The following is a 65,668-nucleotide window of genomic DNA, read 5'->3' as shown; positions in this document are numbered from 1 at the left end:
AGCTTCCTGTGGTGTCTGCATGAGAATGTTGGTGACAATCCCCTACCATGCTCTCTCTGGTGACCAGAGGCAAAGGATTATGCTGAGTATTGCAAGCTCAGGAGAAAACTCTCAATTTGTTCCACTCCCGCTCAACAGACATTCCCAACTTACTGTTGTCAAACATGAAATTATTTCTCTACAGTGCCTCCTCAGCAAGATCCTGCCAAGGCTTTGCCTTTTCAAGTATTGGTACCACTCTCAATCCAACTGTTCAGACCCCGGTGAAAATCACCCTAAAGTTCTTTCACTTTCCCAGATATAAGCCATTTTGGTGTCCTGACAAGTCACCTCTAAAAGTAACCAAAGTTCACAATCTTCATTCCTATTATCTACTGAATATGTTGGCAGTGGATTAGGAAATATTCTAAAGCTATTTTGTGTTCAGTATTCAGAAATGTTTGGAAGTCATTCCTTGTCCCTCAGGTTAAAGCTGGAACCCTTGGGAGTGATCAGTCTTGAGGGCAGAAGCCTTATAAATGTGATTTGTGCCCTTATGAATAGGGCCTGAGGAAGTTTGTTAGCCCTTTCTACCAGGTTAGACCTCACAGAAGGCACCGCCTATGAGGAAGTGAGCTCTCAACACACATTACATCTGCTAGGGCCCCAATTGTGTACTTCCCAGGTTCTAGAACTTCAAGCAACAAATTTGTTGTTTATAGGTAACCCAACCTAAGGTATTTCATTATATTAGTTCAAACAAAGACACTACATATGCTATTTTTTTTCCTAACTAAAACCTGTGGGCTGACTTGTATATTGTTAGTTTCCAAGGGAGTAATATGCTGAAGACAGGGATAGATAGATTTTATGTGTGTTGCTCCTAAAGAGGTCCACAGAAAACTGTGGTGATTGGGGCCAGGGGTTGAACAGAGGTGGCAAGGCTGCATACTGCAATGGAGAGAAGAATGTCCTCAAGAAATTCTGGATCCTAATCACTGTCAATGATGGAGTCTTATTAGAAACAGGGGCACTGCAGATGTGCCCATGCAATCAGTTAAGATGAAATCAGGTTACAGTAGGATGGTCCCTTAATCTAGTATGATTGTTGTCTGTAAAAAAAAAAAGGAGAGGGAAATGCAGGGGTGGAGCTAGAAAGATAGTGTGTTGAGTGTCTACTGAACAAGCATGAAGACCTGTGTTCAGATCCCAGCACTCACAAAAAAGAAATCTGAGCTTGTGTGTCTGCACACCTGTGATCCTAGCCTTGTGGAGACAAGAGGATTCCAGGGACTCGCCAGCCAGCCAGTCTAGCCAACTGGCGAGCTCCAGATTTACTGAGAGATCTTGTCTCAGAAAATAAGGTAGAGAGAGTGGTAGAGGAAGACAGCAGGAGTTGACTTTGGACTTCTACACATAAATTCACAGGACACTGAACACACACACATAGTGGACATAGCACACAGATAAATACAATACAAAGAGAAGAGACGCAGGAGAAGCAAGTGCTGGAGCCATGCACTTATGAACCAAGCAAAGCTGAAAGTCTATAGAGAGGGCAAGGCCCTCATGAACCTGGCTTCTCATCCCTGACTTGGGCCTGGGGGAAAGGAATTTCTACCATTTGAAGCCCTCTTTTGCACAGTGCTTTGTTCCAGCAGCCCCATTGCCCACTCCTTGGGTAACATGAGAAGATGAATGTGTCTCACGTGAAATCTACCTCGAGGGTGTGTAACGTCTGACTTGTTGGACAGCGCAGACAGCAAAGGAGCCAGGGAACCAGGACACAGCTAACGTAGGTCTCAGTCTGTGAAGGCAAAAATACCCTAAGCAAAATCCCCAGGTTTCATCTGAACCAACTTCACCCCAGCCCTAGAACCAACATCAGGCCTATTTGTTTCAACAAGTAATGTAATTGCTCATTTAACTTTTGGTACCTCATTTGGGATTAGGGGAAAAAAAAATCACATGACAGCAATGTCGGAGTGTGTTCTCATTGTTTATTTTAGTGTCTGTAGTGCTTCTAAAAGTCAAGCACTGGTAATGAAGTTACATCAGCCTTTCAGGACATCTTTGAACATAAACGGCATTAGCTGTGACATCTCCATTGGCTCACCAAGATTAATGGAGTTGCCACTACCAGAAGCCCTGGCTTCCTAAGAGAACGAAGATTGTCTTTTTCCAAATGCTATCAATACTGATGCTTGCAAGCCTGTAACACAGAGCAGGAGAATTTGCATTTTAATGAGTAATTTTTACATGAGTTTTAAGTGAAGCAGCACTTTGTAAGAAAACTTCTTCCGGATTTTGATTGATTAGAGAGGTGAATAGTGGGTCATGGATGGAACACATGAATCCTACTCAGACACTGCTCCTTTGCTGGTAGTGAAACACTGGGCTCACTTCCTCCCAACACTGAGGAAATCCTCACCTAAGAGTAGGAAGTGAAGAATGGGGCCATCTCCATGATCCTCTCTTTTGTTTTGAGACAGGCTTTCTCTGTGTAGCCCTGGCTGTCCTGGAACTCACTCTGTAGACCAGGCTGGCCTTGAACTCAGAAATCCACCTGCCTCTGCTTCCCAAGTGCTGGAATTAAAGGCATGCGCCACCACTGCCTGGCATTTCCGGAGGTTTTAAAGAAGCCAAAATACTCACTACAACACCAGGCTCAGTTCTCATTCTTCTTTGAGGCACTACATCACTTCATAACTCCTCAGAGCCTCTGCATGCTAACCAGGCCAGCTAGATGCTGGCACCTGGCGGAACAGTTCCTGAAGCAGCCCCCTGCCATGGGTGCTTCTACAGTTCAAGTCTGTACATTGCACACTGCATGATGCAGGAGACAAGGGAAGCTGTGCTCCAAGCCGAGCTCCACTGGCCATGATGGGCACCACAGAATCCCAGCATTCCAAGGCAGTACCACTTCCTGACTGCACAGTCCCCAGAGGGGCTGGCAGAAGCCTCCCTCGCACAGCCCTCAGCCTCAGACTGTGCCATCCTCCTTTGCCCCGAGAAGACTGTAACAGGATGTTCTTATTTTTATTGTCCTTAATGTATTACTGTTTATTATTGTTATTCTTAAGACCCAATGAATAACTTACAAGCACATGAATTTAGGGAACTGCCAGACCAAACAGAACAGACCAGCTATATCGAAATTCTAGTGGACTGCACTGGGGAGATAGCTGGGAGTATGAGCACTTGGGTTCAAACTCTCAGCATCACTCACAAACTTCCTGCTGCACCAGCCGGGCAGGGAGGGTGGAGACAATAAGATAGCTGGGGCTATCAGAGAGAGAGACCCTGTCTCAAGAGAACAAGATGGAGAGTGAACACTCAGCATCTTCCTTTGAACTCCACTTGTGTGCCCTGGCACAGGTGCAATCACACCCCCTGCTACATATTATAAACACAACACACACGTACGTCTACTGGGAACAGACAATACTTTATCACAGAACAATCTAACATGCTAGTTGCTGTTGAGGCTTGGTCTTTTCCTATCTATGGTAATGGTAAGTGCGAGCCCCCAAGAACTGATTGTCTCAGAGACAAGAGAGTTCATACATACACGGTACACCTTGGCCCCAAGTTATTTCTGATTGGTAAAGAAGCTAATGGCCAAAGGCCGAGCAGAAGAGACATAATGTGGTTTAGGTTTCCCAGGCTCGGGGGTCAGAGAGAGACCACAAGGGAGAAGTAAATGCAGGATGAGGAATGAGAAGCCACCGTGGGTTAGGAGTCAAGAGAAAGTGGTCCTGAGGGCTGGCCAGCTGGAGTAAAGAGCAGCCCAGGTGAAACATACTAAGTAACAACTCAGTGTTGTTGGTAGGAAAGTAGATTCTAAGAGCATAGAGGGTAGGCAGCTTCCCAGCTTTTGTACTGTTTAAGGCTTATTGTAAATACAACATGTGTGTATGTGTGTGTGTGTGTGTGTTAATCTGGGAACTAAATGGTCTAAGGCAGGGCAGAAACCCCAAGTCAGGATTAAATTTCTACAAGTTGAGGTTTAGATTGTTCAGTGTCAACAGTTTCACGGTTTGTTCCGTCATCAGTTTAGTCTCTAGTCAACATCTGCAATTCCATACCTGTATCCAGAGTGCCTACTTCCATAGGTTCCTGAGCCATATGCAATCCAAGTTCCCCACACTGAGATCAGCCTCTGGTTGAGCTAATTTTCTGAATCTTTTAGGAAGTGAGTTTTTGTGAGCTTCCCCCAAACCACTGTAACACCCCAACCCTCGATCAGTGGTACTTACTTCAAGATGCACCCCCAATGAGACACCGAGATGCAGATTGATGCAAAAGCAAGAGGCTTATTTTCCAGTGTGTCAGGGCCGACCTTCAATTAGTCCCTCTAGGCGAGTTACTAAGAAAGAAACCCGAATGGCTATAACAAGCAGTTTTTATACTTTTTAGGGGCACAGGTTACATCAGCAAGGTTACAGTTCAAACTTATTGGCCAAGCATAAATCTATTGGGTAGCAAGCATGACACACACTTGAACTCTACCTGGGACTTCACAGAGGGTCAGGTAACTACCAGTCAGTACATTCTGAGAATTTTTTACTCAAGAATGTTCCTGTGGGTGGAGAATGGAACTTGGCCTAGTCTTGACTCCAGGCAGGAGGGGAAAGCTGTAAGGAGGATGTGGGACTAGAAAAACTCTTAGGGACCGTCATCCCCCTACCCCCGTTTTCTTATACAAGGCCCAATCCTGGAGCTACACTCAGGGGTCTCTGGTAACTATCTCATACTCTTCAGGTCCTGTTCTCAGGGTCTCATATTGTTGGCGCAGAACCATCAGCTGCACTGCTCCTATTCTCTCTTTTATGAAGGCTCTAAGCTTGCTCAGTATGCAGGGACCAAAGATCAACAATAGCAGGAGAACAATTAGGGGTCCTAACAAGGTGGATAGGAGGGTGGTTAACCAAGGGGAGGGGTTAAACCAAGACTTGAACCAGCCCTGATTCTGTTCTCTTTCTCTCTTCTGCTTAGCTAGCCCATCTCTCACCTTAGCCATTAAATCTTCAACAACCCCAGAATGGTCTACATAAAAGCAACACTCCTCAGCTAAGGCAGCACATAGCCCTCCTATTAGTTAAGTCTAATCCCTTCCTATTCTGTAGTACTACTTCTGATAATGAAGTCAATGATTCTTGAAGGTGACTGATGGAAGTTTCCATTCTCTCTATATCTAAATCAATGGCTGTCCTCAGACGGTCATAATTTTTCCCTTGTAAGACCAAAGCAGAAGTTTTGGTGTCTGCCCTTGTCACTCCCAACCCCAACAGAAGGGAGACAGTGAGTCCTGTAACAGGTTTGATGGACGGGCACATAGAATGGGGGAAGGAACCAGAATCCAAAGGTACAACCAGGCGGTCATGATCAAGGTCAAGTGACCTTGAGCTTGTGCGGATTGTCCATCTTCTGTACCGTCCAGCGGGGGTCCCTGGGGAGCAGGGTGTCTACAAGTTTCACATGGGAAGCATGTACCCAGGCCACAATACTGTCCACCTCAAGGGCTGTGGGAGTGGTTAGCAGGATCAGGGAGGGTCCCTTCCAGTGGGGTTCCAGTGACTGTGCCCAATGCCTCCTTATGTAGACCCAGTCACCAGTCTGGAAGCGGTGAGGGGTCTCTGGCATCGCTGGAGCATTTAAGGCAGACAGTTTGGGTCAAATATCATGTTGTATTGACTGAAGGGCTTGAAGCCTCAAGAACAAGTTCTATCAGTGAGCTGGGATACCTACAAGGAGGGCCCAGTGGACACTAAGGGAGTTGGGGTACCAAACAGGATCTCAAAAGGGATAAGGTTAAAATGGTAGGGGGTGTTCTGGGCTCAGAACAGGGTCAGAGGAAGGAGCACCACCCAGCCAGTGCCAGTCTCCAAGGTCAATTTAGTTAAGGTTTCTTTTAGGGTTCTGTTCATTCTCTCTTCCTGCTCTGAGCTCTGGGAACGGTATGCACAATGGGGCTTCCACTTAGTCCCCAATATCTCTGCCAATCCCTCACTTACCTTAGAAACAAAAGCAGGACCATTGTCTGATCCAATTGCCTTAGGCACTCCAAACCTTGAGGAAATTTTTCCTCTAATATCTTCTTGGCTACCATAGTAGTTGTTTCCTGCTTGGTGGGGAAAGCCTCAACCCATCCAGAGAAAGTATCCACAAACACTAGAAGATATTTGTAACCATATTTTCCTGGCTTAACTTCTGTAAAACCAACCTCCCAATAAACCGCAGGCCGCTCTCCCCTAGGTCTCTTGCCCTGTTTGCTCTTGGCTACATAAGCATTTACTTGCTGACACACCTTACACTGTTCTACACAGCCCATTACTTAAACCTTAGATCCCTTGACTGCTTGGATGAGCTTCCTATCCTCTGTACTGGCTGGTTTTGTGTGTCAACTTGACACAAGCTGGAGTTATCACAGAGAAAGGAGCCTCAGTTGAGGAAATGCCTCCATGAGATCCAGCTGTAAGGCATTTTCTCAACTAGTGATCAAGTGGGGAGGTCCCCTTGTGGGTGGTACCATCTCTGGGCTGGTAGTCTTGGTTTTATAAGAGAGCAGGCTAAGCAAGCCAGGGGAAGCAAGCCAGTAAGAAATATCCTTCCATGGCTTCCACTTAGTCCCCAATATCCTGCTTCCTGCCCTGCTTGAGTTCCAGTCCTGACTTCCTTTGGTGATGAACAGCAAAGTGGGAGCGTAAGCCGAATAAACCCTTTCCTCCCCAACTTGCTTCTTGGTAATGATGTTTGTGCAGGAATAGAAACCCTGACTAAGACATCCCCTAAATGGTTCGATCCATCTATGCATTTGGTCAATTAAGTCCTCAGCTTGTTTCTGGAGAGTATAGTTTTTCCTTCTTGTGTGCACCACTGCCCTTCCTTCTCTAGGTAGTAATCGGTCGGATAGCTAGAAATCTGAGTCCTTTTTTCTTCAGTATATTCTAAGTGAGGCCATCCCTTAGTCCAGTCCCATTTCCCAGAGGGTGCCTCCTGCAGGCCCATAACAGGGATGGGCTCCTGTATAGCCACTTCTCAAGCCACTTGATCTGCCTGGTTATTGCCTCAGGCCACTGAGTCTCTTCCTTTCTGATGTCCTGGGCAACTAATAATACTCACAGTTGCTGGCTTCACTGGGGCATCCAAGAGATCCAAGATTTCCTGTTTGTTTTTATTTCTTTTCCCTCTAATGTGAGCAGTCCTCTCTCTTGGTATACAGCCCCATGGATGTTGGTTGTGGCAAAGGCATACCTGCTATCTGTGTAGATGTTAATTTTCTTTCAGACCCCAAGTTCCAAGGCCTTGGTGAGGGCAATTAGCTCCACTTTCTGCACTGATATGTGGGGAGGTAGAGGTTCTGCCCAGATGACATTTGTGCCATCTACCATGGCAGCACCTGCTCATCTCTGACCAGCATGGAGAAAACTGCTCCTGTCTCGGCTCCTGGAAGGGGTCAGTCGGAGAGGTCTTTCCTCCACCCATGTGCTCTCCTTTTGGGCCACTTAGCTGTGGCCCATCGGGCAGGAAGTGTATCTGGGCCCCCATCTTGGAGACCAACAGAGGGTAGGGACAGTCTGGTATGACCATAAATGAATGGGATACCCAAACCATCCCTAGGTCCACTGTTCTTCTGGGAGTCCATGAATACATTTTGCTGCTAATGGCTCCTTATACCCAAGATTGTTTTCTTGGGTATGGGGTCATTGTCTTGGAGGAGGACTGAGTGTTGAGCCCATGTCCACCAAAAATTGAGTGGGTTTCCCCTCCACTCTCAGAGTTACCCTGGGTTCGAGGAGGGGGTATAACCCCCATCCTCTCTAATCGCTGTCTTCCCCCAGGGCTAACACCTTTGCCGTTTGGGGGCACTTTTCCCAAGGCCTGGGATTTCCTGCCCCTGACTTCCTTTTGTTAGGGCACACTCGGGCCCAGTGGCCCAACTCTCTGCAATATGCACACTGGTCTTTTTCAAGGGGTTTTCTGTCTCTCTTTGGTTGGAGTCTCTCTTCTCTGCTTCCCCTAACTACTGTAGCCAAGATTCCCTGTAAATTCCTTCCCTGTCACTTTTCTTTTTTTCATCTTCTTTCTCTTTCTCTGCTCCTTCTCCTCCTCTGTCTCCCTGTTACGGTAGACTCTCTCATCAACTGCACTCAATCCCTCAATGACTTATCCTGAAGTCCCTCTAGCCTCTGAAGCCTTTTCCTGATATCTCTACTAGCCTGGTCTATAATAGCCATAGCCACAGTAGCTCTGTGCCCCTTGCTGCTGGGGTCGTTAGGGTGTATACTGACAGAATGTCTCCATGGGTTGCTCTAGAAAGACTGCAGGAGACTCATCTGATCCCTGTCTAACCTCGGGTAAATGTGAGGGCCGTCATGCAGCGCCCCCTTGAGACCTGACAATGAAGCCAGGCTACGGTAGACCTTCAGGTGCCGCTTACCTTCTGCCATATTAAAGTCCCAGTCAGGTCTAGTCAGGGGAAACTCGCTGTCACAGCCTGCTCAATTGACAGTAAAACAGAGGGCACAAGGAAGATACCTGCAGCCTTGCTCTGGACAGTGCATTCTCCTGAAAAGGCATACACAAGCAGTTGCACACCACACATAAATGACCATACACAAGCACACACACAGCATACAGCCTGAAACTATAGACTAAAACTTATGAGAGCAGATTTCTACTTATGGCTAAAACAGAGTAACAAGAATTATGAACTACATTTACCATTATATTTATTATAGAAAAAAACATATGTACAACAATTATGACATGGTTGGTTGGTAGGTAGGTAGGAAGATTGACAGAAGACAATCAGAAACTGAACACCAGGCATTCCAGGTCAGTGAGCCTGTTATCAAGAAACAAGGTAGACATTGCCTGCCCCAGATTCCTGTAGAAAGGTTACAGCTAAAGTCAAAGGAGGACAATTCAGGCGCAACCTAGCAGTCTGCATTAAGGAGATAAAATAGGAACCACTAAGGTCAAGGAGGTCAGAGATCACAGAACAGAATGTGGTGAAAGAGCTGCACAGAGCAAGCTCTGATGATCTGCACACCACCACAGGGCCATTCACGTTGTCAGCTTTAGAACAGCCAAGGCCCAGACAGGGAAGAAGGCACAGTCACTCAGTGTGCACTACAAGCATGATGGTCCAAGTCTGAGAGGCCCCAGTACCCATGGAAACGCCCGGGGTGGTGATGTGTGCCTGGGATCCCAGCACTGGGGAGGTAGGCACAAGAAAAAAATCCCTAGGGCTGGCTTGCTGCCCAGTCACCTTAGCTGAATCAGCAAGTGCCAGGTCCCATTGAGAGACTGTCTCAGGTTAACCTCTGAGCTCCATACACATGGACACAGCTCCACACAAGATCTTCAGTATGAACACGCACAAACTTCTGCAAGGCCCCCTCCCACCAAAACAAAAAAACCCTCTCCAACCAAATCCCCCCCAAAACCCTTCTGAACAATCACAAAGTCCCCTCAGAGTGGAACAGGGCTGATAATTGTACCCCTGGGAGTAGGGGAGCTGGGCAGGAAAGGTAATCCCCAGCACAGCAGGTGCGTGGAAGACTTATCTCTTCAGTAATGGGCTAGAATGAGCCCTAGAGAAAAGGCTGATCAGGGCCTTCCTAACACAACTTTCAAAACCAAGTTTTGAAAGAAAGTCCCCGAGGAAACTCAGGCGGTAGGGATAACCTCTAGAGTATTCACAAGATACAAAAATTATGTTACCACATTTTACATTTAAGCCTGTAAAGGAGATTAAAAAAAAAAAAACCAGAATACTGAGTTGGAGTTGCACAAACACAGTATTTGAGGTTTTTTCGGTCTTTAGCTTTAAGACACATTAGATGAGATTAACAGCAAATAAGAAACCATAATCATGGGCTCAGGATGTAGCTCTGTGGTAGAATGCTTACCCAGCATGCACAGGGTTCAATGTTCATCCCCCAGTATTGCAAACAAACAGCAAAAGACAAAACAAACAAAAAACTATGAGCATGTGCCACTCCATGACATTCTGGTACATGATGAACCACACACACACACACACACACACACACACACACACACACACACACACACGATGTTTCTTGCCTAAGAGTGCTTTGCTTAGCTGGAGCTATAGAGCACACATCCCTTTGATGTTTACACACCACTAAGAAAAGCTACACTTTGATCGGCCTTGTTAATCATAGAGCATTGGTAAACTCAGAGAGAGAACAATGGAACTCTCCAAGAAAGAGTTTTTTTGTTGTTGTTGCTGTTTTGGTTTGGTCTTCCAGGCAAGGTTTCTCTATGTACAGCCCTGGCTGTCCCGGAACTCACACTGTATAATAGGCTGGCCTTGAACTCGGGGATTTACTTGCCTTCTGCCTCCCAAGTGCTGCAACTAAAGGTGTACTCTGATGTCAACACCACCAGGCTAAGACCCAGTGTCAACAAACTATATGCTTCTCATAAATGAATAACTTAAACATTCGCGTGCTAAAAGTTTAAAGTAAAATAATGGTAAAAATATGCAAAAGCAAAAAAAAATCCTCATACACATAATTTTTAAACTGTTAGCATCAAAGCACAGTGCTAGGAATAAGAAAGACAATAATGATATAAGGGTCAACTTAATGTGAACTATTTAACAGTACTAAACATTTACAAGTCAAAGAACAGAACTTCGAATCACATAAAAAAAAGAAACTAAAGACCTCTCCGTGACAGAAAACAAACAATTAACAAGAATATAAAAGAATAGAAGTTAAAAGTTACACTCTTTTTAACAGGTGCACAAAGACTTACCAGATGGAAGTTATGGATCACTAAACAAGAATAATTAAAAGGAATACAATAATACAGATGTTTCCTAACTATAAGGAATTAAAATTTAGAAAAAGGGAAAGATGTTTGGAAATTTCCAAATATTTAGATACTAAATAACACACATTTAAATAACTCACGAATTAAAAAACAAAATCCAAGGGAATTATGAAATGTTTTGAATTGATTGAAAACAAAATGCATCAGGATTTGTGGGGATACAGAACATTAAAATATCTGCATAGAAAGGGTTTCAAGTCAAGGGCTTCAACTCATAGTTTAGGGGGGAGAAAATAAAGATTTAAAAAAAAAAATAACAGGGCTGGTGAGATGGCTCAGTGGGTAAGAGCACCCGACTGCTCTTCCGAAGGTCCAGAGTTCAAATCCCAGCAACCATATGGTAGCTCACAACCATCCGTAACAAGATCTGGCGCCCTCTTCTGGAGTGTCTGAAGACAGCTACAGTGTACTTACATATAATAAATAAATAAATCTTTAAAAAAAAAATAACAAAACTTCTAAACCTGCAACACACAAAATTACAAAAACAAAAGCAATCTGTAAATGATAAGACACTGCAATAGACTTTACATGTTTAAAGGAAATATGAACAATCTCACACAAATAAGTTCATCAACTCTATAAAAGCTTTAAAAGAACGCATAACAGCTTATTTAGAAACACAACCAACCCTAAACTTTTTAGCATTGAATTTGCATCACACACACACACACACACACACACACACACACACACACACACGAGCACACTCAAGCTGGCTTCACTAGGGAATTACAACTAACAATATAATACAAATTCCCTCAGGAAATTAAAGATGATGGAACACTTTTTTTGTTTGTTTTTTCGAGACAGGGTTTTTCTGTATAGCCCTGGCTGTCCTGGAACTCACTTTGTAGACCAGGCCGGCCTCGAATTCAGAAATCCGCCTGCCTCTGCCTCCCGAGTGCTGGGATTAAAAGTGTGCACCATCACGTCCGGCTGATGGAACACTTTTGATTAGCATGACCCTTTTACCAAATTGAGAAAGCCGGGTCAGTTTAAAGAAGGTTAATTAAATAGCAACCATATACTGAAATAATCCAGGGTCAGACCAAGTAACTGTCTACAGAAATGGACTTCCCTCCAGTTTGAAATTATCTTTCTGCTGGAGGAATTTATCCCATGTATCTACAATCATTCCTGATAAAGGGCAGGCACAGATACTGCGGAGGGGTGTGTGTGGGGGGGTGGGGATGGGGGTGAGGGGGTGGCACAGACCTGATAGTGCAACAGTTGGGCAGGTAGGTAAGACAGATGATCAGGAATTCAAATCCAGCCAGGCTAAAAAAGATTCAAAACAACAGTTAAGTAGGACCTTTCAGAGGACACCAGAGTGAAGAGTTAGCAAAGGCGAATGAGGGTAGTGTCAAGTCAGAAATTAATGTGGCAGAGAACTAGAATGGATGGTGGTGGTGGTGAACTGAAGAGCTGGGGCTATCCGGTATTATAACTAATTCAGTGACTTCTTTGTAGCAAATAGTTGCAGACTGGAGCTCTGGAAAGGAAGGTAGGGTGGGTCTGTCTGTCTGTCTGTCTGCCTGCCTGCGTAACTGACCCCACTCGCTACCTCCAGTGGGCATACTGTTATTGTGGCTGATGTATTAATCACAGGTATACTGTCAGAAGTGGCTGCTTCCACCTGGAATCCCTGTATCAAGTCACGCGAAAGGGCCATATATTGTAGTCTATCTCTGCTATCAGCAAGCTTCCTAGGCTGCCTCTCCAGCCCAGCGTAAGCAGCAGAACCCTTTGGAAAATCAAATTGGCGAGCTTTATCTGAGAGCAGCTGAGACATGGGCCTAATTCATGACAGATGGGCCAGCCAAGCCACAAGGTCAGACTACACAGCTTGCTTGCACACCATGGCATACTTTTGTGACTCAGGTCTCCTGCCACATGGGTAGGTCCTGATGACCAAACTCAGGTCACTGGGCATCTTGACATATATGCCTTTACCTGCTGTACTATCTCATGGGCCCTTGTTAATTTATTTTTAAGGACATAGTTTTGGATAACTGCTTCGTCTGACTTCAGTGGCCTCCCTGAGCAGACAACACACTGACTGACCTCATGGAGGTCAACTTCTCAAGAAGTTGAGATTTACTTCTCAAGAAAAATCAGAGGAAGCATTTCCCTTGCTGTTCAGACATGGTGGCAATGACCACTCCACCGAAGTCTCCCAGAAGCTGATGCCAGGAACAAAACGGACTCATAGCAGCTGCCACATAGAATCCCACCAAAGGCTTGGGACGCAAAGCCTGTGTTAGTTAACACCCATGGCAGGATTACCCAATATACACAAATCTGTCGAGGTGGTCCCTTCTGAAGCCTGGAAGAGCAAATCACATTTCAGTTATAAAAACGAACTATAAAATGCAAGTATCTGTCTCAGAAGATGAAATTACTACTCAACAATGGATTTCAAGATTTTCATTTTATTAAAAATATAGCAACATAATAGCAGCATCATTTGGTACCTCTTTACTAAAACGATGTGAAAGTAGCTCTACTCAGACTCACACCGAGGTAGTAACTCTTTTGATAATCTGCAGTACCATTCTATTAAACTACAAAATTGACCTATACAGTGACTTAGTATATTTAATCTCGATGGAAGTGAGTTCTCTGGGTTATTCCCCAATCATGTGTTGCTTAGTGGTACCATTTACTTGTAGAATTCGACATGTCTTTCAGTACTAGTTTGATGAATCCGAACGTACATAGTCAGGAATGCCAAAAACTAACCAAGACCGGCTACTCCATTTCAACCCTGGAATTTAAATGTCATCTCTCCCAAACTGGCAATTTTCCAAGCTAAAATGTTACTTGCCAGTAAACTTAAACATCGGGCAAGATTAAAAACCTACTTTTAAAATACACTGTTATGAGATGGCTGCAGTTCAGTGATAAGAGCACTGTCAGGTGTGAAACCCTGGGTTCAATCCTTAACAGCAAGGAAAAAAATAAAATAAAGGAAATATTAACTATAAACAAATCGATTCCAGAAACTATACGCGTATCTTAGCCTGGAATGTAAAAGGTTCTATTACTAACCCTAAGCTGACTGTGGACCAGAAGTCTAAGTGGCTTTATGGTGCTTACTGTATCACTCACTGCTCAGGTGAATGCATTTACAACACAATAAAAGACAAGGAATTAAAAGGCTGACCTACAAATTAGGAAATGATTTTTATCTTACAAGATTATTTTGTTATATTTTTATTAGATTCCTGCTTCCAGAAATAGGAATAAAGCCCTTTGAAGAGCATGACATATGGGAATTTGAAACTAACTTAAGTGCCTACTAGCAAATAAACATGGGAAAACATTCAGTGAGGGAAACATAAACACAGAGGGAACAGTCACTGCATTGTGGTTGCAGGGTCAACCTTACAGCTCGCTCAATCCAATCCTCTTTTCCATGGCGCAGAGATGCCCTGTGACTCAATGCATCCCTCCAAAAAGACTGACTCTAGCTGTGATGCACTGTAAACTGAAAATATTTTAAAGCCTAATAGTGAGCTTTATAATCCTGAAACTTAATTTCACAGGTTAGGATGGGTCTAGAGGGAAGGTTGGATATTTTCTCACTTTTAAAATGAAAGCACAAAGACAGAAGGATGACAGTATTAGTATCTTAAATTTTCTTGACCAAAAAAATAAACCATCTTGATTATAAAAATTGATTGTTTTATTTGTAATTGAGTATATCAAAATTTAAGCCTCTAACATAAAGATAAATACATTAATAGACACTGAATGTATTTTTAAAAAAGAATTCTAACCATGGAGAAGATTACAGGCCAAAAAGTGTATTTTAGTCCCTAGCTAACTAGAGTAAGACAGAAACAGCAACTACAGCAATACTCATTAGAAATTATTTTAAAACCTGCAACGGTCCTTAACTGTAAAGCCACCAGGTTAGTGCTAATATCAGCTCAGTGTGCATACAGAAGCTATCCACAGTATCAGCCTGTCTAGAAAGAAAGAGAAAGAGACAACCACACTGGCTGTCAGTAGAAGACGGTTATGGTCCCCCCACCCCCACCCCTTTCTGACAGCATCTATCTTAGGTAAAAAGACAGTATTTGAAAAACAGTAGAGGAATTAAAAAAAAAAAAAAAAAAAAAAAAGCAAAGACCAGGAGTGCCTGCCTCCCCAAGTGCCTCTCTCCCACATAACTGCCAGACCAAACCCACAGCATCTGACTTCATTTTCTCTTGTATTCCTCCTACTCATTCTGAGTTACAAAACCATTTTCTACATTAATAATTATTTGAGCAAAATAAATACCTGAATGAAAGGTAAATAGCGATAGGAATGAAGTGTTAATCTCCACCATGAGAACATTTTACCAGTCTTCCAGAGAGGAAATGCCCTAACTTTAAAGGGCTGCTCTGGAAACACTGCAAAGGTTTGCACAGGCCATGCAGACACCCTCCACACAGCACGCCAAACCAGAGCGGAATAGAAACTGAAGACTCTTTCCGCTAAAATACTCAACTTTATTAGAGAAATGGTACTAAAAAATAACAACGATTCCAACATTTGCTCTAGTCTACTTACATTTCATAAATAAGACAGCGGTTGAAGTGAGACACTCCTTAACAATTTCTCCACAGGTCCAAATGTTTCTCTATCAGAATAAGCTGTTTATTAGCCAACCATATGTGGCTAAATGATTAAAATGGCCATCTATACTTTACATAGTAAAGCATTTTCCAAAGTTTAATGTACACAATGACAAAAAAGGAAACACACACACACACACACACACACACACACACACACACCCTAACTCTAAACACCTGAAGATGATTAAGCAGCTTCATAAGCGGACCAGGCTTTGTGATTTGCAGAACGGGCCTTTCTAGTCTTCTGATTAATGTGAAAAAAAGACTCAAACTGAAACCAAGGAACTAAAGTGCTACTTGGCTTTTTAAATCTGTGAACATAACTCTTCATGAGGTAAGGCAACTGAGTAATTTGATTGTATTAGGTTCTGCTAAAATAATCACACTTGATTTTCAAATAACCTTTGCAAATTAAAAGTGGGGCTTTGTTTGTTTTGGAAGTGTAACAGTAATGAAGAGTGCATTACCTAGAGTGTAGAGTTTTGGAGAAAACATCAACACAGATGCTGTTTTACTGCTTGCCTACCTTCTGCAGGAAGTTGAACTAAGATTGATGGATGACCTTGTCTCTTAAATTCCAGTAAGCATATCATTAAACACAAATTTATGCTCCTAGTCCTTCCATAAGTATAATGTCTGCATCATTGGGAGAAAATGACTGCAAGGCAATATTAAGGCCATCCAATGAAGTCAACTCATAGGTTTCCTCTGATCATGTAAGAGCATGTCTCCTGTTTAATCATCACAGTATAAAACTGGTGGTCCCCAAACGCCATTGTTGTCTGAACCTCCACATAGCTTGTAAACAGGACTTCCTTTTCTCATCTGAAGTACGGAGAAGTGCTTCTGACACAGCAACTGAACACTCCTAATGGGTGAATAGCACACAGCCAACTAGATGCCAAATGAATTGAAACTGACTAGCACATACAAATCCTAGGAACAGTATACCACACATTGTAGAAGGCACTAAAGCTTCAGCTTGTGCTCCAATAGCCCGTTTGTGAAAACTCAATTTCCGTTTTCTAAGGGCCTCTTTGCCACCTACAGCTGACAAGACACACTGCAGTATTATTCATGAGCTTGGAAATGTTAAGGAAGGTTAAGAAGAAATGCTCATTTATGGCAGACCCAATGATTCTGAACACTGAATACGTTATTAGTATTCCACACATCTGTTCTTCTTCGGAAGAACAGTAGCATGCATTGTCAGTTGGTTTTTAATCACTTATTTAAGCAATGTTAATCTGTAAAACTGTTTTAAAGAAAAACTCATGTCCAAAACAGTGAGCAAAAGAAAACCCAGTAGTGAGGATTTACCACAATCACTGCAATCCCTGTGAAGTCAACGTTAAAACTTCTTACATAATTTGCACTTTACAAGAGTGTCGTATGTATATCTGCACAAATTTCAAGCACGTCATCAAACTGTATATATTGAATTTTTTTTTTTTTTTAAAAAAGTAAAACAATACAAAACTCAGTAACTAGCATTTGTTAAAGAGCCTCCACTGTGCATCTCCTGGACAGTCAGTTCCACTCTGGAGCTCTGCTTTTCTGGCAAACACTGATGCACCCACCACATGACAGTGGGGCAGCCACCATGGAAATGCAGACTTCAGAAGATGGTCAGTTTGGGTAACATCTGGTATTTCGTGATGTCCATGCTCAGTAACAAGATGTCCACAATGTCACCTCATAGCTGGAAAAGCTTTAGTTACCATATATGGATTTCTTTTTCCATTTACACCTTGTTTTGAACTGAAAGCTTTGGGTTTGATCCCGCCGTGGAGGAGACAGAGCGGGCAGGCCTACACGGCATCGGCCTTGCTGCACAGGCTCTCCTCATTTGGTTGGCAGTTCCCATTGTGCTGTACTTCACTTTCTTCCTCAGTCCTTGGAGAGCCCTTCTCATCTGCATCTTTGCTCACAGTTGCATCTGCCTCTTTACTGTGTTCCTTTTCCTGCAAAAAGCACCAAGTGCATGCTTACTATCGTGCACAATTATGTATAATTGTGACTAAATGACATGTCTTTTGTGAATAAAGTGCATCGTTTTCTTTCATTAAAAAAAAAAAATGCAAGCACATGCATCAACTTGTCCTTTGTATGTTATTCCCCACAAAAGATGGTTAACAAAATCAGAATACTACAGGTAAACACAAATTCTAGCTCTTCAAAATCAGCCTTGTAAAACAAAAGAAGCCAAATAGCTTTCCAATACACTACAAGAAATAAATGTGAACATGTACAAAAATCACTCTTTCTCCGTGAAAAGCAGTCCAAATTCTGCGCTGAGGCTAAGGAAGGATCAGAGGAGAACAATGAATGCCTAAGATGTAATTCACGCTCAATAAATACTGCTGATGCCACTGATGATGATGAGGAGGAACCCGTCGGGAGTCCTCTTTTCAAATAGAATTATACATGACAAGATAGCAAAGAGTAAGCTGTCATAATTCACAGGTACTTACAATTTCCAAGAAAAAACTTAATTAGGGAGTTTAGTTTTCAATTCTGTATTAGGAAATTTGGTTTCAATTATGTATTACACATCACACCTAATTTTAGCTATACATTACAAAACCAATGACAACAAAGTCCCATCAATTTTGCCCAAATGTACACCGAGAATATCAAATATACTTGTTACCCAGAGGTTTTCTAAAATTTCCTCCTTGTATGATATTTACTGATTCTCCAAAATAAGGAATGAAGCTGCTTAAGTTTTCCCTGGTTCTCATCTCTTCAAAAGGCAGTAAGAGCGAGCAGCAATAGTGTATGAAGCACCACAGCCTTGGGGAGGCAGCTGCAGCCCTGCTGCCCCTGGGGCGGCTGGGAGCGCTTCTCTCTGATGCAGGCCCTGGCTCAGCGGCTCACCTTAACTGGTGTGGTAGTCTTCTCCACTTTCTCCTTCCCGTCTCGGTCGCCAGAACTCTTTTTTGTGGAGGTGGAACGCTCTCTTTCTCTCCTGTCACTGATGTGGTCCCGTTCTTTTTCTCTCTTTTTCTCTTTCTTATTTCGGCTATATTAAAAATGCAAGAGTTATCTTTAAGAATTTGAAGACCTACTCTCTAAACTCTTGACAGCAATCTTTATCTAACACAGGCTGTCCAAAACAACGCAGTGTAAACAAGCACGCTAGTAACCGGATTGGCAAAGTAACAAAACCAGGTCCTCCAACCTGACCCACCCCACCCTTCACCTCACTCAGGGTTAAAGTGATTCCAGCAGTAGCCACCACATGTTCCTTTAAGACACAACATTTTTTTTTTTTTTTTTTTTTTTTTTTTTTTTGGTTTTTCGAGACAGGGTTTCTCTGTGTAGCCCTGGATGTCCTGGCACTCACTTTGTAGACCAGGCTGGCCTCGAACTCAGAAATCCACCTGCCTCTGCCTCCCGAGTGCTGGGATTAAAGGCGTGCGCCACCACGCCCGGCTAAGACACAACATTTTTAAATGCTCAAGATATACTTATATACTGAAATAAGGATAAGATTAAAAACCTACTACAGTCAGCCTAAACTATATATAATGTCTGCTCATACACAGATTCGCCCACCACCTATCAACAGTATGTAGGAAAAAAAAAGCTGCCCTAAACCCAGACTCTGTTTTTTAGTAATGGGAACTCTCCCACTGAATCCCTAACACTACAGACTGTGTTGTTTTCATAATTCTCTGAATATACCATGTACTAGTGTAGAATGTTTTCATAGGCTAATGTGTGAACATTCAAGAGGGAATAAAAAGAGAGCAGTAAAATGGCTTAGCTGGCATCAAGCTTAATGACCTGAGTTTGATCTCTGGGACTTCTATGATTTTTAACAGAGAAGAAGAAAGAAAAAGAAAAGCAAATAGAGAGCCAGAAGCAGGAGAAAGGCTGAAGTGAACAGTACAGAAGCAGGAGAACAGCTACAGTGAACATCAGAGCTGCAAGGAGCTGACTACAGCCCTGCCCACTCCATCTGTTACAAACAGGAACCAACAATTCAAAGCCAGACCTAAAACACATGAAATGCACTACTGAAAGCAAAAATTTAAAAAAAAAAAATCACAAATCTCTAAGATTATTGGGGGCCTCGAGGGCCGAGGAATTATGCATATCATTCGAAAAACATAACTGTGTGTGATCTGGCCAAGATGGCTCTAACATGGAAATATGAGCAGTTCCCTATTATGAGTGGTTTAAAAGTAGACCCAAAATTAATGAAAATAATGAAGACAATTATGAAGCAGATCCAAAACAAATGAGAATCTGTTGCAACAAACGTCTTACTTCAGGTCACTGGGGAAAATGGCACTTTACAGGAGGTTTGGGGACAACTGTCTAAGCCTGCGGCAGGTGATGAACAAGACACACATGCCAGTCTAAACAAACCACACTGGCTTAGAGAGCCAACTTACTTTGAAATGAAATGACTATATACTACAAGTAAATATGGGTGAATTCTAGGTTAAAAGAAATTTCTAGCCACATCTATAACTCTAAATACATAAAACAAAAAAAAATTTATAAATTTGTTGCAAGAAACTTTACAAGGCAAAGCAAAACAAACAAGAAACCAAAAAACCCTCAAGTGTCTCAAAACAAAGCATCATCATGTAAGCTGTATGTATCTATAGATGGCTTTAGAAACCAAAAGAATGACACAAAGGAGCATCATAAGTAATAAAATACAAGAGCCAGAGAGGTGGCTAAGCATGTAGAAGACTCAAGTTCAGTTCTCAGCACCCACATGAGGCATGTCACAACTGTCTGTAACTCCCCTGCCCACTTCTGGCCTCTGCAGGCTTTGTGCTCACATGCACAAACCCACACACAACATATAATTACAAATAAAACAACAATAACATTTTTAAGAAAATACAATCAATTTAACTAAAGATAACAAAAACAAGCCACCAATTCATACACTAACAAGCATAGCCCAGCAATGAAAGAATGTACAGAAGGAACATTCAAGACTGAATGCCATAAAGAACACCAGCCAAAACAATACACAGACTCAATACAACCCCTACAAACACCATCAACAACACCAGCAGCAAACACATGAAAAAACATATATCCTAAAACTTGTATGACTCCTTCAAGGCTCTCCATAGAGCCAAAATGATTTTTAAAAGAACAAAGCTGAGGCTGAAGAGATGGCACAGCTCTTAAGAGCACTCAATGCACTTTTAGAAAAACCTCCAGCCGGGCGTGGTGGCGCACGCCTTTAATCCCAGCACTCAGGAGGCAGAGGCAGGCGGATTTCTGAGTTCGAGGCCAGCCTGGTCTACAAAGTGAGTTCCAGGACAGCCAGGGCTACACAGAGAAACCCTGTCTCAAAAAACCATCAAAAAAAAAAGAAAAGAAAAGAGGAAAATCTGCAGTCCTAAGGAATCTGGCATCTTCTTCTTAGCTCCTCGGGCTCCTATATATACACAATGTGAACATATATACACAAAGTAAGCAAATATATAAATATTTTTAAAAGCAAAAGAAAAAACATGCTTAAGTGACTCATAATTTCTGATTTCACAGTGACTACAAACTACAATACCTGAAAACATGGTACTTGCCTCAGGACGAGCATGTAGGCCTGTGGACTAGCCTAGAATAAACTCTTGCATACCAGTCAGATGATTTTTCAAGATAGGTGCCAAGATTCAGTGATAAAATGATAAAGTGATAAAATTTTCAACAGTGGTGCTGAGAAAACTTAAAATCCACATGCTAAAGAATGAAGCTGGAATCCTACCTCTAAGTGTATACAAAAATTACCTCAAAATACATCAAAGGGCTGACTAAATGGCTCCGAGTAACAGCATGCACTGTGTGACCTGAACCACAAGTTCCATTTCTGGAACCCACATAAAAGTAGGAGAGAACTAATTTGAAAAAGATGGCCTTTAGCCTCCACACACACACTGGGGCACATACATGCCCCTCCATGAACATCTACACACTCATACACAATAATAATAAATTTAAAAAACAAAAACAGATGAACAAAGCTGGGCGTGGTGGTGCATGCCTTTAATCCCAGCACTCGGGAGGCAGAGGCAGGCGGATTTCTGAGTTTGAGGCCAGCCTGGTCTACAGAGTGAGTTCCAGGATAGCCATGGCTACACAGAGAACCCCTGTCTCAACAAACCATAAAAAAAAAAAAACAAAACAAAACAGCTGAACAGACGTAGTACTAGTTCATCATCACAAGTTCAAGGGCTGTCTGGTCTACCAGTGTGTAAACACCAATGAGACCTGGGCGGGGCATAGTCACCAGACTACACAAATACACAAGAGTATGCTAGCCTTTGTGTAAAAAACAAAAAAAAAAGAAAGAAAGAAAGAAAGAAAAAGAGAAGGTAAATACCTATTTGCCTAATTATGTAAAAAGGAACAGACAAAAGCTGAAATAAACAGTGCATGAGAAGAAGGCAGAAGGAAAACAGCACTGTCACAGACCCATCGTCCCAACCAGCAGCATCAAAAGGAACAGAGAGATCCCTCATCACTGTGGACACATTTCTTATAGTGAAGAATGGCAAAAGGTATGACCCTTATTTGTTCCATGACACTTTTTTTTTTTTTGGTTTTTCGAGACAGGGTTTCTCTGTGTAGCCCTGGCTGTCCTGGAACTCACTTTGTAGACCAGGCTGGCCTCGAACTCAGAAATCCGCCTGCCTCTGCCTCCTGAGTGCTGGGATTAAAGGCGTGCGCCACCACGCCCGGCTTCCATGACACTTTTTAATCTAAAGAAACAATTACACACTTCCATTTGTAACTATACAAACCTGGGGTGGGGGTGGGAGTGGGGGGGAGGGAGATTTGCAACGGTCAGTTCCTATATGGACGAACGGGATGAGCACACAGGTGGGAAGCTAATGGTTTTAAAAAACTAATCTGTATTCTGAAGAATACAAATATATTTGCCATTCAAAACACAAAAGTTAAAAAGAGACTGAAGGCGGCTCATGTTTGTGTCCCGCCCCTCTTACGTTTCACCAGATGCGTCCACCTACCCTCTGGGAGACGGAGACCTAGAAGGCTTTCTTTTTACAGTCTTTGATGTTCTTGGAGATCTGGAAGAACTCCTGCTCCTCCTCCTCCGCCTTTCCCTAAAAGACAAAACAAATCACTTTCTAAAATCAGCAACTGAGAGTAAGAACAGTTCAAACTATAAAGTTTGATTATTGTATTGTTTTAATGGTTGTTAAGGTCCTTAGTGCTGAGACTGTAGGCTTGCACCACCAGCCTGGCTGACTTCTATTTTCACTGGGAGAGGGTTAAAGGGATCCTGGAGATCAGACCCAGGCCCTCCCACATGGCATACAGCTGGGCCTGAGCAACTCCCCTACTCCCTGACGGGCCCATTAAACTCTTCTTAAAAGCACGGTTTATTACCTGACTTTAGTGTAGATCAGATTATGAACCATACATTTATCGTTGACAAAACCATCATCTAAAATTTCAGGAGAAAATAGAGGACAACCTCCTGTATACAAAGTGTTGGGTTTCACTAGAACAATTTTTCAAATGGAAAAAATACCAAAGATGGTCCAGACTCAAGTATCTTCTCTCTTAGTAACTAAAATCTTTCCCATCACTGTGCTTCTGGCTCCTCTTGCATCACTGCAAAGAATTTCTAACAAAGTAACAAAGTCTGGAAAAACTGTAAGATAAGTTATCTTGCTAAGGCTTAGATGTGTCAGAATAATAAAAAAGCATTTAAGTAACTTATTGAGAAACTGCTTTCCCCTCTAGATTTCTATCATTACCATTGTTCTGGTCATTTAAAATTAATGCGTAAATGTATACAAGTAGTTAAAATCTGAAATTTAGATAAGGAAATAATAAGCAAAAAGAAAACAATTAACATTAACAGATAATACATATTCTAAACTACATCATATTTAAGAGTGCCTAACTTAGAATCAATGAACTTCGCCACATCTACAACTCAAGGGATGAGATATGGAGACATATTTATCAAGTATAGCCAATAATTGTATATAAGGAGTTCTGATAAGGGCTGGGGGCAACTGCTTAGTGGATAAAGTACATGCCGCCCAAACACCCGTGGAAAAGGCCAGGCAGAGTGTCACATACCTGTAGGCCTGCACCAGGAGGCAGAAGCAGGAAGAGCTGGGAGACTTGCTAGGCAGCCTGGGCGGAGACTGACCTCTAATCGTAAGGCATGCAGACATAAATGCACACACTGCACACATTGCACACACACAAGAGGAGCAGCAGCTCTCAGAACCACTGACCACACAAACGAAATATCAATCTTCTGAAATTCAACTTCTCCTTACTATTGCTTTTCGTTTTCTTTCATAAAACAAAGAAAAGCCAAAGCCAGTAACTCTAGACTTCCTGGGTTGTGGTAGGGCCAGAGGATAACACCAACAACATGTCAGGAACAGAGCCTGGCACATAGCAAGCAGGCACTCCATTGATAAAGATTGTTTTGTTGTTGGTTTGTTGTTGTTGTTTTGTGGGGAGCAGAAACGGAGTTCTGGAGAAATCAAGCCCTACCCACACATGGTAGAGAAGCACTGAGTTACACTCTCTGCCTTTCCTTCCCTTTCATAACATTAACTTTTAAGCATTCATCATTTTTTTAAGTATCCAATCTTTCTTTGAAAAATACAGATTAGGAGACAATGCTGACAATAAAAGCATGAAGTAATGTGTTTGAGCAGTTACTCAGAACATTGGAAGAGGAAAGACCTACTAGAGAGTAACCAACCAGAGCTGCTGACAGAACTCTCAGACAACCAATGTGTGCTCACAGCCACTCACTCACTCACTCACTCACTCACTCACTCACTCACTCACTCACTCTTCCCAGCTCATTTGGTCCCAGAGCTTTAAGAATATCTTCAGGACTGGCTCTGAACCCTTTAAGTCTCTTCAACATAAAAGGAGCCAGGCATTGCGGTGCACACCTTTAATCCAAGCATTTTGGAGAGTCGCATGATCTTTCTGAGTTTGAGGCCAGCTAGTTCTATATATTGAGAGCTACATAGACTGTCTAAAAAGAGCGAGAGCAGGAGCAAGAGAGAGTAAGAGAGCTAGCGAGTGAGCAAGCGAGTGAGCAAGCGAGCAAGCCAGAGAGAGAGGGAGAACGGACTAGCGCAAGTTAGTGAGCATGAACACGCAATGGAAGAAAGCCAACAAGCCTTTCAGAGTCTCTGGAAAACTCAGCTTCTATTACTAGTTAAAAAGGATTCAAATCATTTGGTGCCGTGAAGCAGAGGATCTGGATGGTACAATAACATGAAGGCACCCACATGACCAACAAAATCCCTTGCAGCCAGGGTGCAGTCACAGCTTAGGCTGATACCCAGGGAAAAGGCTGTTTAAACCTGCTTCAATGCTTCTATGTTGAGCATGTGACCGGTGTTACTCTTTTCAACTTCATGGTTCTGAGCCAGTTTTAAGTACTACAGTCTAACAGTCTCACAACCTTACTGGAAGAAGTAAATAAGGTGAGAAATTCAAGGCAACTAAGACCTACATTTAGCCTGTTATACCAGCATCCAATGAACACTACAATTAGCTTTTATTATCTTTTAATAGGCTAGTGTGAAAAATAAGCTGTAAAATAACATTTTTCAAACTAGGAAATATATTCATTTATCAACGTATATGCAATGAGAAACCAACTTTAAAATGTATTGAAACATTTATTTTAAAATGTTTTTAAAAGACTAGGCTTTACTTATCATTCTAGAATCATCTGGGATAAGGGTTTAAACAACCTTGAGGAAGTGTCTCATTTTGTAGCTGTTACCATAGCAACATGCTGCCACCTGGTGGCAGTATATCTATTAATAAGTGGAAAAAATAGTCCTAGGAGGAAAAGAGCTATCGTTTAATACTAACAAAAGAGAATAATACTTAAACATAATACATAAAGCATTTTGGAAGTTAACTTAGTCGACAGACAGGAATCACACTATGACTGTGGAAATCATGTAACATGCTAAGATTTACCAAACCACTCTAGAGACACAACAAAGTCTCAAAGGTCAACTATCACACAAGAACTTTTACATAGGCGTTTTAAAAACATTCTCCCCATCATATGCCTTTCTCTAAGAAAAATAGTAAGTAAAAAATTAACCAGATTTAAATATTGCATTATGAAAGACAGCTAAGTGTGTTCAAATATTTCATCCAGAAGGTTCAATGATGTAGCAATCCCTCGCTCTGCTGGAGGAAAGCTGACTTGCTAACTAAGGGTAAATGTTACTAACTACTATGTTTGCATAGAGTATTTTCCCCCTCAGTCCCTCTTAGCTAAAGTTTAAGCAAGGTGCAGTGATAGATAGCTCAGTCAGTAAAGCATTTGTCATGCAAGCATGAGGCCCCGAGTTCTGCCTCCAGAACCCATGTGGAAAAGCACAACACATGATTAACAGAAACAGACTTGGTAGCATGCATCTTTAATGCCAGTACTGTCGAGGCAGAGACAAGCAGATCCCCAGGGATAATTGGCTAATCAGCCTAGCCTACTGTGTCTTGGCCAATGAAGCACATCCAATGTCACCCTTTGACCTCCACACACCAGCACCCACAGGCATGTGCACCTACACGCACACACAGAAGTTATGTATCACCAAACCTGCTGGTACTACGAGATCGTCGTGATGCATTGTAACTTCGGGGGGGTGTTCGGGACTTCTTCTCCTTCTTCCGTTTTTCATCTGTCTCTTTGGATCTGTCTTTTTCCCGTTCCTTGTCTTTATCTTGTTCCTTCTCCTTCTCTTTGTCTCGATCCTTATCATGGTCCTTTTCCTTCTCACGGTCTTTATCTTTGTTTTTACCCCGCTCCTTGTCTTTTTCACGATCCTTTTCCCTCTCTCTCTCCTTTTCCCTCTCTTTCTCCTTCACTCTTTCCTTCACCTTTTCTCGGGTATCTTTCCTCTTGTCCCTTAAAAAAACAAACAGAAATAAATTTTTGGCTAAAATAATTCTCTCTCAAAAGGAAGAGGCCTTTCTTTCTACACAATTACCAATCCAAATCATCTGCATTGACTACAAATTAAAATTTTCTGTGTAACTCAGGTGTAGACCTGAGGTGTAGCAGGCTGAGCTGAACCACACTGGCCATATTTGCATCAGAGAAATCAATATTAATCTTAGATGCTAAAGCAATAAGAAAGTCTTACTTCTAATAAACCTGAGCCACAATTTCACATGAGTGAAAACAGTGATAAAATTTAAACTCTGTGACCACTCAAGAACTCACCGTGACCGCGACCGGCTCCTTGACTTCCGCCTTTCCCTAGACTTAGAGCGTTTCTTGTGTGGGCTCTTGGATCTACGTCTATCTTTCTGTCTTGAGCGTGACCTATTATGGGATCTACTCCTAAAGAAAAATAAATTGTAAAGATATCACAACTTATTCTTAGAATTTCAACTCCAAAAAAGCTAAGAATTCTTACATTTGAATAAGATCATTTAGAAAAACTATCCTATTTATTAAGACCTTAAATGATCCTTTTATAATGTTTTCATTATAATAGCAAATTAAATTACTGGGTAAGTTTACCTGCTATATTATATTGTGTAGAACACAAAACAAAAATAGTTTAATAGTTTTTTCTCTGTCAGGCATAGTATTGTCAGGGATAGCTTTCCTTTTCATCAAAACATCACATGCCTCAAATCTGCAGACTGTTCCGTTGGCCCAAGTTTTCACATCACAGACTGTCTCTAATTCCTGGCTTCCTTGTAAGCTAGCTATGACTCCTCTTGAGAGGAGCAGGTGTATGCTTCAACAATTTCTATAAGTGGCCATGCACTGTTTGCCACAACAAATATTAGGAAGAAAGTAATCAAGTTGTCAAAGAACACATTCATGAAAAGTGTTTTAATAGAATATATATGGAAGGATAGTACTGATGACAGTAACAGTGTAACAAATGAAGCATGAGAAATCAGATGCTCAAACATCAGACGTGATAATCTGGATCTTATAACTCTAATTATAATCAGCTAGCAAAAGAAATCCCCCCAGAAAAAACTTAACTTGGTATTTCAATTCTGAGGAGGCCCCACTGAAATCTGGGTATATTTTTAGTGTTTTTTTTTTTTTCATAATAAATATCCTAGGCACTATTTACTAAAATATAGAGTTGCTGATGTAGCTCAATGGAAGTTTGTAGAAGATGCAATGCCCTGGATGTGATTTCCAAGGCTATAGCAAAACAAAAGGACAAGTTTCCTTTAACGGGTAGCAGAACACGCACATAGCTTAAATATGGAAGTCGGAGGTATCAAGTCTGACAGTGTGGATCCAAAAGGCTGTCTTGGCACAGTGGCTGTGAGCTGGCTTAAGTCCCTGTTCTGTACTAGAAGTTCACGGTCCTCTGCAGTCTGAATCCCAGCTACACTTCCCAAGGTTATCATGAGGACTCAATCAGATGATGTTTGCAAAGTGCCTTATAGCCCTTAGCAGAGTAAATGTGTAAATTAGCATACAGGTAATCTTTCTTCCAAAGAGGTCAGGGCTATGTAAGTTTTTCACAGTATGCTTTATATACACAAAACTCATTGTCATGGTTGTGTACTTATTCAGTGTGTGTATGTGTGCGCAATGTGAGTGACAAAGCACACATGAAGGTCCGACAACAACTTATAGAGTGGGTTCTCCCTTCTAACATGTGGGTCCCAGGGACTGAATTCAGGTTCCAGGCTTGGTGGAAATAATCTTTACCTGCTGAGCTATCTCACCAGTCCCACCAATAGTCATGTTTTAGTAAAATAAATTAGAACAAATTCTACAAAAAAGGATTTTTTTTAAAAAAAAATCTGAGGTGGGCTTTGAGGCCAGAAGCCTCCCTAGACTACTCCCAATTGCTAATGAAATCTTACTAGAAAGTACATTTCTACTTATCCAAAATTTGTTTATGTATAGCTCATTTTAAACTAAAAATTATTTTCTTTTTTTTTGTTTGTTTGTTTGTTTGTTTTTTCGAGACAGGGTTTCTCTGTACAGCCCTGGCTGTCCTGGAACTCACTCTGTAGACCAGGCTGGCCTCGAACTCAGAAATCTGCCTGACTCTGCCTCCCGAGTGCTAGGATTAAAGGCGTGCACCACCACGCCTGGCTCTAAAAATTATTTTCAAATTAAATGACAAATAGCAACTTACTGTTACACTGCTTTAAAGCTCACTTGTGTACCAACTGTTTCCATTCAAACACTATTTCATATAGTTCCTAATCTGATCTGTCAAGTTTATGTAACCTAAAATACAATAATCATAGAAATACCCTTTTTTCCCCAATGCTAACTCTGTGAATAAAACAAAGAACAAAATCTGGGCAAAGCAGGAATATACTCCTCAAATCCTAGCCAAGGACAGTCACTTCTTTCTCCCTCTTTGATGGTAATCAAAGGAGCATTGAAAGAAGGAAGAGGGATGGTGGACGCAACAGTCACCACACCCCTTTTAATGAAGGCACATAGGAAGCTTTCTACTTCTACATGTATACATGATAACTGCATGCATGTGTACACAGTGTAGAGATCAAAGCCCGTGTGACCTAACACCCTTCTCCTTAAGCATGTGATATTTCTTTATTAACAGCAGATTTTTGAACTCCTTTTTTCTAGTTCTAAAATATATGATAAATTGCTACAAACTCTAAGCATCCTACGTGTTGGAGCAGGTGAGAAGTTACTGTTCACTATTTGCACTTTAGCACCCATTGTCCTATCTCTTCTGCTCTCTGAGAATTGACTGCAACTCAACTCAACTTTTAAAACTTTCATGTGAATAGTTTTCTGCTTGAGAAGCAAAATTCTCGAAACATGTGACATTATAATCTATACTGCCCTACTAAGTCAGCTGGGGAGTAGGGTAAAGTGTAGGAAGATTCTTTCAGGTCAAAATCCTCAAGTCTTATGTCTTTAATGAAAGATCTCCATGCCTCTATTTTAGAGCTAACTCATGTCTTCTTGTCATTAGCCTATGTGTATTTCAACATGTATGTGTAAAGCATACTGACAATGTATATTTGTGTGTACACATGCATGCCAAGAGCCACTAATTTCTAATTTTAGCCTCAGATATATCTATATGAAAATACAATCAGAACTGACAAATATCATTTTAAACTCTTAGAGGACATAATAAACTCTTAGAGGAAGAAAACAGTACATTAACTCAAAGACTTTCAAAGTGGGCAGGAGATGTAGTAAACACCTCAGTTACTGTCCTAACGCTTGAAAGCATGTAAAGTCTCACACGTTATCAAAGGAGCCATTGTTAATGGACGAGTTTCACTTTTCCTCAGCCTGAGAGCTTGGATGTCCTTCACAGCCACTCAAACCAACAATTAGTCTTTATTACTCATGGACACTTCCATACTTCTGTGATCTTCACTGTGCTGCCAACATTCGGCCACCCATCCACCCATCCACCCATCCGGTTCTCCATACTGCTCTATCTGTTCTACTTTCTGCAATAACCTTGGTTCTTGCTGCACTTATACTCTGGGTGACTTTGAGACAAGGTCTTGCTATGCAGGTCTAGCTGATTTGTATTTGCTATGTACACTATGCTGGCTTAAAACTTGAGGAACCTGATCTGAGCTTGCCAAACTAAGAGTTTAGGCACACCAAAGTCCCCAAAGAAGATTTTGTAAACTATGTATGGACTATACCATTAAAGGGTTAGAAGTATAGTTTACAAAAGTCAAAGAAAAATCTCTCTATTTTGCTATTTCATCTTAGAACCTCCTTGATCACCACAGAAAACGTAGACTGGTGGTCCTTGCGAGGCTTCCCTTGAGGTCTTCTCCTTTATTCCCCCACCTTACACACACAGGCACACATCTCTGGGTCATTCTCTCAGCATGCAACAAGGACTCACTACACTTCAGGCATGATTCTCAAGGACCTTCCAATCAGATCAGGACATGCTGCAACTTATACTCTCAGGTATCCTTTGCACCAAACACAAAGCAATTACATAGAAAAAGAAATTAAAATACTGAAATTATGATCAAAACTAGGACAAAAAGAACTTGAGGACAGCACTGGTGCTTGGCCTGAGGGCAGCCTGAGAGAGCTGCGGTCTGACCTCTACAGTCAGCATTAGCTTCTCTCAGAACAGAATCAAATACTTTCTGTCACATATGTGGAAAAAGCTAGTTTGGGGAAAAAAAAAAAGGTATAAAACTCATGCAAATAGAAAACTTTTCTAAAAACTAAAGATTATTGAAAATATTAAAAATTATCAATTAGAAAAGAATGCTTTCTTTTGAGCACACAGAAAGAGAAACAGTGCTGGGCAGCAGTGGTGCAGCTCTTAACTGCAAAGTTTTCATCAGAGCAATACTTTGTAACAATAAGCACACCACCAGGCAAGCAAACCCTAGTGAGATTTCTGAGTTCTGATACTTTGACATCAATACAAACTGAGAGAACACTGAGCATTGACAGTAGAGTCTCACCTGTGCTTTGACTGTGATCTCTTCCTTCTAGAGTGGGATTTTGAGCTAGACCTGGACTTTGAGCGAGTGTGGGAACGAGATCGACCGCCTTTCCTTTCATTGCTCTTTCCAGACTCTGGGAGGAAAAAACCACTTTGCAGCGTCAGCTCAGAACAATTAAAGATCCCAGTTAATAATTAGGCACAAGTGGAATATACCACATATAGTGCAAGGGGCCTACTCTCTGTACATCCTCCTCCTGTGCAATTATCCTTCAGAAACATCCAAGAAAGTCATTGCATAAACTCGTTGAGTGCAGCCACCCTGCAGCAGTACATATAAACCAGATGATTATAAACAGCTGTTCGTAGTATTTTGTTGCTGCCATAACGTAAGATTAAAACATGTCTGCAATTCCTATGACAGTGAGGCTAAGACCTTTATTTTGTTAGAACTGAATGTAAATCCCAAGTAGTAATTTAGGAAATCTAATGAAAGATAAATCACATAGACATTTTTGAGTGAACTTTAAAGTATTTAGCAACACAAATATTTGAGTAAGTTTTCCTTTAATCTGGCAAAACTGAGTATCTGGTTTGTTTGTTTGGTTGGTTGGTTTTCCTAAATTAGATGCCCTTTCTCTTGTCTTAAAATTAAAACTTTGAGGGAAAGGCAACCTGCCTACAGTTAACATTTAAACATTTACCCCTTCCTTTCTAGCCTCGCAGAAACACCCCACTCTGCTGTTGAGCAGAGCAGCCTCAGCCCTGACTTGTTTTCCTAGCGCGCTCTCTGACTGTGGCTAAAATACATGAGCCCAGTGTTAGGGCAAAGCTGGTTTGTGCTGAGTTGCTCTGAGTAAGCCACTTACTATGTCTTGAGTTTCAGTCTTCTGATCTGTGCAATGAGGGAACTGAGCAGTGAAATCCTACAATTCCTTGCAGTTCTAAGAGTCTATGGTCTTTAGGCTATGTCCTGTACAACAACACTGTGGCCTTACCTGGTTCAATGGCTGCTGAGATAAATGACTGAGCCTCCCGTACTCGCTTCATTACTTCTTCTAACTCCTTAGCTGCAGCCTGAGGTGTCATCTCAGGAGGTTTTACTATTGCATTGTTGGAGTGATTTATTCTAAATTAAAAATATTAGTATATCACAAACACACACAATAGTTTATAGCACGAAACAAATGTTAGTATGATATTCATGTTTATCAATCTGAGGACATCTCAACAGCACATAAGGAAATAAAAATAGCTAAATACAGAATAGCCAAAAGTAACCCTAGAAAGTGATGATTAATCTCTCATCTCCACCTACCATTTTTTTGCTAAACAAAGAAACTAAAGCAAGAAAAACTGAAGTCTATCTTACGCCTTCCACAACTCAATCGACCATTACAAGTTTACAAGTGCTTTACACACTCCTTAGAAAAAAGGGACCATGCTGGTAATCGGGACTAAGATGGACCACTTCCATTCTTAAGTACATTGTGCTAGGATCCTGCATATCCTAGCAGGATGAAGGGGAAGCTGACGACATGGCCATTTTACTCAATACTGTCCCGTGTCTGAGTCACAAGTGAAGAGCACCTGGTAAACCTCCCTTATTAGGCACAGTGGCTTCTGTGACACACAGACATACCTGCTGTGTCTATCTTATACACTCCACAGAGAAGACTGAGCACCCAATAACAACAGGGACTGATCATTTAAGAGTAAAATCCAAAACTGTTAACTAAGAGATCTATCTATAAAACTCAAAACCACATTCAACTTAATAATCTGCATAAATTACAATTTCTGGACTTGAGTATCTGAAAGGTGATATGAATCTTTTGCAAACAAGGTTGGCCATGAGCAAATAAACTTAATGTCTGATTTAAAACACTTCTAAATACTTAACACTATTTTCTCCCTAGGATTTGGAATTTACTCAAATTCTTATTATAAGCAATTCTGCAATTCAATTATAAGTTAAGCTGTCCTGAATCTGCAACCATCACAAAACAAACCTGACTCATAGAAAAACTGAACAGAAACATTCCTGAAGCCACTGTGTATTATAGGCAAACAATTAACTGTCAACTACATATTAAAAAAGAGAAACCGGTCTTATGGTCTCAGTGTCATGCATTTCACTTATTCTTAACACAGTCTTCCTTTCCACAAATTGCCAATTACTATTTTTTTAAAGCCTTAATTAAATCAAACACTTTACAGCTTTTTCTAAGTCATTAGAATTTCTTTGTTGAAGATTTCTTACTTCAGTGGCCTGTCTCCAAACATAACTCCATTAAAAGCAAGAGCCCTTGGTACAGAATTTTGGTCTGCAAATTCCACAAAAGCAAACCGAGTTGGCTGAGTCTCATCACCTGCCATCCGAACAAACTTCACTTCTCCAACTTGTTTAAAAAATTCAAGTAGTTGATCAGCTGTCGTTGTCTGAGGAAACAGAGTGACATTTTAATTCAATAAATTCTTTTCCCCTTTTAAAATCAGGTAGGTAAAGCAGTTAATGCGTGCAGGGGGAGGGGCACATTTTCTTTAGTGATGAGGCGACTAGCGAGGTCCCCATGTTCCTATCAGTAACCCTTGCCTATGATCCTGATGTCCAATCCCATTACACTTACTGGGTCCCAAGAAAGGCATGGAAGTAGAAGAGGGCTAGCTGGGAGGAGAATGGGGACCAACGGGGGTGGGAAGGGGCCAAGGGGGCAAGGGGAGAAATGAGTATCATCAAAATACATGTGAAAACATTATAATGAAGCCCACTATATAATATATGCCAATAACCATACTTTAAAAACAAACAAGTAAATAATACTTTGTCAACAGAATTTTTAAAAATAAGCAGCTACCACCACCCAGTTTCTTCTTGATTACCTGTGAATTCAAATTTCCAACATAAACTGTTCTCCTAATTTCATCAATTTTGGAAGGATCCACATTTCCCATAAGTGGCGGCTGTGGGATCTCTCCAAGTGTTGTAATATTTGGGTCCAGTGCTGCTGCTGGGATAGCTCCCAAACTGCTAAGTGAAACACCAAGCTACAAAAAAACAAAAGTAAGCTATCAGGAAGTTTCCACTGGTGTCCAAAGCACTGTTCTCTAACCCTGTAAGCAGTAGGTCAACCCTGCATGAATGGAAGAAGGAAGCGGACTCCTTCCTTTAAGCTACATGTATCTGTTTTGTTTTATTTAATTTAATTAATTAATTAATTTTTTTTTTTTTTTTTGGTTTTTTTCTTGACAGGGTTTCTCCGTATAGCCCTGGCTGCCTGGAACTCACTTTGTAGACCAGGCTACATGTATCTGTTTTAAGAAAACAAACATTTCCTTAATTGTCGGGGTATTTACCTACCTTTAGAGTGATACTAAAAATGAACAGTATTTTCCAATGTTCAGTATAGTTATATCCTGTGATCACCATAAACAGCATTATTGTATACTGGGCCAATGCCTTGGAAAGAAGGGAGGTTAAGTTTCTGGGAGCCTGTCATGACACTATCCCTGTCCATCGAGCATTCAGTACAGAACTTTCTAATGCGTCTTTCTGTCTGATGGTCCCTCAGTTACTATATGCTGATTCATCAACACTGAATACATGACCAACTAAACAACATGAAACTTTTCTCCATTTCCATCACACTGACTAAGCTTTTTTTTTTAAATGCACTGTGTATGGAGAACTATCTAAAGAGCAAATTACATACAAAAACAGAATTGCAAAGAATATGGCACTAAACAGACTTCACTCACACCTGTCTGCAAAGTGAGTACTAAGACACAGCAGGAGCCACTTGGCTTCATCTGGAAATGCGCACCTCATGGGACTCAAGTTCCTAGTTACCCTGGAGTATGTGTCTGCTGCAGACAGTGATTTGGGGGTTTCAAAGCCTTTTACTAAGTGAATGAATTCACAAACACAGAATTTGCAAGTGTTAGCTGTATTTCGGTGATTCAAAAACACCAGCTGGGTGAGTTTGTAATCATTACTACAGCATTTAGGTTTACTGAATTAGTAACATAATCCTTGTTGTCAGCATGAAAACAGTGGTATTACAGAATCCAATTTTTTTTAAAAAACGTAAGGAATAAATGGTAGCACATAACAGTAATCTCCATGCATCAGAGGCAGGCGGACCAAGAAGAGCTCTCGGCTCTTAGTGAGAGCTGAAAGGAAGCTGAGGCTATATGAGACCCTGACTAAAGAAAAGACTAAGAGGAGGGAGGAGTCATAGAGAAATTAAATGACCTGGTAACGCCAGGCATCAACATCAACAAAATAAAGCTGAAACAGACAAAAGTTCAAGAAAAATCTGGAATGGTGAGCTATTTTTTATGTGATAATGGAAGGGGGGGGGGGACGACAAAAACCACAGAATCATCTTTTCTTAAAATTTTAAATTTTATGTTTATGTGTGCACCACAGAGACTGGAAGAGGGTATGGGGTAGCCTAGAAGTGGAGTTCCAGAAGACTGTAAGCCACTTCACAAAGGTGCTGAGAACCAAACACAGGTCCTAGGCAAGAGCAGTAAATGCTCTTAACTGCAGAACCGTTTCTCTGGGCCCCACTGACTAAGCTTTCTAGAACATTAGTAAAGTCAGTGTTAGAACACGTTAGGAGACATGTTCACCTTAAAGTGTGTTTAAAGAGACAGAAGTTCTCAGAATTTTAAAGCATGTTCGACATTTGACAGCAGTAACACAAGGTTTTTAAAGAAATACAATCATTTTCATTTCTACTTGTGCTCCTCATAAAAGTGATCCCTGACAATGAGTACAAATACACTGTAAATGACCAAGATTCAACAACTGTTAATAACAGCACTTTCTAAAGATGAAAAAGCAAGTTTACAAAACCACTGTCACTTACTTTTGTCAGTGGCCAGTCTCATTTTTTTAAAAACATGTGAGGTCATGTTGCCTCTAATCAACTTAAAAATAAAATTCAAATGCCTCCCTATGATCTAAAAAATACTACCAAGCCAGTATCCTGTCCAGTCTTAAACCCTCGTTCTCTCCCTTCGCTCTCTTCCAGTCAAACTGAGCAGCATTAATTCTGCAAGCACAGGAGTTTAACGAAAAACCGTCTTGCTCCATGGTCTACAGTAGAATGCTGGATAAGACTCTTAAGTTTCAGAAGCCACTTCTACAACCAGAACAAACTGACCACCACAATCATCAGGTTTATACACACCTATGAAACACTAGCAAGTTAACAAGTCACAGTCCTTACCTGATAAATGGCCCTCCTTAAAACAGAGGAGGACCAGAATCTTTCTCACACAAAAAAACAAGCCCAGTAATGGTTATATCTTTCCTTTACTGAGAAATCAGAAGATATTAATTACTGCTTAATTCTACACAGCAAAAATGTAAGGATTCTGTTGTAGTTTACCTTGTTCGTAATGCTTTTTCCATTACCAAAATTTATCTCCCTTAAAATGGACTTAGTCCTTGTGTTTCTCCTGAACTGAGAAATGTAACTGGGCCTCCAAGTCTATTATCCATTATTCCTATTTGAATTTTCAAATGTGAACAAGCCCCCAATTATTTCAGAGTAATTCCCAAAGCAACATCAACTGAGATGATGTGGGATACATTTTTAAGCATGGACTTTGAATGGCTGTCACCAAGCCAAACAAAACAAAGTAAAAATGTCTTACTCCTTACTCAATCTATGCATAGGCCAGTGCTCACACCATCAAGAGGACTTACACTACTCACTGCCGTCAGAGGACTGGAGGTCGGGATGGGAAGTAACCCCGCACCAGGTACCAGGCTTGTCATGGTTGGAGCAGGAGCCAGTAAAGAGAGGGCTTTGGCTTCTTCTGGGATTTTACCTGCAGAGGCAAGTTCCAAACATTAGGGAAAGCAGAAACACCACACCAACTTTACACTATGATTTTACAATTACCCTTGCACTTAAAAAATAATAATAATAAATGAATCTATCTATCAGATCCATACAAAGAAACAAATAAGAACATAAGGCTTTCCTTTTATCCTGCTCTATTAGGAAAAATAAAAGTGAGCAAAACTTCAAAGACTAACAATCTCATTAATGGAACATTATTTTAAAAACTGAATAATGTAGACAATTATTTAACACTTTGAGCTATGGGTCACCTGTACTGGAAACTTAATGTTCATGAACCAAACGATATCAAGCATGGACGCTTTCCCAGGACGCTGTTTTCGCGGTGATCGAAAGTTGTGTTACACATGACAACCGTTCGTGTTGGCTGCGTCACTAATAGCACACAGAACATCAGATACAGAAAAGAAGAACATTTTTTAAAGTTTAATCCCCAGAAATGGCAAATAACCAAATTAGTTAAAAAAGAAAAAAAAATAAAGAAAAGAAAAAAAAGAAAAGAAAAGAAAAAGAAAAAAAACAAAACAAAACAAATATGTGCGAATTGAAATTTGCTCCATAATGAGTGTCTCTATCCTGTTACTGAAGCTACCTACTTGAGAAGCAAACAATTTTAATAATCCCTCCAAAAGACTCCACTCAACCTCAAATAAACAGAGGAAAACAGAAAACTTAAACACATAATCAACTTGAATTTAAAAAAGTCCATACCCACTCATCAATAAGGCACTTCACCGACTAATGCCTAGAGAGAATCCAATCCCAAAGATGCCTTAGGCAACTGATAAAAAAAATCAGGGACTGAACCAACAAAATTTCCCTAGTCTCAGGAAACTTCTTAAAACACTAACTTTAGATGCAGTTTATGTTTACTTATCTGAGAACAATAACTAATGCTTACAAATGTTTTCTTATAAAGCCTGTAATTTTCTAACAGGAGTAATAATAAAATCATTTTAGTAATAGTAAAACCATTTAAGAAAATATGCCTGCAACTTTAAAAAATGTATGAATTTTCAAAAAATTGAAGTTCATGATCTGCCATATTTGGTTCCTGAATTTAAAACAATTTGACAAAAACTAAAACTCATATTTTTCTATCTTCTTAGTCAAAAATGGGAAGTGGGTATATTTCTCAAACTTGATTAAATATATATATTACCATTTCTATTAATTCATTAAGAGTGTCTTAAAACTGCTTTTTTAAAAATCACACAAGCTGAAATCTATGTGGTAACTTTTCAAAAGCATTATGCCTTGGTTTCAGTGGTAAATCCTATTTACAACAACCAGATGCACAGAGATAAATAGCTAAACAATCTCTCACGAAAGACTTCAAAGCACAGATGGAATTCAAGTTGTAATTTAAAACTTTAGATAATGGTTTTAGCTTATCTATAGAAAAAAAAAAAAACAAAAACAGAATTACAGTTTAGCAGCTTTGGCAAATGCATACTTTCTAATTCTACAGCATCTAAATTTATCTAATTTAAAAAATGAGGTTATTACTTTTAAATTCTGAAGGACAAATTTCTTAACATGCAGAATGATAATTAAGCCTTTCTGAAGATATAAAATAACAATGAACTACTATTATTACTACTCATCTACATATACCCATATATAGACTATTTATATTAGTATCACATTCATTGTATCTATTAAACACACAGAGATCTTTCTTAAGGTTTAAAACCTGAACACCTTTGATGAATGCCTGCCATCCCAGGTATACACTCTATGCTTCGGTACCCTAATTTATTCTAACCTGAGTTGCAATCTAGTAATGTGTCAAATTTAATATTATTTGTCAATAACCAGACCCAGCTATCCATACAGTATAGAGACTACACAGACAATAAGGTATTCAACATGAACCAAATTCATTACTTAGTACTGTGAGGCCTCAGCTCTGTCTTAAGTATTAGTAGACTATCAGATTTTCCCTACCTCATAACAATAAACTGTTAAAAATCAGTGACTTTAAGCTCATATTATTTCTGTCTTATTCTAGTAAAGATACTCTTAAGGAAAACTCCATTGTACTATTCCAAACTCTAACTCTGTAACCCGCGTCCTCTAAAGCTCCCCTGGAGGACAGAGAAGTGTCAAACAAGGAAGCATTTAGCATTTTCCCCAAACTACACTTCAAAGCGGAGGCAGACATCTCTCCTACTACTGTGAGTTCTCACTTCAGAGTCCACTTCAAGGGCTAGTAACTTCTGAAGAGTTTTCAACAAAAAAGTTCAAGCAAACAAACAAACAAATGCATGCAAATAAATAATGAACACTTTTCTCCATTTCCCCAGAAGCTACAAAAGGCTTCATAACACCAAGGTAATAAAAGACAAAGACCTCCCCCTACCTTCAGATGGTAAAAGAAATGCACTTATTTTCCTTGATGGTTTTATATGCCTACAGTTCTAAGGGAAGGACAAAAATTATAAGGCATCAGTTGGTTTTTATGAGAGATGTAGACTTAGGGAAAAATATGCACTGAGCCCATCAGGAAATGTTCCTAAGATTCTCGTAAGTGTTTTAATGTTTGAAGATCAAAATGTACCTCAGCAGCCCACAAGAGCAGCCCGAAGGCCTGAGAATCTTCACAGCATTGCATCTAACTCAAGGCAGGACAATTTGGTTCATCTCAAGGTTGAGTTCTGTTAATCATTCCCCATAAATTTGCAACGTATTATGACCTCTTAATGGAATACCATTCAGAAAGAACTGGAAAACCAGCTCATACGTTAAAAGTGGAAAGATTTAACAAAACAAAAACAAAACAAAACAAAAAAAGGGACAAAAGGAAAAGAAATGAAATTAAAGCAAAACAATAAAAACAGAGACAGGGCGTCCATCTTCTGCGGTTCAGACTCCGATCTCATTTCCCCAATGAAGGTTTCACTTGGCGGCAGGTTTAGTGGCATGGCAAACAATGCCTAACTCAGGCAAGTGTAACAGGTCTGCCTTGGCCAGTCTAGTCATCTAATAATGCACAAATATCACATAGAGAAAACATACAAAACCAAATTAATAGTCAAAATCCATCTACCAGAAAATGTGGACATAAAGTTATGACTGACGATTAGGCTCACACCTGTTACGTTGATCTTACTTTTTCTAAATGTTAACATTTATAAAAAGAAATCTGAAATGCACGTAACAACAAGAAGGTCATATTTAGACAAGTATAATGAATGAAGGTATATTTTTTTCAAAACGGCACATTGTATTAACAGTAGTCCCTGTTTAATGGGTATCAATACCACTTTTCCACTTTCTTCTCACATTACTGCCTGAACTAAAAAATAGCAAACTAAAAGAAATTAAAAACTTTGATAAAATGTTTTCTGTGGCCTTTCCTGTTTACACCAGTGCGCTTCTATGGTGCTGAAGCATGCACAGAGTCAACTGTGCAGGGCACGCATCCACAGCCCCTTGCAGCTCTCAAGAGCATCCTGTCCTGCAGACTGCCTTTGTCTGCTTCTCTCACTCTGCTCTTCTTGCTTGTTTAATATAACAATGCATTACTTTGCTGGGTGCATAATCAGACGTAGCAGCTCTAAAAGTCATCAGCTATACTTGAAAAAAAAAGTTTAAAAATCGTATCTTATTAAGGTACCTTAAGATACTTTATTAAGGTACAGATTAAAAAATGCAGTAAATTTTTAGATTTGCATGTCCAAAAAATAGTAAAGTTTTCTCGAAAAATGGTAGCATCAAAAGTGCTTAAAGTTATAGCTGACTGTTTTAATCAGTCAAGTAAAACAAACTACACTAAAGCCTCCCATAACCGTGCAAGTTTCTTACAAATCAGTCTCTCTGACTGTATGGGATTACAGCAAGGTTCCAACAACAGCTTAAAATTCTTCCTTCCAAGTCAGTAGTGATAAAAGCCTACACTATATACTTTTCTGCTATTTCCAGTTGAAGGTTTTTTTTTTTCCTGTGTACTTTCATAGCATGGAACTCTGTAGAATTAAACTTCTTCCTCTCTCACCTTACTCCCCAACTCGGGGCTCACAGTGCTCTTAAGACAAGAATCTATTGGCAAATCATTTCCTTTTCAGCACGTTTATCTTCCCTGTCTACTCTACCCCGCAAACACAAGAAATATGCTGTCCAATTCATCTGGGGGAGAAAAAAGAAACCAGAACTTCCTGTTCTGGGATTTCAAAATTACCATTCTGGGAGGAGCTTTATTTTATAATGCTCTTAATATTCCAAAACAGGCATTCTGAAACAAGCGTAAAACTCCCAAAGTGCAGCACAATCCAGATGAACTAATGGTTTTCATGTAAACCTAGTAACCACAACAAGTTTTAAAAATTACATATAAAAAGTCCATTAAATTTTTTCTAGCATACTTTTATGCTACAAAAGTTACTAGCAAAAAAAAAAAATTAAAATGTATGTATATAAGCCAGTCAGTACTCTAAGTTAATTGTACATTAAAATTGTCAAAATCAACAGCCAATTATATATGAATGTTTCTGGAAAAACATAAAAATTTAATAATAATTAGCTCTTACAGCAAGGCGAGACGTAAAATTTAACAAGAAACCAGAAGACTTGGGGCTTCACTCCCACCTCTGATCTCACTCTCTGATGGAGGCTTTAAAAACTGCTTTCCAGTTACCCTCTACAGTAAGCCAATCGAAGAAAAAAGTTTCAGGTGTATAACAAAAATAACACTGAATATGAAATAATAGTCTCGTAACAATTGAGAGAAACTACCTTAAGAGGATATTTGAAAGAACAAACTGAGTATTTTTCAAATGGATATAAAATATCACAACCCCAATTTGACTGAATATATATATTATACTTTACTTGGAAAATTCTTAACTCTGTCCTCATGAGTATATGCTTACATATACAGTTAAAATATTTTTTCATAGCAACTTAAGTTTTTAAATTCTAAAAAGCTCTTTTTTACAATCTGGCTACAGAAAAGCCAAAGCCAACTATAATAGGCAAATATTTGATAAATTTTCTAAATGTTCAGTTGCAAAATCTCAAATATCCGTAAATAATAAACTAAGCACTTCAGTACAATTTTCCACAGGTGTTTTTTTCTTCAAATTTCATTCTTGTTTTCACACACACCAATGTGAGTGTGCACAGACAGACTCACACATAGAGTACTGGCCAATTTCCAGGAAAGCTAAAGGCTATAGTAACAGACAGGACAGATATTAAAACAATAAGAAAAAATCATAAGATACCAACCTTCTGCACAAGGAACTACTATCAGAGCTCTGTCAATAAAAACCGTGTTAGTTAGATGCTGGGCCACACCAACACTTGATGGGTCACGAAACTTAATATAACATACTTTGGAGGAAAAAGCAAGAGGTGTATTGCTGCAAGATAAAAAGAAAACAAATGGATTAATAAACATTTGCATGGTTTTATAATTTTCACTTGAAATTTCTTTCATCAGACAGATAATTTTTGTTGCTAAATATGACTAACACATGAAATAACAAATTTTAGTCATTTAACACTGACTTGTCTGACAAAAACAGAGGTCACTCTAGGGGTGCCTACAAATCAGTCAGCCCTTGATAACATGTTATCAGTCAAAATCCCTTTTTGTTGCCATCCTCAAGACTTCAAATTGTAGCCTCTCTCACCCCTAACTGATCGCCAACATTTATATTACTAAAGCTGTGGTAAACCCATAACTAGTGTAGCATGGGAGGCCCTGGGTTCAATGACACCAAGCCAAAAAAAAAAAAAAAATTACTGAAAACATCATAGTTATCATATAATTAGATAATATGGAACCAAACAAGGGGTTTTTGCATGACTTCAGGCTAGCAAAAACAAAAACGTTTTACAAACAAAATATTATGTAATTTATTTTGCAAAATAGTAGACACTCTAGTCTATTTAACTCATTATACTATTTCTCATTAAGTCACTGAGTAACTGTTTAACTAGTAATTTCAAAGTCACATTTTTAAAAAGACTTTATTTTTAAGTGTAGATATACACATGTGAATGCTAGTGACCAATAAGTCCAGAAGGTATCAGGTCCCCTGGAACTGGAGTTCCCAGGAGTTGCCCAAAGTGGGTGCTGGGAACCTAACAGTAGTGTGCAGACTCTAACTACTGAGCAACCTTTGCAGCCCCTCCTGTCACTTTTCTCACTAAAATTGTGCTCTGTGATCCATCATACATAACAACAAATCTACCTTTAAAACAATGCACAATAACACTAAATGGACTAGATCCACAATCACCAAATAGATGATTCTATTAGATAAGTATCTAGATTAGAGTAACGGAAGTGGGAAGACCCACACTAAATATGGTTGGTACTATTCCCCCAGGCTACATAAAAAAGAGAAAGCTGTGTCAACACCATATTGAGGACTCTCTCTGCTCCTATGTGACCGTGAAAGGATTGTTTGACCCCCAAATGGAGCTGCAACGCAGAAGTTGAGGACGACTGATACAGTACTTCAGTGTTCAGTAATTTTCATTTTGTGGTATGGTACACTTGTGCATGCTAGGCAGGCATCTGCCACTGAGCTACATGCACCCCAGGCCTTAAGCAACTTTCTTAATCTTCATCTCCCACCAAGCCCAACTTCACAATTATTTTGTAAACATGTAAATATTTCAGCTTTGAAAAGAGTTATACTGAACATTATAGATTTCATATAGATGCTGACAAACAAAAGTTTATGTTTGCTGGGCAGTGGTGGCACATGCCTTTGATCCCAGCACTAGGGAGGCAGAGGCAGGCGGATTTCTGAGTTCGAGGCCAGCCTGGTCTACAGAGTGAGTTCCAGGACAGCCAGGGCTACACAGAGAAACCCTGTCTCAAAAAAAAAAAAAAGTTTATGTTTATTATTATTATTTTGGTATTATTATATTATTTTCAATACAGGGCTTCCCTGTATATCCATGGCTGTCCTGGAACACAGGGAATACTAAGATTAAAGACATGCATAAAGGCATGTATCACCACTGCCAAGTATGAAAACTGTTTTAGTTATGTTTATAAATCATATGCTTAGATCTTTCTAGTATATCTGAACTATCTAATAGAACTATTTTTCTTTATCACCACTTTGATTATTTTGTGATACTAGGGACCCTCTCAGGGCCTCAAACATGCCAGACAAGTTCTCTTAACTATGAAAAACACTTCTAGCCCCTAGCACTTTAACATCTAATTTTGATCTACAGGGTCTCCTATTGTTGCACAGGCTTACTGAATTTCAGATCTTCCTTTCTCAGGTTTACAGGTAGCTGGGGTTACACACACAGGCCACCAAAACTCAGGACCACAGTTTTACTTTTTAAAAAGTTACATACTCTGTTTTATCTAAAAGTAATAAGCCTCTATAGAAAGCAGATGTCTGCCAGGCACCGTGGTGATGCACACCTTAAATCCCAGCCTTTGGGAGACAAAGGCAACTCTAAGTTCAAAGCCAGCCTGGTCTATAAATCTAAAGAAACCCTGTCTCAATAAACTAAATTAAAAAAAAAAAAAAAAAAAAAAAAAAAAAAAAAAAGCACTGTCTAAAAGTAGTAGATTTTTTACCTCATTTGTTGAATCAAGTTTTAGGTTTTTTTTAGAATATAAAACTTCTGAGTTTTTTTTTTCTTGGTCTTTCTTTCTTTCTTTTTAATATCCTGTTTTGGGGGTTCTTTTGTTTTGGTTTTTTGAGACAGGGTTTCTCTGTTTAGCCCTGGCTGTCTTGGAACTTACTTTGTAGACCAGGCTGGCCTAGAACTCAGAAATCTGCCTGCCTCTGCCTCCCGAGTGCTGGGATTAAAGGCGTGCGCCACCACACCCGGCTAACTTCTGAGTTTTAAGTGGAGACATTTAAAAACAAAACAAACAAACAAAACCCACCTCTAGGAACAGGTTAAATTTCTGGAGTCCTAATTGAGTATTTTTTCATGAAACATGGTAATGTTACAATGTTACCTTACAAATGCCAATGCAGTTACCAATATGTCTAATATTTTATTAGTACTTCTAGATATAGGTATATCTAGAAGATGTGTCTAAAGATGTAAAGTGGTTCTCACCCTTCCTGATGCTTCAACCCTTTGACACAGTTCCTCATGTTGTGGTGACTCTCAACCATAAAGTTATTTTTGTTGCTTCTTGGCAACTGTAATTTTGCTGTTTGAATCTTAATGTAAATATCTGTGTTTTCCAATGGTGATCTCTGTGAAAGGGTCATTTGATCCCCAAAGAGGTTGCGGCCCCCAGCCGAGAACACCTGCTTCAGAAGACCTATCAAAATGACATAGTCCAAAACATGGACAAATAGTTTTATGTATGCAATTATTGACTACCACAGCATTTACCTAAGGACTCCAAAAGTACTTTGGATGGCACAAATCTCCAAGTCTTTCTTAGGAAGCACTGACATAGCCTGCAGACCCACCAATCACTGCTGATGATCAACATTTCCAAATGCATCTTGCTTAAACACATTTATTTGTAATTAAAACTTTTAAAGATAACCAACATATAATGTCAGAATTTCAAAAACACTCAACACAGCACATGTCTAAATATTACTTTAAAGCACAGCAATATGAAAAGTGCTTATTACAGATTAAGTTAAAAAAGTTTATAATCACAGTGTATGACTCCTTTGATTACACTGTATTATAATAGGCACATATAGAGGACCAGAAGAAAAAACATGCTAATGAAAGGAGTTTGGTGGAGTGATGTTAAGATCACAGACTTTCTTGTTCTCCATCCTATAAAGAATGGCTGTCATAGTTAAGTAGCCCAAGAAGGCCCTGGTATGTTGAAAGCTTGTTCCTAGGCTACTATTGTTTCTGAGGTTATCCAGCTAAATGCACTGGTAGGGGGTGGGGCAGGCTACAGCACCAGTGTGTACCTTGGAGAAGATTTTATCTTGTTCCTGGCTCCTTCCTGGGGTCTATTTCCTAACCACCTTATTTCTGCTTGGCCATAGGCTAACAATCAGAACCAGCCAACACATTATGAAGCCTTTAAAATCCTGAGCCAAAGAACTCCCTGTCTGATGAGCTTAGGTGTTTGCCATGGCAACAAATATAACAGACACAGCATATGTAATTTCTTAAAGTTAACTAAGTTACTTTAAGTAACTAAGTTACTTAAGTAAACATACTTTTACTTTGGTTCTTGGAACTTCAAAAACCAGAAAAGTAGGACCCCAGAGCAAGCAAGAAAAACTGCACAGGTGAAAATCTCCCTGGTGTTAGAAATGAAAATTGAATTCCCTTGGGGGGAGGTTAGTCAACTGAAGGCAGGCACAGGGGAGCATGGAGTGTACTGATACTCCCACCTGTGCTGCTTGCTACACTACTATGTTCAAAGCTGTAAGAATTCATTCATCTCCACACCATGCTCATTTTTCTGTATAAAAATTACATTACAATGATAAGTTTACTGAAAAAAGCAATTTGTATAAATAGGTATTCAGGAACTATGAAATTCAATTATTGTGCAAAAAGTAATTCTGGTATATAATTATCTGGCAACAGGAAAAAATGTCAAATAATTCTTACTATGTTCAATGAATGCCTACATACATCCGTTTTTACATTCTATATTATCTGTGCAAGTGTATGCACAGTGCACCTGTAGAGGGAGGTCGGAAGACAACTTTCAAAAACTCAATTCTCTCCTTTCACAGTGGGTTCTAGGACTGAACTTGTGTTATCAGCCTGGACCCATATTATTGGCCTGTTTACATTAATGTTTAAAAATTAAAATGAACCCCCTCTCCCTGATCTGTAGGTTCCTGGCACTCACATAAAAGCAGGGTGTGGTGTGGCTGGACACCAGCACTCCAGGTAGCTCCCCAGTAAGTCAGCTAAGCCGGTCTGCTGGAGCTCCAGATCAGAGAACGATACTCAAAAAATAAAGCGAAGAGCAAAAGAGGAAGACACCTGATGGGACCTATTTTCACATTTCACTAAAGAAATGTATCTCTAATTTTAAATCAAACAACTGTTCGACTTCTAAATAGTAATCACAAAGCAACGTTTATATGATAATTAAAACAACTATCATTATCTTTGACAAAAGTACTACTGACTGAATTTTTATATACTTCAGCCCCAAACTACAAGTACATCCTTAATGACCAGCTAGCATAACTGCACTGCAGAGAGGAAAACCTGCTAATAAAGTTTATCACTACAAAATCAGAATGAGGCTCTACTCCTAAACTTAGGAAAACTAGGGAAGAGTTGAGTTTTTCTCTGGCAACAACTTTGCCAAAGGAATAATTGTGACATACTGACTCTATTTTAAACAGCAGAGCTTTTTACCCCCTTTGATCTTTAAACCCCAAGTAATAATATTATTTTCATGCAGGGAGGAAATTGGATTTATTCAAGACCAGCCGTGAAGAAGACAGGGGAGGCTCTTTAAGATGCATCTTCCCAAATGCCAGTTAATACCTGGCAGTGTGTTACCCTCATTCAAACGGCATTCCATTGGGAGTAAAGACCATTCTGTAACATATTTCTTCAGACCCTCTACTGCCCCAAAGTTAATTTACAAGAGGTCATGGGCAGAGTATTTTACTGACTGGCTTGATACAGCCCTCCCTCCTAGGAACCCGAGTACATAAGCTGATGGCTGAAAGTATCTTCAAATGTTAAGAGATACTACAAACGTTAGTGCCATGGTTACATCAAACCTTAGGCTCATGCACTTATGCAGGGTTCTTGTCGAAAATATATTGCTTGAATCTCAGACTATATGTCATTCTACTAACCTACATCACAAAATGTCAACATCATTAGATTTTTAAGTGAGGAAGGGGCCTTTTCTAGACTGGAGATAACCAAGTATCATGGTATTCTCCGAACACATACAAGATAAAAGGGGGAGGGGAGCACTATTAAAACATTAAATTTTCTTCCTCTTTTCTTATCTTTTGTTTTGTTTTTTTGAGACAGTTTCTCTTCACCCAGAGAGCACTGGCCACCAGGGTGGGCTTGAACTCAAGAGATCCCAGGCTCTGTCTTCTACAGTGCTGGGATTAAGGCGCCTGGCACCGCGCCCAGCTAGAATAAATGAAAATTTAATAATCACCTGCACCAAGTGAAAAGAATACTGATAGGTATTCACTGTTTCACTTCAACTTTTTTGAATGCATGGAATATTTCCAAGAATAAAGGAACTAACATTAAATAGTCACATTCGTAAGAAATCAATTTGTAGCGGTTCTGCTACTTACAGAGAGTAGAGAGAGAGATTGTTCTGTGTGCATGACTATGAAATAAGCCAAAATCTTTTCCCAAAAAAATCGTGGGCAACTTTTCCTTCAAATAATTTTAGCATAAAGAACAAAATACCGTGGCCCTTAGTATTTTCTTAAAGTTTATGAGTGTGAGAATGTTACGAACGGTAAAACCATTACAAGTTATCCGATTAGCTAATGTTGCATAAGGGAAATTTACCACTTCAAGTACACTGCCTAAGAAGCGATGTCGACATATCAATGCCAATTAAGCGCTGGATTTTAAACACATGTACACAGTAGTGATATAATTCTGCACCGATTTATACTTTTTGAAACGTCTGAGCCAGCGTGACCTTCTTGGAGAAGAAAAAAAATCAGGCTGTTGCCAAAAGGAGAGATTGACGTGATCCTTAAGATCGTGAATATGGGCTCGGTTAGAAAAACCAAAACGATGGTAAATGTCGAAGATCACCCCGGAGAACAAAAACAGCCCCGATTCCATGTTGTCATCCGCTCGCTCCCTCAGCAGCGCTAGCAGCCTGACATTAAGACCTAGAAGTCCGGGCGTTGGCGTTGCTGGCGTTCTCCACGATTCTCCCAGTGCAAAAAAAACGTTATAGGCATTTGCCATGAGGACTGTCGCCGGCCCACCTGCGGCCATCTTAAGTTCGGGGGAAACCAAAGGCCCGGGGCACCCAACTCCAAGGCCGGGCATCAACCACAGTCCCGGAGGCCCGAGAGAGGAAGGCACCCCTAAGTCCTCTGCAGGGACCCCGCGTGGAGCTCAATCAACAAAACCCCACCGCGGAGAGGCCCCGCGGCCGGCCGGGTGCCCTCATCAAACATGGCCGCCTAGGAAAAGCGCGCGGTCACGTGACGCCCGCGCTCGCCCCGCGCCTCCCTCGGCGCCCGAGGTCTGGATGGCGGCGCGCCCCTCCCCCCGCCGGGCTCCAGCACTCACTCTGGGGGGTAGAGCCGTAGCTCCTCGATTTCTCCTAGGAAGGAAAAGAGCGTCCTCATCTGCTCGCTGGTCACCGCCGACGAGAGGTTCGTCACCTGAATCACCGTCGTAGGGAAGAGGCCGAAGCCTAAGCCCAAGCCGAAGCCGCCGCCGCTGTTCATCCCGGCCTCGCTGCCGCTGCCTTCCCGCTCCCCAACGTCCACGACGCGTCAGCGACGGAGCCTGGGAAGCGGAGGCGCGCGGCCGCGAGCGCGCTCCCGAGAGCTAATTCTCCGCGCCCGGGCAAGTCTAGCCGCCCATCGCACAACTCCCCTGCTCCGGGGGCTGCGCGCGCCGACCGGAAGCGTCGCCCTGGCAACGCGGCGGCTCCCCGCGGGTCCTGGCGGCCGCAGCCCGGGGTCAGGTCGCCGGGACTGTTGCTAGGCGTCACTAGGTTTTCAGAGAGGTTTACCTGCTGCTGCAGTGAGGGTTGCAGAGGTTGTGCCTACAAACTCCATCACTTCTCGATGCTTCTGTCAGCTAAGCAGCTCGGCTCTTTCTCCAAATCAGGCGGGGGAACCCAGAGGCCTGGGCTGCAAGTGGTAAAGGGACAATGACATCTGGACATTATACATTAATACCTGACCAAACAATAGCTTCATTATTAAATTCAGGCTGCAACCCCACTTAACCTATTTTCAAAATTGGCAGGCACCCTGATTATGAGAATTCTTGGAAAATTTCACACCAACTATGGAGGTTAGGGTAAATGAGTGAATGAAAGGCTTTGCTGTCAGTTTATAACATGCAATGTATTTACTAGCGGGCCCTAATATCTATACTTTTAGACAAAGGCAGGTAAAAGACACAGACTGTCTACATGCAACTTGCACCTTAATACTGCGCAATCATTTTCAACCAGAGCAGCTATATCCAAAGTTCATGGTTCAAGTCCATTCCTGTGGGCCCACAATATAAAAACATAACAATATAAAAACATATTGGGGTCCTGGAGTTGCCCTACAAAGCACACAAACATCAAACTCAGTTAAACAGGGATGATTTATTAACTCACACCCCAAGCCTGATGAACCAGGGCAACAGCTCAAAAAGCTGAGCGCTGGATATTTCTTAATGGCCATCTTCTAAAGGTTCAAACCGCTCAAACCACAGTGGGCTCAAATGCAGGTGCTGGAAGTGCTGCCTGGTGGTCAGCCCTCACTCAAGCCATTTTAGACGTGACAGTTTATATTGACCTTTAATTTGATGGGTCCTACATGAAGCCTACAGTTGTGGAATTTCTTAAGAGTAACAAACCTCATAACATACAGAACACAACAGGGTATGTGATCAGCATGACTCTATTCTGAGTCAAGTTATTTTTCTGTGTCAATGACTGGCAGGCATACTACAGCAACATATGAAATAGCTAGCAGACATGGAACAAAATGGCTACAGCTATGCTGGGGGAGGGGGACCTCAACACATGTACTAATTATTAAGACTTTGTTGCTGCAGGGCGGTGGTGGTACATGCCTTTGATCCCAGCACTTGGGAGGCAGAGGCAGGCAGATTTCTGAGTTCAAGGCCAGCTTGGTCTACAGAGTGAGTTCCAGGACAGCCAGGGCTATACAGAGAAACCCTGTCTGGGAAAGAACAAAAAACAACAACAACAACAAAAAAAAAAAACCAAAACAAACAAACAAAAAAAAAGACTTTGTTGCTCTTTTCACCTTTGTTCTGATGGTCTTAAAGCAACAGTAGAGCTGAGGATATAGTTACATTGGTAAATGTTTGCCTTGCTTACTTGAAAGCCCAGTGTTGAGACATTAGACCTGAAACTGGCATAAACCTGTAATCTCTGTTTCTGTTTCTGTTGTTTATATTCTTAATCTCTACCCACTCCCACTACACTAAATGTAACTTTAAACTAACTAACTCCCTTGTAGAGGAGTACAACATTAAATGTACAATGTATCTTTTTTATATTTTGTGCTTTGTGAGACAGATTCTCACTATGTAGCCTTTATTGACCTGGAGTTACTATGTGTATCAGACTGGCCTTGAATTCATAGAGATCCACTTTTCTCCCAAGTCCTGAGGAATTAAAAGTGTATTATTATTAAATGTCTTATTTATTTGTTTGTTTGCTCATTTGTTTTTTTCTTTTTTTTAAACAGGGTTTCGGGCTAGAGAGAGGGCTCAGTGGTTAAGAGCACTGACAGTTCTTCCAGAGGTCATGAGTTCAATTCCCAGCAACTACATGGTGGCTCACAGCCATCTGTAATGGAATCTGATGCCTTCTTCTGGTGTGCCTGAAGACAGCTACAGTGTACTCATATATAAAGTAAATAAATAATTAAAAAAATAATGAAACAGGGTTTCTCTGTGTAGCCTTGGCTGTCTTGGAACTCACTTTGTAGATCAAGCAGGCTTCAAACTCAGAGATCTGCCTGCCTCTGCCTCCCAAGTGCTGGGATTAAAGGAGTGCACCACCACCTCCTGGATCTATAATGCATTTTTTAAATATTATCAGTGCAAAATAAAGAAAGGCAAGAACTTCTGTTCAGGTAATTGTCTCTAGGGGAAAAATTATATATATCAACATCCAGATTATGTCTACTCCAGCTGCAGTGTAGAGATACAATGAAAGGTTGATGGAGATTAGAGGCAACGAGTCTGGGTAGGTACTCGCTGCAGTAATCAGCTTGAGCTAAATAACATACAAAACAAAGGTAAGTGGAAAGCAGTAAATCATCCCAAATTTGAACAAACCTGATGGCAGAATAAAGTTATGCACTCAGAAAAAGACAGTGTACATGCATTCAGTTTGGGCACAATTACAAGACCCCTAGAACTGACCACAACGAGCTTAGAACCCTGGTTCCAGCTTGAGTGTGAGGCAATCTATGGAAGCACTTGCTGGGCTCTCTCCCAGAGTTTCTGGTTCAGTAAGCTGGGAGTGAGGTCTGAAATAGAAACTTAGGAGTTCAGGTGACAATGCGGCTGGGGGCGGGGTTGGGGTTGTGAACAGCGTGTTGAGCAACACTGGTTTAGAAGGGTGTGAATGTAGCTCATTCAGCAACATACGGATCATCTATGGATGGAGAAGCCCCCGGAGATGTTTAAGTCTCCAGTTTGGAGGATGGGTAAATGATGCCGTAATTTGTGTCAAACAGTAGAAAGGAAGAACTGCAGTATGAGGAAGGAGCAGAGGATATTAAGTTCTATTGTGGACATGCTTATGACTTGAGATTGGAAGTAAATATAGTTGTGGCCAGGCGTGGTTAAACATACTATTGTTCTATCTCTATCATACTATTATTCTATCTATGTGAGGCTGGGGCAGATTAATCAGTAACCTGAGGCCAGTGTGGACAACATGAGGATACCCTGACTAGAGAAACCAAGAACTGAGTTCATTGGTATGTAGCAGAACGCTTGGCTGGGATTCATAAGCTCCCGCATTGAAGTGGGAGGGAAGGGAGGAGAGAGAAGAGAGGGAGGGAAATGCATCCTGTCTTGTGTATGTGCATGCACACCTGTGTTTGGAGCAAGACCCTCCCAGGAGTGAAACACCAAGTCCTCACTTCTTCTGAACCACACGACTTTTTCTATTCAGGATCCAGAAGTCTCCTTGTCTGTGGTGGGCTAGCTGAGGGTTTGTGCTTTGCTCCTCTCGCTGCAAACCCAGGGTCTGTCTGTTGCACACCAGGCCAGCCCTTCACCTCCAGCCATAAGCATTTTGGGTTTTGTCCTTAACTGTTTCCAACTTGATTCTAACATAAGAAAGTTCCCTTATATTCCTAGACTTTATTTTTTAGTTTTTGTCATAAATAGATATGATAGTTATCAAATCCCCCTTTACTTACTGATATAATTATGTGGTATTTCTAGGAAATTTTTCACATGGGCATAATGTATGATCCTTATATTTTGTTGAAATTCTTATCTTCATGTTGAATGTGTGTGTGTGTGTATGTGTGTGTAATTTATCATGTATTGATACACATGTATTCAAATGATACATTGTTTTTCCTTCATTTGAGGAAGCCTCTTAATATATAACCCTGGCTGGTTCCACACTTATGATTTCCTGACTGTGCCTCTGATGGGTTGAGATTCCAGATAAGTGAAGTGGAAACTTAAGCATTCTTTGGAAAGTCGGTTGGATGGTATTTTGCTGGGACAAACACATGAAGGAACATTTCGTTAAAGTGGACACAGGTGTGAAAGGCTAAGGCAGACTCGTGAAGGAACATTTACCTGAAGCAGACACAGGAGAGAGATGTTCTACACGTGAAAGGACACGTGATGAAGGATTCTTTGCTAACAACACACATGTATTGGTCTGCCTAACACTGCATAGTTGAGCTGCATTCGACAGGACTCCAAGGACTTGGGTTGATTAGATGCACATTCTGAGGCAAGACCCATGCTGAGGCAAAGCACGTGAAGGACAGGATGAAGGACTCCATGGAGTGACAGAGACTGAGCTTGGCTTGCTGGTACAACTAGCTGTGCAACGCTAGTGAGTTTCAAGTCTTCACTGCCCTTTGCTGATCTTCACTTCCCTGAGTGAGGCACAGCTGAGAACTTCTCCTGGCCTCTGGGTCCCTCTTGCTGACTGGAGCCAAGGCTGAGGCATGGCTGTCTCTGCTTGGTCCTGTCACCACTGTTGCTAACTGGACTGCTGCTGATTCTGTGAGGAGTTTTCGAGTGGATTGAGCTACCACTGCCTGCTGACCTGTGAACTGAACTGCTGATTTCCAGACAACACAGATGGGAGTTGCTCCAGAAAAAACTTTCTAAACAAGTCCACTCTCCCCCTCCCCTCCCCTCCCCTCCCCGCCCCTCCCCTCCCCTGCATTGTTTCTTATCTACTACCTCTAATGGGTAGTAGGCTAAGAGAGAGGTTAAAGTGTTTAAGAACCATGATTTGAAATAGGATTTGAAAAAAATTAAAATTACAGGTAAGCATCACAAGTCTGGCTTCAAGGGACACCTTTTTTATTTTCAATTTCATTGCAATTATTCAATCTCCGGAAGGTTATTAGTAGTGTTCATTCTTTCAATCCTGATACAAGACCTTTCTAAAAAAATTTTTTTTATTTATGGGGTTACAGTTCAGTGGTTAGGAACACTTACTGTTCTCCCAGAAGACCCTGAATCAGTTACCAAAACCCACAGGTGATGTGTGTGTGTGTGTGTGTATGTATATATGTATGTATATATGTATATGTATCTCTAGTTCCAGGGGATTATATGCTATCTTCTGGCTTCCTCAGGCTTCTGCACACATATGAGGCACATGAAACCATGTACATACACATAAATGTAAAAAAATAACTCCCTAACATTTTTGTTACCATTGTGTGCATGTACACACATGTGCGTGCACATACATGCATGCCACAGTGAGCATGGAGATCAGAGGACAACGTTGTGGTCAGTTCTCCTCTCCTACTGCATCTTTATGTAGGTTCCGGGAATCACTCAGGTTAGCCAGGCTTACACTGTGCACACCTTTAGTGGATGAAACCATCTTGCCAGGTCTACCATTAGTCATTTACCACCTTAGAGCAGTGGTTCTCAACCTTCCTAATGGTGTGACCCTTTCCTACAGTTCCCCCTCTTGTGGTGAACCATAAAAGTGTTCTGTTGTTACTTCATAACTTAATTTTGTAATTTCCGTGTGGGAACTCTGGCTTGTTCACAGGTTCATGGCTCAGCTACTACCTTACACACCCCAAGCCCACCTGCTTAGGGATAGTGCCGCCCGCAGCGGGCTGGGCTCTCCCATGTCCATTAACAATGAAGAAAATACCCACAGGCATTTGCACAGGTCAATCTGATTGAAGTCACTCCTCAGTTAAGGCTCCCTCTTCCCAGGTGTGTAATGATGATAACAAAAACACGCCATCCTTCTGTCACTTAGGTCCTGCTGGTTGATATTGCTCAAGACTTGTTTGTATGGCATGCTCTGCAGGACCCTAGACCATGCTCTGAAAGCATGGTGGTGTGTAATCACTCACACTGCTGTTTCTGATGAGACCATATGTTAAAGAAAGAGTAAACGCCCCCCCTGAATGGGGCGAGGGCGGGGGTGAGGGTGGGGGGATCTTATCCTGCTGCGTTGATTCTCTAGCACCCTCTGCTGACAATGTCTAGTATTGCACCACCAGGCGTTCGTTTTCACTATGCTGAAAATCAAGGATGAAGTTGGAGATGAAAAGCAACTAAATTTGACTCGTCTACTGTGTGTGACCATTAAACTTCTCTCTGTATCTGTTTAAAATTCTCACTGGAGGGCGCTGGAGAGCGCCTTCGCAGTTACGAGCACACCCTGCTCTTTCAGAGGACCTGAGTTAGATACCCATCACCCATGTCAGGCGGCTCAGAACCTCCTTGTAACTCCAGTCCCAAGGTGACCCAACTCCTGTGGTTTCCGTGCGCCTTGTTCGCATATGCATGCACACACTTATATGCCTATATAAACTTAAAAATAATGAAAACCAGTCTTAAAAATTAAAATTCTTAACTTGTTAGCTTGCTTCTTGGTAGTAGTGAAATGGATTGAGAAAAAAATAAACACCGCTCATGCCGGTCAGGCATGCAAATCAATCATCGCCACGGCTGTATGAGACACTGAAAATTTAAGCAGTTTTCAAGTCTGTCCCAAGGGTACAGATTTTTAAAAAAGATTTGTTGTATTTGTTTTTGTGGGGTTTTTTTGTTTTGGTTTTTGTTTTGGTTTTTCAAGACAGGGTTTCTCGGTGTAGCCCTGGCTGTCCTGGAACTCACTCTGTAGATCAGGGTGGCCTCGAACTCAGAAATCTGCCTGCCTCTGCCTCCCAAGTGCTGGGATTAAAGGCGTGCGCCACCACGCCCAGCTGTTTTATTTGTTTCTTTCCCTGAATGTATGGATCTACCACACACATGCCTGGTTTCCAGAAGCCAGAGTTGCATTCAGTTCCCAGCACAACAACAACAACAAAAAAAAAAAAAAAAAAAGGAAAAAATGTTTCAAAATAAAAAACATAACCCAGATGATGTAGCATCCTGTTTTTCTTATTGCCGTGATGAAATACTCTTGACAAATAAACTTGAAGGATGACTTATTTTGGCTCACAGTTCCAGGTTACACAGTCGTGGGGAAGTCACAGCAGCAGGCATCAGAGCAGGTGGTCTCCTTACATCTTCAGTCCAGGAGCTCTGTGTTCGGTTCACTTTCTCTTCTTACACAGTTCAAGGTCCAAGCCCAGGGAATGCGGAATGCAGCCACCCACAGTAGGCAGGTTTTCCCATGTCAGTTAACTTAACCAAGGGAGTCCTCCACAGGCATGCCCCAAGTTCTGTGTCTAGGATCATTCCCTAATGCCTAGTTTATAAGATAGGTACATTGTGTTTATTCAAACGGCAAAGGAGAGAGAGAGAGAGAGAGAGAGAAAGAGAGAAAAAAAACAACCCACAAAAAACAAAAAAAATCCAAAACAACAACAAGAAAAACCACCATAAAATTTCCATGAATTAAGAATACTGGGAGCCCCCCCCCCCCCAAATAGCTGGGAGCTTAGAACTCTGAGCCTCTCATGTCTTAAGGCTCTACCACTTAGCTGCACCCCAAAATTTATGTTTAGGTTACAAGAAGGACTTTAACGCTATGACGGAATTTCCTTTAAAACTACAGTGTTTCTGCTGTCGAAGGGAAAAAAGAGTTTTCTCCAGTGGAGTGACACTGGTTCTATCAACCACATTCCAAGGCAGTACACAGCCCAGAAGTAGTTAGCCACTGGAAAAGAGGATTCTGTATTTTCGTGTGCTTTTTTTGTTTTTGCATTATTGTTTGTTTTGATTTTTGTTTTTTACTTCAGTGGAAAAAACATGAAGCTGGGTCAGTAAAGAGGTGGGGCAGATCTGGGAAGAGTTTCGGGAGGAAATAGAATATGATAAAAATATACTGTATGAAAAAATTAATAAAAATCTCAAATAAAAGTCAAGCTTCTTAAATATATATATATACATATATATATATATATATATATATATATATATATATATATTGATTTATTCAAAACACATGCTGGCTTTAGTGAGGTGAGCATTCCAGATCCTTCTCTGTCTGTGTGAATTTTTTTTTGTATTTTTTAAGTGTTTTATATTATTATTTTCTGTGTACAGGTGTCTTGCCTGTGTGCATGTTTGTGTAGCACCTGTGTGCCCCATGCTCTCCCCCGCCCCCAGTAGGGATAGTGAAGAAGAGACCATTAAATGGAGTTATAGATGATTTCAATCTGCCCTGAGAGTTCTGGGAATTGAACACTACTCCTCTGCAGCCAGTGCCCTTAACGACAGAGGCATCTCTCTAGTCTGTTTTGCTCTTTGAAAGTGGGAGCTTGCTATCTAGTACAGACTGGTCTCTGTCTCTAGATCGGCTCCTTCAACCTACCAGGTGTTGGGACTTTAGGCAGGCCCCGCCATGCCTAGCTAGTTCCCTGGCTGTTATAGAATATGAATTTAAAAAGTAATCTGCAAACAAATTTCATGTGTTCTTTTCCCTTTGTGATATAAGGAAATGGAAACTATTTGATAAACCAGAATTAAGTTTCTCTACATTTAGAGGTAAGAATGTACTTGAAGGAAGCTGGGTGCTGTTGGCAAATTGTTTTACTATTTTGCTGGGTTCTTATATTTCTATGTCTCCCCCCGCCCCCAGTACGTAGGAGAGAAAGAAGGTTAGAGGGGAAGGGGGGGTGTAGATCTCCTTCAGCTAACAAGAGAGACTATTTCCTGCTGAACAGGGACATTGAGTTCCACGGGAGCAAGTCCAATCTTTGTGATCTAACTGCTTTATGCTCTCAAACACTTGACAAAGCACAACAGCAGCCAAGAGCAGCAGCGTTCTTGGAGCATCCTCTCTGGGGCTCTCTCATTCACACCCTTTTCAGAATCCCCGGAATGAAAGTACCTGCAGGTAGCAAAGATCACACCCCGGTTAAAGGAGACAAATCCCCTGCTGTGAAGGAGCCTCTTATCCCACACCTGGGATTAAAACAAAAACACAGTCACATAAAACACCTGGGTTTTTAAGAAACCAAAACTCTTAACTCCAGGGGGTGGCAGTGGTGGCAGTGGTGGCGCACGCCTTTAATCCCAGCACTCAAGAGGCACAGGCAGCTGCACCTCTGAGTTCTAGGCCAGCCTGGTTCACAAAGTGAGTTCCAGGACAGTCTTTTACACAGAAAAACCCTGCCCCATAAACAAAACAACGAAAGAATAATAGATCCTTAGAATTCATAAGTATATAGAAGCATAAAACAATTCATTTACTACCATTCGGAAGACAATATTAACAGCATGACATACATAAATATATGCATATTGTCCCAAAATGACACTGTGCCAGCCCCCTAGCTTGGGTTTTGTTTCTTGAGTTCTGCTTTTCTTGCTTTCTCCTCACTTTGCTAAAGTATATCCTTAAATGTCTTTCTAAAAGGCTATGTCACTAAGAGACCCGAGTCTTTATATAGCTCAGCATGCTCACCTGGGTGGCAATAGGAAACATACAAAGGGATTTGCTCTCCAGCACTGCTGACAGTTAAAATCTTCAGTGGGCTGGAGAGCCTCTGCTGGTGGAATGCCTGCTGTGCCAGCATGAGTTCATATCCCCAGTGCCTATGTAAAGAGCCAGGCGTGGGGCCGGTGACATGGCTTAGAAGCCAAAATGCTGTTGCTGCTTAAGCCTGATGAACTGGGTTCAGTCCCCAGAGCCCACATGAAAGGCAAAAGACAGTAATCAGTGAGCTAGCTCCAGGGTCAGTGAGAAACCCTGTCTGTCTCAAAATATAAGAGCAAGTGGGAACGACACCTAACGTGGACCTCTGCCCTCTCTATGTATACAAGCATCTGTATACTCATGCATGCTTTCATGCAGATAAAATGAAAATATCAGTTATACATCCATCCACAATGTCAGTGAACAAGTTTTCTTCTCTACAAGACTTTAGAGTTCACTAGAACAAACAGCTAAAGTGCCTTTCTCCCTTCTTCCCTCCTTCCCACTCCCTTACTCCTCTTTCTTCATCTTCTTCCTCTCTCTCTCTCTGTCTCTGTCTCTCTGTGTCCATGTCTCTCTCTGTCTCTCTCTGTCTCTGTGTGTGTGTGTGTCTCTCTCTGTGTCCGTGTCTCTCTCTGTCTCTGTCTCTCTCTGCATTGTGCTTGTGAATAAATATATAAAGATGGGAGCTCCAGCTATGGTTCTAGCGCCATGCCTGCTCACTCTCCTCACTGTGTGTACCAACACGCTGGAACTGTGAGCACCAAGTTAAATGCTTTCTTTTATAAGTTGCCTTGATATTTTATAACAGTAATAAAAAACTAGACAGAAGTGTATGTATTTGTACATGTGTGCACGTGTTTCAAGAATAAGCTTGTTTTTTTGTTTATTTGTTTGTTTTTGTTTTTATGAGACAGGGTTTCTCTGTGTAGCCCTGGTTGTCCTGGAACTCACTTTGTAGACCAGGCTGACCTCGAACTCAGAAATCCACCTGCCTCTGTGCTACCACACCCGGCGCTTTTTTTTTATGTTTTTTTTTTAAACTTGTATATTTTTAATTAAAGTGGACTTACATTGCTTCCCTCTTCTATTCCTTTCAGTCTCTCCCTCCAACTCCTTCACGCCTCCCACTCTCAAGGTGATATTTTGATATTCTCTTTTCCTGTTCTTTTTTTTGGGGGGGGGTTGTTTGTTTGTTTGTTTGTTTTTTGAGATGGTCTCTCTTAGTCTTGGCTGTCCTGGAGTTCACTATGTAGACCAGGTTGGTCTTTAACTCCTGATCCTTCCTCCTGAGTACTGGGATTCAAAGGTGAACCACCATGCCTGGCTTTTTCTTTGACTATTATTGTTACATATAGAGGTATGTATATGCATAAATATATAAGCACAACCTTTTGAGTTTGTTTTTTTCTATTTGTATGTATTGGTTTTAGGGCTGACTGCTTTGTATTGGACAACTAATAAAGAGTTTCTTTCTGATTATGAGTTGTCAGTAGTCCTTAACCCAGAGGTAGGACCCAGGAGAATTTGTTATCCCCTTCTGTGTTGGCATATCTATTAGTATTATGTTTGTTTTGGTCTTGTGCTGGGGTTACAAGTGCATGCCGCAAGTGGGGTTACAAGTATGGAGCCATTTCTAGGAGAGACCCTTTAACAGCAGTCTTTCTGGTTTTCCGGCTGATACTATCTCTCGGCTCCCTCTTTGGCTATGTTCCTTGAGCCACCGGTTCAAGAACTATGCAAATGTGTGCACCGGGGGTTGGTTACCATGATCTCTGCATTCTATCTAGTCATGGTTTCCTGTGGTGGCCTCCCTTGCTGTAATAAGAAGCTTCTGATGGGGGTGGTAGCTACACCTACCTGTGGGTAGAATGATAAGATTTAAAATATAGTTAGGAACTATGCCAAAATAGCAATGTGTCAATGACAGAACCTTTCCAAGACCCATGACCTCACTAGCCCCAAGAAGTTGGCTATATTTCTGACGCCAGGCTTGATTCCCTCCTGCTGACGTAGGCCCTACATCCGCTTAGACAGCAGATGGTTACGGGTGCATTGCTGCCCCTTTCCGGGTTCTTGCCACGCTGGTAATTTTGGTTCAAAGGTGTCCCAGCATCTTACATAGTATTTTCCGGTGCCATGGAAGTTAGACTGCTGTAAGTAAGGAAGCCTTTATGTTAGAATGGGTTGGATCATCTGAGCCTTGTTGTCCTAAGTGTGTGGTATCTTCGGCAATGGGGACCCATCTTCAACCTCTGAGAAACAACTAAGGGACACAGCAATACTCTAGATTATTTTGGGAGTGACTTGGACTACCCTAACCAGCCACTTGAAAGGAGGTTTCTTGTGCCTGGTACTGGGGTTTTTGTTAGTCTATAACTCTTGTAGGAGACACTGTCAGCCCAGGTGTCACAAATTCCCTCATATGCATGTATGTGCATGCGTGTGTGTATTGTGACTACTTTTATAAAATGATTTCTTGGGGCTTTGCCCCTTCTCTCTCCTCCTCCTGTATTCTGCTGCCCCCGTTGGAACACCCTCTCCATTTTCCATTTCTCACTTCAGATCACCTGTACCATGTAACTCCCTTCTCATGGCCCGCCCCCATGGCCCCTTTATATTTTCTGCCCTCTGTGGTTGTTCCCAGATCTATACTCACGCTTGAAGACATGGAGCTAGGGACCACAGATAAGAGAGAACATGTGACATTTGTCTTTCTGGGTCTGGGTTCTATCGCTCAATATAGTCTTCTTAGGTTCAACCATTTACTTGCAAATTTCATGGTTTCACCTTTTCACTATAGCTGAATGGTATCCCAGCATGTATATGTACCATATTTTCATTACTCATTCATCAGGTGAAGGGCATTTAGGTTGTTGCCGTTTACTGGCAATTGTGAGTAGGGCAGCAATAAACATCGCTGAGCAAGTGTCTGTGGGTTAGGACAGGGGCCAAGGAGTACAGAGTTGGCCATACAGTAGGTTGACTCTTAGGTTTTTGAGGATTCTCCATACTGATTTCCAGAATGGCTGCACCATATTTATACTCTCCACAACTGTGCATGACAGGTCCCCTTTCCCTAGAACCTGGATGACAACTTTGTTGTCAGTTGTTTTGTTAATCGTAGCCAGTCTGACTAAGTTAAGATGAAATCTCAAAGCTTTAGTTTGCATCTCCCTGATGACTAAGGATGAACACTTTCTGAGGTATTTCTTAGGCATTTTTATTCCCTCTGTTGAGAACTCTGTTTAGCTCTCTAGTCCATTTTTAATTGGATCGTTTGTTTCCATGACTCGATTTTTTTTTGTTGTTGTTGTTCTTTGTATATTCTGGATATTAATCCTCTGCCAGATAGATGTATAGCTGTCTAAGATTGTCCTCCTTCTTGGGCTTCTTATCCATTAGATTAATTGTTTCCTTAAATGTACAAAAGCCTTTTAGTTTTATGAGGCCCCATTTGTCAATTGTTGGTCTTAATTCTTGGGTAAATGCGGTCGTATTCAGAAAGCCTTTTCTTATGGGCTGGTGAGATGGCTTGGTGGTTAAGAGCACTGACTGCACTTCCAGAGGTCCTGAGTTCAGTTCCCAGCAACCATATGGTGGCTCACAACCATCTGTAATGGGATTTGATTCCATCTTCTGTCATGCAGGCATATATGCAAATAGACTCATATACATAAATAAATAAGTCTTTAAAAAAACAAACAGAAAGTCCTTTCCCATACCCACATGTGCTAGGGTTGTTGCCTGTTTTCTTTTGGCACTTTTAGCATTTTATGTTTCAAAGTAAGGTCTTGGTCCGCTGGGCGCTATCTTTTGTTCTCAGTGATAGATACAGATCTGGTTTCACTCTTGTTTATATGGACGTGGAGTTTGCACAGTACCATTTATTGAAGATGCATTTTTTTTCTCTCATGTATTTTTTCTCTTTTGTCAAATAGCAGATGATAAAACATAACACAGAGAGTAGAACTGGAGGTAACATACCTCAACATAATGAGAGCTATACATGACAAAACCCAAAAAACCCTCAAAGCAATCCCACTAAAATTGGAAATAAGTTAGGTCTGCCCACCCTCCCAACTTCTCTTGTAAAATGCTGGGAGCACCAGCTGGAGCAATAAGAAAGAAAAGGAGATTAAAGGACACAAATAGGAATAAAGTCAAAGCATGCTATTTGCAGATGATATGCTACTGTACATATGAGATCCCCAGAGGGCTTGAAAGAAAAATCAACAATTTTACAAAAATGGCGATGTACAAAATAAACTTAGAAAAATTAGTAGCCTTTCTATACACCGCCAGCAAACACACTGAGAAAGAGACCATAGGTGGACTACCATTTACAATAGCATCGATGACAGTAAAATGTCTTGGAATAAACTGACAAGGAAATTAAAGGCACCTGTAAAGAAAACTTCCAATCTCTGAAGAAAGAAATTGAGAGAGACACAAGAAAATGGAAACACATTCGTGTTCATGGTTTGGTAGAATTAATACTGTGAAAAATAACCATTTTACCTAAAACAATTTAGAGAATTAATTCCACCTCAATAAAAATACGTACAACATTCTTCACAGACATAGAAAAAAAAAACCCTAAAGTGTATATGAAACCAGAAAAGAGCACAGATAGCCAAAGCTACCAAGCAAAAAGAATAATACTGGTGGTATTGCCATTCCAGATGCCAAGAGCTACGATAGAGCTATAGGAATGACAGCAATGTCTTACAGGTACAAAAGCAGACACGGGGACCACTGGAATAAAGTAGGAGACCCAAACATGAGTATTTTAATACGCTTTTCCCTTCTCTTCTCTTCTCTTCTCTTCTCTTCTCTTCTCTTCTCTTCTCTTCTCTTCTCTTCTCTCTTCTCTTCTCTTCTCTTCTTTTTATTTCTCTTTTTTTTTTTTATAGTGGAGGAGAAAGTTTATTATAGATATGTGAGAGAGCACAGTCAGAGGCAGGGCATCTGGGAGAGTCCAGAGTAGACAAGACTAGACTAAGCTGAGCCATGGTGGGGTTGGGGAGAGAGGGGAGAGAGGGGGCCAGGTGTAGTAGCCAAGAGGGCAAAGGTACAAAAAAGATGAGCAATTCTTTTTTTTTTTTTTTTTGAGACAGTTTCCCTGTATATCCTTGGCTGGCTATTCTGAAACTCTCTCTGTAGAGCAGGCTGTCCTCAGACTCATAGAGATCTGTCTCCTGAGTGCTGGAACTAAAGGCGTGTGCCTACACTGCCTGGCTCATTTTCCTTTCTTAGGCTTTGGAGATAGAATATCCCTGTATAGACTCAGTGGGCCTCAAGCTAGCAAGGATTTCTGGGATTACAGTGCAACAAGCTTAGACTTGTATGATTTTTCTGTTTGAAAGCTCTGCAATGGTGTCTTGTCCTTCACTTCTAATCATTCCTTCTATCTTTACTCCACAGGTTCACAAAGACTGTCAGCAACTTCATTCAGTTTTCAAATGTTCTTTTTTCTGCTTTGTAGTTGTCCTTTCCTTCCTTCCTCCTTCCCTCCGTCCCTCCCTTTCTTTCTTCCCTTCCCCCTGTTCGTTCGTTCGTTCGTTCGTTCCTTCGTTCCTTCCTTCCTTCCTTCCTTCCTTCCTTCCTCCCTCCCTCCCTCTCTCTCTCTCTTTCTCTCTCTCTTCCTTCCTTCCTTTCTTTCTCTTTCTCTCTTCCTTTCTTTTGTTTTTTTCTGAGGCAAAGTTTCTCTTCATAGCCCTGGCTGCCTTGGAACTCACTCTCTGCCTGCCTCTGGCTGTTGAGTGTTGGGATTAAAAGCATGTACCCACATGCCTGGATTTTGTGGCTTATCTAACTTGGATTTTCTTTTTCTTGGGCTTTGACATGCTTTTTCTAAATTTTTCTTAAAGAAAGTCCTATGTACCCACTATTTAGTTTGCTGTATTTTCAGTGACATTCTTGTAACATCCTTTCAGAACAACATATGCAAAATCCTCAGTGTCCAAAGCTGCCTCATAGCCCGTATACAGGAACTCCTCAAAGGGGGTTTTGTTTTACTTTATTATTATTTTTTTTAATGAGTGCACACCAGAAGAGGACATCAGATCCCATTACAGGAGTGAGCCACCATGTGGTTGCTGGGAATTGAACTCAGGACCTCTGGAAGAGCATCCAGTGCTCTTAACCACTGAGCCATCTCTCCAACACACAGGGCTTTTTTTTTTTATGATTTAGATTAGTATTTATTTTTTTATATGTCTGTGTGTATTTGCATGTAGACACATATAGAGAACAGAAGAGGATGCTGGGTCTCCTAGAGCTGAAGTTAGAGCAGCCTACCACGGGAGTCAGGAAATAAACTCCATTTCTCTGCAAGGACAGCAGTTGCTCTTAACCATGGAGTCATCTCTCCAGTCTCCAATGATCATCATTTTTATATATTATTGTTTTAAATATTCATGTAAATAAAGTCCCACTCTTACACACATATATGGAAGGGCAGGGAGATGGTTCCATGGGCAAAACCACTTGCTCTTCAATCCCAATGGCCTGAGTTTGGCCTCTGGAGCCACACAAAGGGGGAAGGAGAAAAGTAATCGTATAAAGCTGCTGGCAAGATGGCTCAGTGGGTAAGAGCACTGACTGCTCTTCCAAAGGTCCTGAGTTCAAATCCCAGAAACCACATGGTGGCTCACAACCACCTGTGATGAGATCTGATGCCCTCTTCTGGTGCGTCTGAAAACAACTACAGTGTACTTATGTATAATAATAAATAAATCTTTGGGCTGGGGCGAGCAGAGGTCCTGAATTCAATTCCCAACAACCACATGAAGGCTCACAACCATATGTACAGCTACAGTGTGAACTCATATACATAAAATAAATAAATCTTTGAAAAAAAATAAAGCTGCTCTCTCAGTTCCACACACATACAATGACACATGTGTGCCCCTCCCCCAACATCTCACACATAACACATACACACACACACACTAATGATAAATTAATAATTTTTTAGAAACTGAAACTTTGGTTGTATTGTATAATATCCAGTCTCAGTATTTAAGTGCACTGATGACAGGATGTCATAGGTGTACTTGTTTTTATTTTTTTATTTTTTCAGCTTAGTTCCTACCAGCAGAATTCCTGAATCATATG

At 41.0% G+C, this 65,668-nt stretch overlaps 1 protein-coding gene across 4 annotated transcripts; it reads right to left on the bottom strand.

The window, feature by feature from the left end:
- Nucleotides 1–15,000: 15,000 nt before the first annotated feature.
- Nucleotides 15,001–49,269, bottom strand: Srek1 (splicing regulatory glutamic acid and lysine rich protein 1). 4 transcript variants are annotated; one of them, XM_021180528.3, is made up of 12 exons: nucleotides 49,012–49,269; nucleotides 42,046–42,179; nucleotides 36,654–36,778; nucleotides 33,815–33,979; nucleotides 33,195–33,373; nucleotides 31,930–32,060; nucleotides 30,951–31,065; nucleotides 26,737–26,856; nucleotides 26,110–26,418; nucleotides 22,499–22,594; nucleotides 18,369–18,513; nucleotides 15,001–17,452 (listed from the first exon to the last, which is right to left on the bottom strand). In XM_021180528.3, the coding sequence occupies exons 1-12, from the start codon at nucleotides 49,170–49,172 to the stop codon at nucleotides 17,300–17,302; spliced, it is 1,833 nt and encodes a 610-aa protein (XP_021036187.1). In that variant the 5' UTR covers nucleotides 49,173–49,269; the 3' UTR covers nucleotides 15,001–17,299. The 4 variants fall into 4 exon arrangements, with proteins under 4 accessions (XP_021036187.1, XP_085686998.1, XP_085686997.1 ...); XM_085830872.1 differs by having other exon boundaries at nucleotides 36,663–36,778; XM_085830871.1 differs by lacking the exon at nucleotides 49,012–49,269 and adding an exon at nucleotides 44,872–48,981.
- Nucleotides 49,270–65,668: the final 16,399 nt, after the last annotated feature.

Source organism: Mus caroli, unplaced genomic scaffold, assembly GCF_978045245.1.
Source record: "Mus caroli unplaced genomic scaffold, Mus_caroli_1 scaffold_15, whole genome shotgun sequence".
Taxonomy (NCBI): domain Eukaryota; kingdom Metazoa; phylum Chordata; class Mammalia; order Rodentia; family Muridae; genus Mus; species Mus caroli.
Note: the sequence above shows the minus strand (reverse complement) of the source record. Positions and strands in the feature narration are given on the sequence as shown.

Excerpts from the sequence above, each read along its gene's own strand:
- Srek1 (XM_021180528.3), bottom strand. The coding sequence starts at position 49,172 with ATGAACAGCGGCGGCGGCTTCGGCTTGGGCTTAGGCTTCGGCCTCTTC. Across the intron at positions 32,061-33,194 it reads TTTGGAGACAGGCCACTGAA|AATAAATCACTCCAACAATG; the intron begins GTAAGAAATCTT and ends TTTTTAATTTAG. Across the intron at positions 17,453-18,368 it reads AGACTACCACACCAGTTAAG|GAAAAGGAACACAGTAAAGA; the intron begins GTGAGCCGCTGA and ends TGCTTTTTGCAG.